The sequence below is a fragment of the Talpa europaea genome (assembly GCF_964194135.1).
Source record: "Talpa europaea genome assembly, chromosome: 13".
Classification (NCBI taxonomy): Eukaryota; Metazoa; Chordata; class Mammalia; order Eulipotyphla; family Talpidae; genus Talpa; species Talpa europaea.
Genome location: NC_140080.1, coordinates 91549140 through 91612363, shown reverse-complemented (window position 1 = coordinate 91612363; position 63224 = coordinate 91549140). Strand labels below are relative to the sequence as shown.

The 63224-nt window shown below is 42.4% G+C and overlaps 2 protein-coding genes across 3 annotated transcripts; one reads left to right on the top strand and one right to left on the bottom strand.

Annotated features, from left to right (window-relative positions):
* Positions 1-16122: 16122 nt before the first annotated feature.
* Positions 16123-22975, top strand: LOC311183376 (serpin B3-like; the record flags this gene model as incomplete). The annotated part of the gene is made up of 7 exons (XM_084252714.1): positions 16123-16170; positions 16753-16785; positions 18259-18387; positions 18721-18838; positions 19688-19830; positions 20126-20281; positions 22574-22975. 7 exons carry the CDS (start codon positions 16123-16125, stop codon positions 22973-22975), a joined length of 1029 nt encoding a protein of 342 aa, XP_084108840.1.
* A 16351-nt stretch (positions 22976-39326) lies between these two features.
* LOC311182896 (serpin B13-like) lies at positions 39327-52823 on the bottom strand (the record flags this gene model as incomplete). 2 transcript variants are annotated; one of them, XM_084252023.1, is made up of 7 exons in its annotated part: positions 39327-39731; positions 40619-40774; positions 40983-41125; positions 42420-42537; positions 42930-43058; positions 52073-52129; positions 52650-52823. In XM_084252023.1, the coding sequence occupies 7 exons, from the start codon at positions 52812-52814 to the stop codon at positions 39327-39329; spliced, it is 1173 nt and encodes a 390-aa protein (XP_084108149.1). The 2 variants fall into 2 exon arrangements, with proteins under 2 accessions (XP_084108149.1, XP_084108148.1); XM_084252022.1 differs by having other exon boundaries at positions 52070-52129; positions 52650-52814.
* Between the last annotated feature and the right edge of the window lie 10401 nt (positions 52824-63224).

Genomic DNA, 63224 nt, shown 5'->3' with positions numbered 1-63224 from the left:
ACTGTGTTTCTGCTAAATGCTGATGGTTAGGAAACACTTAACAACCATTTGTTAAACTGTTTATCTTTTCATTGAGGAGAGGAAAAGGCATGTGCTTGGGATGGGGTGAGACATGAGCTGAAGGTTTGGAAAACTGGAGAAGGACTTGGTCAAGAACACACAAAAGGCTTCCTCACCGGCCACCACGGAGGCTGGAGCCACACGTGATTAGTAATAGAAAGTGAGAGTGACTTTCTTACAAGTGCATTTTACTGGGATCTGCTGTTTCCCAAGTCCCAGTCTTTCCAAGCCCTTGGAATAGAACCCCTCCAGCAAACTCCTTGCATTGGAAAAGCTTCAGTTTTCTTTCAAAGAGATAGGATTTTTTTTTTTCAATGAAACCTTGTGACTCTGAATTTCCCACACAGAAAGCAACTCTTTCCAAAGAAGACTTGTCATGTGAACGTTGAGGGTTCTAAAATCAACACCTGAGGCTCTTTCTACTTAGTCATATCAGCTCTTGACAAAGACCCACTTGCAACAAATTGGAAAGAGTGTGAACACAGACCCAAGAAAAATAATCAGCGATACTAGTGTTTTATTGTCCAGGAGGCATAGAAAGAGCCTTCTACTCCATTAGCCACTCTAAGAACCAGAGAGACAACTACCTCAAGCCTTGGAGGGGACTTGTTACTTCAGCCTGTACAGCTGGAACATTCCCTCAGGTACGTGAACACATAGGCTAAGAAAGGACTGTTGTTGTTTTTTAAGAATCCTATCGGCCTCATGACAAGACACTATTAAGAAACGAGACAAGTCACAGGTTGGGAGAAAATATTCACACACATAAAGAAGTGTGTGTATAAAGAACACACAAAGAACTGTAAGCCAAAAGTCACAGACAAATAAATAGGCAAAATATTTGTCCAGGCACTTCACCAAAGCGTATGTGTGAATGGCTGACAGACACATTACCAAGTGCTCCACATCACTAGTCATCAGAGAAATGCAAACTGAAACCACAAAGACATACAAAAGGGCTGACTACACCAAAAAAAGAGGAAGATGTGGAATAACCGGAATTCCTGATGGACCTATAAAATGGGACGGACATTTTGGGAAAAGTGTCAAATTCTTTTAAAGTTAGACATGCATCTACCGTGTGATGTAACCATTCCTCTCCAAAGTGTGTGTCCCAGAGAAATGGAGGCCTGTGTCCACCATGAGTTCTTGGTTGGCTGGCTCAGCTTTTCCTGCTTCTCAAAGGGGCTTTCACAGAGCTTAAGTTTTTCATTTTGATATGATCCAATGTATTATTGTTTTGTTTTATGGGTTGTGCCTTGTTGTCAAGTCTAGGAATTTTTTATCCACCCTAGATCCCAAATATTTTCTCCTATCTTTTTTCTTTTTTTTTTTTTTTAATAGAGGCATGTTCCATTTGTTTATTTGTCTGCTTGTTTGTTTGTTTTGTTTATACATGCACTGGGTACAGTCAGAAGCGCGGGAGGGTGAGAGAATTCACCAGAGCCAGAGCGGGGAGCAGAGCAGGCAGAAGGACCGAAGTACACTGCTGAGGGGAGCAGCGGGCGGCAGGAGAGGTCTGCGCGCCATGCGGGACCCTCCTCCGGTGACCAGGGAGCAGCCGGGGATCGAACCAGCGCCGCAAAGGTTGCAGGCAGCTTCGCAACCCAGCGCTCAACCGCTGCGCCACCGGGGAGGCCCCTCCTATCTTTTTTCTAGAAGTTTTGTTTTTTTTTCATTTGACATTTACATTAAAACTGTGATCCATTTTGGGTAATTTTTGCATAAGATTTAAGTCAAGATTCTTCCTTTCTTTGCCTGTCTTTCGGGTCTATGGATATCCAATTTATCCATCAACATGTGTTGAGAGGCTATCTCATTCACATCTAATAATATGTCTTGTTTTTACTTTGAACTTCATTCTTTAAATTGTAGAGAACGGAGGAAGACAATGGGTGATTTATCGACAGCATATCTGCATGTGGACTCCAGTACAAATTTGGTGATGGAAGAGACTTAAGAACCTGCGTGCATCTCAGAAGCAAAAGAACCTAGTTTTAAAAATAAATGAATAAACAAAATAGAAACACTCTTAGATTATGAGACTAGAATGGTGGTTACCAGAGGGGAAGAGGGATGGGGGTGCACAAGTCAGATAAAGGGGGTCAATTGCATGGTGGTGGATGGAAACTAGACTTTTGGTGAGGACCATAATGTAGTCTATATAGATGTCAAATTATAATGTACACCCAGAACCTATATAATGTTATAGACCAATGTTACTACAATAAAAATAATTTTAATAAAAGAAAGTCATGCTATAACCTCCAGCTCAGAGAGGAGGAGCTTCATTTTATTTTCTTGGATTTTAAGAATCCTGAAGATGCTTCTTCCTCCTTCTCTGAAGCCCCTTAAGCTCTTCTCTGAAAGCCACAGGCCCTGAATTTGCAACATGCTTGCTAGTTTGACTAACCAGGGCTCAGGGCTTCCCAGGTTTCACAATCTCAAAAAATCACCACCCATCTTCTCTAGCCTGTTCCTCCCTCTCTGTCTCCAAGTTCCTTAGAGACTGAGTTCTGCAGTGTTTGCATTAATAGGGTGGAGAGCAAAGTTCAGCTCCCCAAAGAAAGGTTTTCCCAGAGAAAACTCAGCTTGACAGTTGGGAGTTGCTTGCAGTTGTGCTACTATTTTTAGATTTTCGGCCTGTGTGTTGAGTAAAGCTAAGAGCAGGAAACACTAGTGTGGTCTGCTCCTATTTGAGGCTCCTGCATACAATCAACTCTTCTTTGGAGAATTAAAAAGAAAAGAAAAGACTCTTTTCCAGGGCTACCATCTCAGATCAAAAGAATCTCTGCAGAGTCACTAAGCGATTTACTGAATGTATGGTTTTTAGAGAGAAAAATACAAAATATCGAACATAGCCTTTTGTTAAATTGTAAAAAAAAGAAGCAAAACCCATCTGATTTAAGAATAAGGACCCTACGGTACAGCGTATTAGGCAGGGAGAATCATGGAAGGAGCTAGATGTCAATGTGGAGGGATGAAATTAGGGTGGGGGAGAAAGCAGAGGCTGTGACCCAGAGGGAATCAGTGGTGGCATTAGGCTCCGGAGGTCCCGGGAAGTAGAAACCAGGTCCCTCACGTCTTTCTGGTGGAGGTCAATGACTAGTCCATCTTCCTCTTGAAAAAATCCTCTGGACCTCATCTTCTTCACTTGCAAATTGGGCATCACATCAAGTGATTCGGGGAGTACCTCTTCTGTCTCCGTACCTCACCCCATCTCAGAGGCCCCAGGCAGTAGCCACATTCAACAGACCTACTGAAGAAGCTACACTGCTATTTATTTTGCTCTATGTTTAATTTGCTTGTATGTTTTTCATCCTTTGAGAATATTTTGTCATTTAATTCATGCTTGAGGCTGATTTTGCTTCTGTGGTCCTTTTTAGCTCCAAAGGGCTATGATTCTGGAGACAAAGGTTATCTGATGACCGGTTTCTCCAAGGTTCCAGGGCCAACCTGTCATCTCAAACGAGAGACTGTGTTGTTAACCAAGTACAAGGGTCTGCAAAACACCACATCCTGAGATTCTGTAGCTATCCCAGGGATGAATGTCGATAGCCTGTTCTCTTGTCAAGCCCTTGCTTCACAAGGAAAAGACAAACTAGAATTGCTTCTTCCAATTACACAGCACAATGAAATGAGACAAGGTGACAGCACTTGTAGTTCATGTTTGCTCAACTTATTAAAGAACAAAAGCTCACAGAATCACTGGAGCTTGCTCAGGAAGGCCAAATAGCTCTGAGTGCTAAAGCTTTGAGATGCATTGTGTTTAAACAATGACCCCAGACTTCCTAGCAGCTTCACAGAGAAGAGTGTTGATATCTTGTGCTTTGAATCTAATTGCATTCCGTGTCTTGGCCTCTCAAGTTACTTATTCACATTATTTAATGTGTGTTTTTGCAGACATTGCCAAATGAGTGGTTCAGCAGAATGAGGGTGGAATTGGTCTCACTTTACTTGTTATCTTTTATAGAACCTGGGACAAACCAAGCCCCAAGTCAGTACCCAAAGCATCGTGGATTACTAGTGACAGAGAGCTCCGTGAACGAATTGTCAAAGTGTGGTTGTAGAGAAAGCAGATGGGCCAGAAGGGCTCTCTGTGGCCTGTCTTCCCACACCTGATAGCCTCAACTGCAGGAAGAAATCTGTGGCCCTGGACCTTCATGTAACTAAATGTAAAAGAGATGGATTTCAGCATATATACGGGGGGCTGGAGGAAACCCCACAGTTCATTTAGAGCAAACCACTCATCTTCCAAGAAAGCAAAGTTTGGGCCTCCCTGGTGGCGCAAGGGTTAAAGACAGAGCTATCAAGCTATCAAGAGCCGCTGCAGCACAAGTTCCATCCCCAGCCAGCCAGGGAGCAACCCACATGGCAAGTTAGACCTCTCCTGTCTTGCCTGCTGCTCCCCTCAGCAGTATATTTCAGTCAGTCTGTCTGTTCTGCTCCTCACTCTTCTCTGGTGAATCCTCTCACCTCCCATATCTCTGGCTTACACCCCATTTCTTGTATGCATAAATAACTAAATCTTTTAAAAAAGAAAGAAATCCAAGTTAGAATCGACGTGTTTGGGTAGGTTCTGACTAGGCCTGGGACCAGTTAGTAGTCAGCCCCTGCCCTCCGGATAGAGCTCTTTATCTGTGGCCACCTGGCTCTGCCTTTCTTATGACTACTGCCTAAGTCCAACAAAGAAGGTCTATGTGAAATTTGGGGGGACAGCCTAATGACCTTCTTGTTGAACTCCACCAGCACACCAGAAGCAACGACCTCTCCCTCTGAAGAGGGGAAGACTTTGCTCTGAAAGTTGCTAAGAAAAAACAAGTTTGTGACACTAGGACTGGAGAACAGCATGGCAGCTTATAAGATGCTTAATTGGCTCCTACCCAACAGGAGAAGGGACCCAAACCAGCAACGCCTGACCCCAAGCAAATGGTAGACTCTTTCCTCATCCTGACTGAACAAGAGTTCCCCTGACAGCATCAGCTGGTCGCAGGTATCAGGACGAACAGGTGACTCTGCAAATGAGAATCATATAAGGAAGGACCTTTCTTTCCCCCTGGGCTTGAGACTCACCTCTGCTTTCTAGAAACACCAGCTGGCTGGCAGCAGCTCCAGGAGGATCCCACCACAGCAGATGATCAGGCCTGGGAAATGCTCTTCTTTAGGGGACAGAGACTTTGAAAATTCCTTTCTCCCATGTAGAGGCAGCAGATGGCGCTGGCCAGGGACCCTCATCTCCCCCTGTCAGCTGGTACAGGCCCTGAGCAGTGGGGCAACAAGCATCAAACAGACCAAAACAGCCCAGAAAAAGCTCTAAAAATAAAATTTGGAACCAGAGCCCACAAAAGTAGGCGAGGGCCTACCTGTTAAATGTAAACAGCGTTGACTCCATACTGAAAGGAATATGTTAACTAGGATCTAGACTCTCCAACAATAATATGAAATATGAATTTTTTTAAATACCTGTTCTACCAAGAACAAGGAAAGTAAAACATGAATGAGAAAAGATAATCAGATAATCAACTGCAGCAACCTCAGGTGAGTCAGATGTTGGGATTATCTGATCATGCTTTTAAATTAGTCCGAGCATCATAAATGTTCCACCAAGCAATCACACGTTCTCTTCAAACAAAATGGAAAAAAAAATTTGGAGGATTTGATGTGGAAGAGACCGAGGAAAGGATCAGTGAATTTAAAGATAAGTTAGAAGAATGTTTCCCATTGGGACAGATATATAGAATGCATGTAATTTAACAAGAGAAAATAGATTGAAAAAATAGACTTCTGGAACCCTCCAGACAATAGCATAACTTCCAATATTTGTATCATCAGTGTCTTAGGAAGAGAACAGAGACAGCAGGGCTAAAAGAGTGTTTTAAGACATAATGTCGGAAATATTCCCACACTCAGCAGCAGACATAAACCCACAGAGTCAAAAAATTGAATGAACCCCAAGTAAGATAAACCCAAAGAAATACATGTGAAGACACATAAAAAATAAAATTTTGAAAGGAAAAAAATTCTTGACATCAGCCAGAGAAATATGACATGAGACTGTGGAAAAACACTCAAATTCAGATTTCTCTTTTTTTCCCCTTGTGTATTTTATTATTATTATTATTATTTATTTTTTATCATTATTATTATTATTTATCATTATTACTATTTATCATTTTTTTACATTTTTTAGACAATATTTGCTTCCCCCCACCCCCTCAGATTGAGGCCCCATAGAATCTCCTTCCCCAAGGCACCCGTGCACCATCACCTCAGTCCCCTGTGCTCCTCCCTCCCTCCCTCTGCTCCCTCTCCCGCCTCCTCCCTGCAGGATGGCTCTGGTTTATAATTGTCTGGTTTTGCTTTGTTGTGTTTTGTGCTGTTATTATTTTTTACACTGATGTCTTATTGGGTTCCCCTATATCCCCGCTATAAGTGAAACCATCCGATATTTTTCTTTTTCCTTCTGGCTTTTTTCACTGAGCATCATTCCTTCTAGCTCCATCCACGCTGCTGCGAATGGCATGAGTTTATCTTTTTTGATTGCTGAATAATATTCCATGGTGTATATATGCCACATCTTCTTGATCTAGTCATCTATTTTTGGGCATTTGGGTTGTTTCCAGGTTTTACCTATTATAAATAGTGCTGCAATAAACATAGGGGTGCAGGTGATCTTTTGAATCAATGTTTTTGTGCCCTTTGGGTAGATCCCTAGGAGTGGAATTGCTGGGTCATATGGTAGCTCCATTTTTAGTAGACTGAGGAACCTCCAGACAGCTTTCCACAGTGGTTGGACAAGTTTGCACTCCCACCAGCAGTGCAGGAGAGTTCCTTTCTCACCACATCCTCGCCAACATTTTTTTGCTTGTTTTTTTGATATGTGCCATTCACACTGGTGTAAGGTGGTATCTCAGTGTGGTTTTGATTTGCATTTCCATGATTATAAGGGATGTTGAACATTTTTTCATATGCCTGTTGGCCATTTGCATTTTCTCTTTCTCTGTGGAACCACAGAGACCAGAGGGAAGGGGCATGCCTTTTTCAAGAGCTGAAAGAAAAGAAGTTCTATCAATTCCATACCCCAGAAAACTACAGGTCAAAACTCCAATCTCAGAGAATTAGTACGAAGGTCACCTGCGAAGCTACCAAATGTTAGGTGTGGATCTAACAGACTTACAGGGGGTTACTTGCATTGACAGGGAATTTAACAAGCTCGCTTTTGATGTTTGAAAGCTGAAAGGTTGTAAAATGTGCTTCATCAATTTCAAAATCTTCTCACTGAACTAAATCAACACACTGATGCCTATGAACTAATCATCACCAACAGGTTCTATGGAGAAGTTTCAATTTCATCAGGGAAGTTTCATTGTCCTGCCACACCTTTAATTTACCTCCTGGTACTGGTCCCCCAGTCACCAAATGGGTGTCAGTGAGGCAGCCTGGCTGACCCATGTGGAGTCCCTTAACCGCACTCCATCCACTTGGAGAGTCCCAGACCTGGCAATCCCCAGTCAAGCATGGGGTTAGGGATTGTTTCATGAGAGAAGAGGAAGGTGAGTAGCAGCTAAGTCATGAGGTACCAGGAATGAACATAGTGTAAATTTGCATGAAAATTTACCGCAGAAAAAGTACAGCTGATGGGACATTGTTGGAATGGGCAGGCATAGTGAGTCCTGGAGAAAGTTGGGGAAATACCAGGGAATACTGAATGCCCAGGATGAAAGCTATAATCAAAGATGAGAAAGAAAGGGTTGAAACTACTGGTGGCATCTCAGAAGAAAACCATCTCCCCTGGGACAACATGACTTGTTATTTGCAAACCACAGTGTCTTCTGCCCCTGCCTTTCTCTGGATGATTCCCCTCAGAGACCTCATTGTCCAACCTGCAAATTCCCTGTACAAAAATTAGCATGTGCAAAACAAAGTAGAGATCTTCTCAATCTCGAATTCTGTGAAATATTTAGTCATGATGGAAACTATTGATGACTTAATTTAGAAATAGCTATGATAAATTACTCTGAATGCCTTAATTTCCTAATCCATTGCTTTTTTGGTCTGTTGACCAAGCATTGCATTCCAGAAACAAATACTATTTGGCAATGATGTGTAATCCTTTAAGTATGCTGCTAAATTGTTTGCTATAATTTTAGGAGAATTTTTTATGTCGATATTTTCAAGGCATATTGATCTGTAGTTTTCTTTGAAGAGTGTCTGGGTAAAGCCATCCTTATAAAATGCATTAGGAAGGGCTCCCTTCGCTTCAGTTCTTGGAACCTTTTGAAAAAGATTGATGTTAAATTTTTAAATATCTGATAGGATTCACCCATGGACACTTTTGGTCCAGGATTTTTCCATGTTTGGAGTAAATGTAAAATAAGACTACATTTCTTTTCATAATCTGATGAATCAGATTCACCCAACATCCTGTCTTCTACTGAAGACAGGCGTGCTTTGCTCTCCCTGAGTCCCCCATCTCTTACTGCCTTTGAGAACCCAGAGTGTTTGCCTGAGCAGGTGTAGAGGAGATAATCAGCCTTGCATTCATTTTTTTTAACTTTTTATTAATTTTTATTACTTATTTAATTGCAGCATTACTATATACTATATTTGACATAATTCCTCCATTTTGTACAATGTTTGCTTTCTCCTTTCGGTTGTAGTTCTTGTAAAATTCCCACAATCAGTTCACTAGTGCATTATCACCATGGTCCCCTATGCTCTTGCCTCTCCTGTTTTGATTCCTCTCCCTCCCCATGCCCTGATCCCTTCTTTGGTTCCCCTACATTTCTCCTATAAGTGAAACCATCCAATATTTTTCTTCTCCTTTATGGCTTATTTTACTGAGCATAATACCTTTCAGCTTCATCCTTGTTGCTGCAAATGGCATGAGTTTATCTTTTTTGATTGCTGAGTAATATTCCATTGTATATATGTACCACATCTTCTTTATCCAATCATCTATTTTTGGGCATTTGGGTTGTTTCCATATCTTATCTATTGTAAATAGTGCTGCAATAAACATATGGCTGCAGGTATCCTTTAGAGTCCTTTGGGTAGATTCCGAGTAGTGAAATTGCTGGGTCTTGTGGAAGCTCCATTTTTAGTAGTTTGAGGACCCTCCACACAGTTTTCCTTAGTGGTTGGACAGTTTTCATTCCCACTAGCAATGAAGGAGAGTTCCTTTTTCTCCACATCCTCACCAATGTTTGCATTCGTGTTTGGTTTTTGTTTTATTTTTAATTCATTTTGAAGAGGCAGGCCAGGAACTTGTCCCCAGGAAGTCTTTTATGATTGAGTTGCTGTTGCAGCCTTTGCCACATGGTGTCACTAGAGAGGTAGGCTGGAATGTTCTGTGCCTGGGAACCCAGCACCAGCAGGGCCTGCATCTGAACTCTGAGACTGATCGCCAAACCTTTTGCTCAGCAGACCTCTCCTGACTCCCCCGCTGCTCCCCTCAGCAGTGTACTTCCATCAGTCTGCCTGTTCTGTTCCCCACTCTGTCTCTGGTGAATTCTCTCACCCTCCCCACCTCTGGCCTGTACCCCAGCTCTTGTATGCATAAATAAAATAATAAATCTTAAAAAAAAAACTACTCAGATTTTTATTTAACACTTGCACATTTTTTAGTTGACATCTAAAATTTTGTTCACAATATAAATAATTCAAAAAGAGATTATTTATGTCATATTGTGAGCATTGCTACTTTAAACTTGTTATTTTACTCTTTTAAAAGCATCCAGTGGAGGGCTTCCCCGGTGGCGCAGCGGTTGAGCGCTGGGTTGCGAAGCTGCCCACAACCTCTGCAGCGCTGGTTCGATCCCCGGCTGCTCCCCGGCCACCGTAGGAGGGTCCCACATGGCACGCAGACCTCTCCTGCCGCCCGCTGCTCCCCTCAGCAGTGTACTTCGGTCCTTCTGCCTGCTCTGCTCCCCGCTCTGGCTCTGGTGAATTCTCTCGCCCTCCCGCGCTTCTGACTGTACCCAGTGCTTGTATGTATAAACAAACAAAACAAACAAATAAATAAATCTTTAAAAAAAAAAAAAAGCATCCAGTGGATCCAGATCACGTGACACCCACTCTCTTCCATTCTTAAAACACATAAACGAGTTCTTTAACTTTCCAATTATATTCCCATTCTACTTCCTCCAAAGAATTTAGTTTAATGGTTTTATATTTGAATGTCTTTTCTCTCCATGAAAATATGTACATAAATTTAAAGTACGGGATGTCCTTATTTCCCATGATCACATTGTTCTAAACAATGAAAAGTTCTTTTTGGCTTGAGCAAAAATGAGATAACTCATTAAAAATATCTGTGCCTCTATAATATAAAAATGTGTATTGCTAAAAATTAATGGGTTTTGCATCAACATAGAATTGAACTTTTTTTTTTTTAAGATTTATTTATTTATGCATACAAGAGCTGCGGTACAAGCCAGAGGTGTGGGAGGCGGAGGGGTGAGAGGATTCACCAGACAGAGTGGGGAACAGAACAGGCAGATTGACCGAAGCACATTGCTGAGGGGAGCAGGGAGTGAGTCAGGAGAGGTCTGCTGCGCCATGTGGGTTGCTCCCTGGCCGGCTGGGGATCGAACTTATGCTGTAGTGGGTGCAGATTGCTTCAGAGGTTGCATCTTAACCCTTTGCACAACCAGGGAGGCCTAGAATAGAACATTTTTAAAGATGAATGAAGAGGAATAACTTTCACAAGCAGCAAATAGTCATATTGACACTTGATGAAACAGAAAACGTGTAATTGCTTGGTGGAACATTTATGATGCTAGGGCTGATTTAAAAGCATGATCAGATAATCCCAACATCTGACTCACCTGAGGTTGCTGCAGTTGATTATCTGATTATCTTTTCTCATTCATGTTTTACTTTCCTTGTTCTTGGTAGAACAGGTATTTAAAAAATTTCATATTTCATATTATTGTTGGAGAGTCTAGATCCTAGTTAACATATTCCTTTCAGTATGGAGTCAATGCTATTTACATTTAACAGGTAGGCCCTCGCCTACTTTTGTGGGCTCTGGTTCCAAATTTTATTTTTAGAGCTTTTTCTGGGCTGTTTTGGTCTGTTTGATGCTTGTTGCCCCACTGCTCAGGGCCTGTACCAGCTGACAGGGGGAGATGAGGGTCCCTGGCCAGCGCCATCTGCTGCCTCTACATGGGAGAAAGGAATTTTCAAAGTCTCTGTCCCCTAAAGAAGAGCATTTCCCAGGCCTGATCATCTGCTGTGGTGGGATCCTCCTGGAGCTGCCGCCAGCCAGCTGGTGTTTCTAGAAAGCAGAGGTGAGTCTCAAGCCCAGGGGGAAAGAAAGCTCCTTCCTTATATGGTTCTTGCTTGCAGAGTCTCCTGTTTGTCCTGATACCTGTGACCATCTGATGCTGGCAGGGGGACTCTTGTTCAGTGAGGGAATCAGGCTGAGACACTGAGGGGGGAAGCGTGAGGGAGAGATTGGGTGGGGGGCAAAGAGTCTTATGCTGAAGCTGTTCTCCCACCTGGAAGGAGAAATCAAAGAGAGAACAAGAACTTCCCCTTGGAGAGGGAAACTAACAGGGCACAACCTAGACCAGGGCCGAAAAAGACCTTCTTGGATCAACCATGCAGATAGCGAGAAAACTAAGAATATTTTCGTTTCTGTTTCAAAATTGGATCTCTAGCGGGATGGAAACAGGAGGGAGAGGCAGCCCCAACCGTGAGTAGGAGGCTTCCAGGTGATGGCAACCCCAGCGGGAATCAGCTCACCTCAGGAAACTCCCAGAGCAGATAAAGACTGGGCCGAAGCAGGACTCTTCTTAGGTCCAAGTGGCTGATTGTGCACCCACTTTTATGAGCACCTTGGGGGGCCCAGTGGTTAGTGGGGCTCTCATGTTAGACCTGACTTTGCCAGCTCTGGGGCCTTGAGGAGCGGTGTCACCGGCCACTGAGGCCTCCCCCCTCAGCCCTCACCAGCCTAGGACCCGGGGTCAGGACGAGGCTGGTGGGAGCAGCGCGAGGCAGGGCTGTGTGCCGCGGGCCCAGAGCAGCCTTGGGGAGCCGGGCTCCTCTGCTGGGGCCCATGCCAGCCCCTGGGGGCTCCCGCACACCCCAAACATTGTCTCTGACTTTCCTTGCCGCCCGTGATCCATAATCCTACCTGGCCCTGAATCACCCTGAACTTCCTCTAGGTCGGGTGGTTGTTGCTCTCACCAAGCTTTTAAACTGAAACCACAGAGTGCCTCACGGGGAAGCTCATCCTTGCGCTCCTTTGATGGGGCAGGAATTACCTGCCACAGATTCCCGAGACTCCACATAAACCCCGCTCTGGGCAGCAGAGCTGGCATTCCCTCCCTGCCGGGACCTGCTCCCTGCCCCACGGGCTGGCTCGGTGCCATGCACGTGGACACGGGCAGTGCCTGGAGTTTCAAGCAGGACACTTGTTGCTTCTAGAAAGAGCCTCTTCTCTGGCCGAGAGGGTGGGTTTGTAAATGTTTTCCCAGGAAGCAAGCAGAGAAACGGGAAAGCTCTCCAAAGACACTGGCCATCCTGGGGGCCCTGCGGAGGCCGAGCAGAGCGGCCTCTGGAGGGACTTCCTTGCCGGGCCGGGCCGGCCGCCCCGCGGGTCAGGGCTGAATCACCGGGACACACATGCACAGGGAGGGGCAAAAAGTGAAGGCTTTATATTTCCTCTCAGGGACACAGCTCCCAGCTCACCTGCCCAACTGTCCGCTGCCCCGCCGGAAAGCAACACAGGTAAAGAGGATTTCTGCGCTTTATTATTCAGCGGTGCTTGTTGTCAGAGGAGAAGAGAGAGCAGGGAAGAGCGGGGCCTGGACAGGTGAGGAGGGAGTCCGGTGAGGAGGCACCTTCTTCTCTAACTGAGAGTGACTTTTCTTGACTCCTGATGAGCAGGTGAGCAGGTTTGCTGCTGCATGAACCGCCATAGGGAGCGTTGAGAATCCTGGAGGCAGGTCACTGGACTTCGCATCTCTGATGTTGATCTTTAGAGATTTTCTACTGTTGAGATTTTCTACTTACTTGGTCATAACCGTTACTCCAAACAGAGCTCCCCGTGCAGAGCTGCGGGCTCTGTGAGGGGCAGCTCTGCTTAGTTTCCTCCTTCTCGCCTCCTCTGCGAGCGCAGCCTGGCTACCTGACCCAATCATGCCGTACCAGCCCACCTTCTCTTCTGTGGTCTCACTAACACAAGGAAACGCCGCATTTCGCACTCCGTTTTTCAGATTGATGTGCGCGCAGGTTCCTAAACTGGTGACCTGCCTGGATATCTCGCCTGTGCGGCTCACTGCACCTAGAAGCCAGGGCTTCGGATGAACCGCTCTGTGCCTCATTTCCATCATCTGTAAAATGAAGAATGGGCCTGCCCGAGGTGTTCAGAACAGGATCCCCCAAGATGTACCACTTGGGCACATGGATTATTTTGAAGCCTCCAGACTCGCAAGAAATTTTATTAGTCCCTTAACTCCCTATGAGAACACAAACCGAGACGTCTTACCCAGATTTAGGCTATTAGCAGAGTCACAGAGCAAGCATCTACTGACAGAGCAGTGGGTCTTTGCCACGTGACTCGCTCTCCCTTCATCAGTTGAGCCCCTTCCTCTCTTCTTGCAACCCCTGGTCCCTGTCCCATGCCTCAGCTCAGGATATGTACCCCAGCTTGCCTCCCTGTCTTTGGAAACCTCACAACTGTGTGCACTCCTGTGAGGTTAGAGGAACATCTAGTAACTTCGACTAAAGGAACATGGAGTGACCCGGGCTCTTTTTTACTTTCTGGAGGCCTGCCAGAGGCTTAGCAGACTCAGCCAACACGGCAGGTAGCCCCAACCTTGCTAGTACTCCCCATGGGCAATAATGTGCCCGTTGTGGAGCTCTGAGCAGAGCCTCCCTGTAGCTTGCTGCCCTGCGGCCCCCCATGTTCTAGCCTTCTGTTGCAGCAATAATAAAGACCTGTTCCTGCTCCCTACGTATGGGGTTCATGACCTGCTTTCACATCTGCCGCCATTGAGAACCAGGCAAGCTTGAAGCTGCAGCCCCACAAGTCCCCAAATGTATGAAATTAAATTATTTTTCCCCTATCAATCTCTCTGGTGTTCATTTGATCATTCAATCAGCGCAAGGAGAGCCCAGAGGGGTAGGGGAAAATTCCCCTCCTGCCCCTCATAGGGTATTTAATATTATCCTGCCTATAAGAATGCCGTGTGTGGGGAGAACGAGGCCTCAGTCATAATAAAAGTAACTATTGTACTCAACGTACACTTTTTTCTCATTGTTTTCTTATAGGCGCCTGACCATCGTCCAGCCCAGGAGCCCGGAACTGGGGCTAAAGACAGGGGCAATTCTGGTGGCACAAACCACAGTTGACCCTTGAACAACATGGGTTTGACTTGTGCGGATCCACTTATTTTCTACCCATGGGTTCCACATCCAGGAATTCCGCATCCACACATTCAGTCAGCCGCAGGTGTCGGTGGCTGAGCCCCAGATGTGAACTGCGTGAATGCAGAGGTGACTGAAAATTCCAGGGAGGTTTGTGAATGTGTAGGTTGGACCCCCAGCCCCACCCCACCTCCCACATCATTCAAGGGTCATTTGTTTTTATTTTTGTTTCATGTTTATGTTTTTATGTTTTAGAATGTTGTTATGCAAAATGGCCCCTATTAGCATGGATGGTTCTTATTGCACACATGTTAACACTGCAAAGCACTTGAGCTTCCCTGAGACCTTCAAACCTGGAATTAGCTGCAAGGAGGCAGGCAGTTAACAGGACAACCTCTCTCATGAGACAGTCTTTCAGGAAATCAAATGACTCCTGTTCTCCACATATTGCTGAACACCTTATTGGTTCTCAAGTTATTTTCCTGGTTATACAGAATAATCACAAGGAAAGTGATCATTTCAGAACCTAAAATTTGGTTGTGTGGTGCTTCAGGTGGGATAACTCGTCACCCAGAGATAAAAGATTTTTTGTAAGGGTTCGTTCTGTGTGGGTGTAGCTGGGGAAGGATGAGGAAGTTGGAATTTTATCTTTATTATCATTGGCGCTAAGCACCTACGTGAATGTCTTGTGAGTCAATTAGCACCATCTCTGCAGGTCCAGTATTTTTTCCTGCACTTATTATAACATTGATCAAGTCTTAACTCATGAATTCATGCTTATGTAGGAGTTTGATTGGGAAATCACAAGTTGATTGACTTGTAACAGCACCCTCTTTGAGAGAGAAAACACAGCGAGCAGAGGGTATATATTCAGAATCACACCATTCACTGCACACGGCTTGCAGCTCCCTGCTCACCTCTGCTTCCTCCAGGCACTCAGGTAAGAGCTTCTACCTGCTCCCACCTAAGAACATGGGCCATTTTTGAAATTAAGAATGATGTGTTTATATTGTGCATGTGTTTTATTCTACATGATTTCATTGTAGTTCATCGTCACTTCTGATTTTGTTACTTCTAATTTCTGGGGAAAATTTATGTATCTTGTTCATCTCATTTGTCCTTTAGCAGATTTTTTTTATTTCCCAGTCAGCAAATGTGTTCTTAGGAACTCTGTGGATGGTGCCTGACACTGCCCGTGGTTTAGGAGAAAAGACAGGGGTGCTCAGGAGAAACAGTGGGGTGCCTGCCCCTTGGGTCCTGGGCTGTGTCTCTGTCCTAAAGCCTTTTCTACACAGAACTAGTGCAACCAGTTACCCAGGCAACATTAAGATGTCTATTCCTTTTTCACAGAAATCTTTTAAAAGGAATAATTTTGCGAATCTAGTTGTTAGAGTAATACCTGCACATGATGGAAGACTTGAAAAGTTAAAAAAAAAAAATTTAGCTGCTAGATAGAGTAAATCAAATATAAGCAGTTTATTCCAAGAAAATTTCATGGCCTGGTAGCCGCTCGATGACATATTTTATCATGAATCTCCTGCTTCCCCAGGTGTTCCAGGTCACCCCAAAGTCACCATGAGCTCACTCAGGTGTGAGTTTGCTGTCAATCTATATCAACAGATGAGAAAGTCAGAGGAGGGAAATATCTCCCTTTCTCCCCTCAGTATTGCGTCAGGCTTAACCATGATCTGCTTAGGGTGCCAAGAAAAAACTTCATCAGAAATTCAGGAGGTAAGTGACAGCTTCCTTGACATTGACCAGTTCGGACTGGCAGCTCTGTGGCTGGGATGTTATCATCTGATAACAGACCTGGCATTCCCCTGGGTGCCCTGGAGGCCGAGCAAGCTTTCCCATGACTCGGTGAGCACCGAGCTGTGTGAGGGGGCACCCTTCCCCCAACACCCCAGCCCCAGGTGCCTCCCTGAGCTGAGATAGCCCATTGGGTGCTGGGATTGCAATTGCCCAACCATCAGAGTGAGACCCCATGGAAGAAGGGAGAATCTGACTAAAGTCCAAGGGACAGAATCATCCCATTTCCTCAGCAATGAATAAATGCTTCTTGGAAGCGGTTGACCATAACTCAGCTTTGTTGTAGTTGTCCAGGGAGCAAACGCTTACCCTGAAGATTTTGTTATTCTTTGTTTTCTTTTACTTTCATGTCTTTGTTTCTTTCTTTCTTTCTTTTTTTCCGGTGTGTTTGGGGGCTTTAGGGAGCTTTGTGTTTGTTTGGGGCTAGAGTATTTTTTTTTTAATTTCCTCTGATGGACACAGCTCTTTTGAGTCATTTTCTTGTTCCCTTCCTGTTTCTCCCAGGTCCTTTACCTTAAGGAAAATGAAAGATCCAAGGTGAGATTTTGTTGTTTCTTTTTAACATGAGAGTTTACCACAGTTTCCATGAGACAGAGCACCTGGGACAGGAATGTCACACAACCAAGAGGATCATAATTTAAAGTGGGAATTCCCCCAAACTCCGGAAAGTCCATGTTGATAAGGACTCTTGAGCAAAGTAGATTGTATAAACAGAGTCATTTCTCGTTTCCTTTTACATACTCATTCTTTCACATTTTTTCCCCCAAGAGGAAGGCAGCATTTTGTTGAAGAGCGTGGGTTTAGGAACCAGAAGTTCAGTTTCAGGCTCCTGCCCTGCTGTCCAGGAACGGTGACCATGGGAAACACCACTGCCCTGAGCCAGAACCACTCACCCCAAGAATCCAGGGCTAATAAAAGATCTACCTTGATAGATGCACATTTCGGCAGGGGCCCAAGGACTGGAAAGACTCATGCATGTTATGTATCATTATCATAGATCAACAAGGATTATAGCGATCATAATCATGTTGCTAAAAGTAAATAATTTTAATTAATTCAAATAATATTAATAGGAATAAACATACATTGAAGTACTTTGGGAAAATGATTATAGAAGATGGATGATAGCAAGTGGAAGTTTCTAGATTCAGATAGACCTGGGTTCAGAAATTGGCTCTGATATATTACATCTGCTTGGAGAAGTTATTTAATTCTCTGAGCTTTCTGGCTTTTATCTGAATTGGAGGAAAGTCTTAAAGACTCTGATGTAAAGACCTTTGCAGTGTCCCTGCCTTGGCGTCCCACCAGCACCAGTGAAGAGCCATGCATCAGCTGGTCACAGGAGATAGTGCCAGGAGGGAGTATAATGGGGTTTTGTTTTTAAAACAATGCAAAGTTTACTACTCACACCAATGATGGCTATCAGAAAATGGTTCTAGCCCTTAAAGAACTTAACTTTAGCTAAACCTAACCATTAAAACCAATTCAAGGATATCCCAAAATGGCCTCCCTCTTGGCACAAGGGGTTAAGACATAGCACTGTGATGCTATCTGCAGCCACAGCAGCAGGAGTTCGATCCTCAGCCAGGGAGGTGACCCACATGGCACAGCAGACCTCTCCTGTCTCGCCTGCTGCTCCCCTCAGCAGTGTATTTCAGTGGATCTGCCTGTTCTAGTCCCCACTTTTTATCTGGTGAATCCTTTCACCACCACCACCACTACCCTGCACCTCTGGCCTGTACCCCAGTTCTTGTATGCATAAATAAATAAATCCTTAAAAAAAAAAAGAAAAGAAGAAAAACCCAATAGTAGAATGGAGCTGTAGCTACAGTTAAAGAGAAAAGATGAAAGATTTAAAGGACATTTGAGCTAAAATACACCAAATTTTGGGGAATAACAACTAACATTATCTGTTCCTTACCAAAATGTAGATATGGATCTAACAGACTTACATGAATTTAGATTTATATTGACAGATAATTCAATGGCCTCACTCTTTGATATTTGAAGGTTGGAAAGTTGGAAAATGTACATCTTCACTTTCAAAAATTTCTGGCTAAAGAAAATCAGCCCAATGGTGCCTATAAGCTAAAGATCGCCAACAAGCTCTATGGAGATCAGAAGATTCCGTTTCATCAGGTAAGTCCCACTGGTTGGCCATACCTTTAATTTACTCTCTGGGTTTTCCTCCTCCACTCACTAGATGGGGGGAATTGGGAGGTGGTAGGGACAGTGAGAAAGTAGCCTGGCTAACTCACATGGGGCGCTTCCCCCAGGGAGCACCAGGCTCCTAAGCCCACTCCACCCACTGGAGTGTCCCAGACAGAACCGGGTCATCCGCAGGAAGTGTGAGGTTAGGGGTTGTCATATGTACAATATTTGATCATGATTGAATATAACTTAATTTGTAATCACATAGTTACTGATAAACTACTCTTAATTCCTCCTTCTTTCTCCTTTACTGTGTCAAAGGAATTCTTGGAAAACATTAAGAAATTTTACCTAGCCAGCTTGGAAGCTGCCAATTTTACAAATGCTGCAGAAGAAAGTCAAAAGACAATTAATTCCTGGATGGAAAGTCAAACAAACGGTACAGTAGGAGAGGCTTAATAGCACCAAGTCTCTGCTGTATGGGAAGCCTTGGCACCCCACATGGTGTGCCAAGCGGGGCAGGGATGACATGAGTGTGCAAAGAGGACAGGGGAAGGCCCTGGAATGGGTCTAGGAGCCAAGCAAAACAAGGAGAGCCCAGAAAGGATATCAAGATACATGGCAACAGCTGTCCATGTGGCCTCGCACATGGTCATGAGTAAATGTGTTTTTATGTATCCCAGTTCTCTGCTCAGACCCCATCTGACTGGATGTCCATCTCTTACTTTAAATATGAAGCTTAACTCTAGAATTATATCCCTAAGAGAAAATATTACAATATTAGAAAAGCGTCCACTTTTCTTCTGTTAACTGAGAAAAAACAGCTCTCCTACAATGAGCTCCCCTCCGTGGGACCTGCAGCTGGAGCTGCCCACAGCCCTTCTCCCTCCCCATACTCCATGGGGATGATCTCAGCTGTCTTCCCCAATCCCGCAGAGAGCTTGGCAAAAAAAAAATTCTACCCTAAAATTTATATCCTACCTCTCACTCTGATTACAGCCAACCTACAGCAATTCCAAGTGGAGAATGAAGAGGATGACCCCCAGAAATGGTGGGGGGACAGTGCCGAGCATGTGTATCAGATTACAGAGTTTACATATATGTGAATTCTGTGTTCAAAAATATGTATCTTCAAGAATATGCAGGCCCTATTTCCACTGAGTAGTGAGCCAAAATGTGAAAAAAAAAAAAAACACCAGAATAATCAATGACCATTGTACCTTTCAAAGCATCTTGCAGACAAACCACTGTGCTCTTCATGACAGTCCTTTCTTTTTTTCTTTTGCAGAAAAAGGCAAGATTGTTTTTCCTAAAGTTTCTCTGAGCAACACCACTCTCCTGGTTCTGGCGGATATAGCCTATTTCACAGGAGAATGGGACAAGAAATTTGATGGGAAAATGACTGAACAGGGTGAATTTTGGCTAGCCAAGGTACTGTCAGGAATTAATTTATCCAATTAATGCAGCTAAATCTGGAGTGTTGAATCTAAACACACCTTTGACCAAAGTACAACTGCAAGGGGGAGAATAGGATTCCCCGTGGCTGCATTTCTTGGGGTTTTTTTTAAACTTCATTTAGTTGGATTACTTGAAGGAATGTCCCAATTCACAAATTTCCCAGGTTATCACTTAGAAGAAAGATGTATGGGGTATGTCTATAACATTACCTTCTTTTTTTAAAACTTGGCTTCTTTGGACATCTGTTTGTGACGTTCATTTTCTGCAGGATAAGAGCAAACGTGTGCAGATGATTAAACAAACCAACTCCTTTAATTTCTCCTCACTGGAAGACTTGAAAGTGAAGATCCTGGAAATCCCATACAAAGACAAAGAACTAAGCCTGGTGTTGCTTCTGCCCAATGAAGTAGATGGTCTGAAAAAGGTACAATCTTGTACAGTTGACTCTTGAGTGATGCAGAGATTAGGGCATCAACCCCCACACTCTCAAAAATCCGAGCATAACTTCTGACTCCTCAAACGATTACGAGGAGCTTGCTACCTGATCAGAAACCTCACCAAAATATAAAAAGCCAATGAACACACATGTTATATGTTATATGTATTATACACTATATCCTTATAATAAAGTAAGTTAGACATAAGAAAAGATTAAGAAAGTCATTAGGAAAAAACTGCATTTACAGGGCTGTGCTGTATTTACAATGTCATTAAATTTACATCATCTCTTTATGAGACAATTCATGTATAAGTGTACCCTTGCAGTTCAAAGGTCAGCTGTAATTCCTATTCTTCTTTCTACCCCTCAGTTCCTAAGACTATGAAGTTTGTGTGGACTGTTCCTGGCAGCAGTGCTCACAGATGCTGGCGGGGTCTGGCAGCGCTCAGGAATAGAATATATCTACTTACATGCATAAAGAATATATCACTTCTTCTCTGCACACAGTTTAGGTGGTGAGCTGTAATGGAGAATCTGACATCCTGTTGGGTTAAATATCTTAAGTATCACACTTAAGTATCTTAAATGTTCTATGGAAGAAGATACAGAAAATCTTAACATCAGATCCCACTAATATTCTGATGAAACAATGGGATGTCAGCTCAGAAAAAAATATACCTTGGCTCACACACTTAATATTTTGCAAGCGCAAGATCATTTGATATGTTCTAATCTATTCACTTAAAGATAAGGAATCTAAGACTCAGATGTAGGCGACACATGGAAAACATGAGTGAATTGCAAATTCACTCATTACTGAACCAAGCAAAGTAAATAGCAATGGGTACTATTTGCATATTAAATCACAGTGATATTGTGGACAGTGAACAAATAGCTCTATCTTGAGCTCACTTTCCAGGTCAGAAGTATCTGTTCCTAGGAACTCAAAAGGCATTTGGAGCCTCACTCTTGAGTAAGGGAGGGCGAGGAAGGGGAAGTGAGGTGGGGGAATTTTCCTTTTAACATTGTTATAATGAATAAAAAAATAATACCAAAACCCATATCTGGATCGTAAAGACATTCCAAAATGGCCATCTGCAATTATTATAATAGCCTAACAGACTATCATATTGCTGAGTTTGCAGTGAACTTGCCACACTCAAAATATATTTTGCGGGGGCCTCCCTGGTGGCGCAGCGGTTGAGCGCTGGGTTGCAAAGCTGCCCACAGCCTCTGCGGCACTGATTTGATCCCCGGCTGCTCCCCGGCCACAAGAGGAGGGTCCCACATGGCGCGCAGACCTCTCCTGCCACCCGCTGCTCCCCTCAGCAGTGTACTTCCATCCTTCTGCCTGCTCTGCTCTCCCCTCTGGCTCTGGTGAATTCTCTCACCCTCCCGCGATTCTGACTGTACCCAGTGCTTGTATAAGTAAATAAATAAATAAATCTTTAAATATATATATATATATATATATATATATATTTTGCGGTAACAGTAGAAATGGGAATTCCTCAGAGAAAGTGATATGGCATTACAATATTTGCACCCCAACTCAGCAGTCCATACTATCAATGGCATCAGGAACCTCAGTACTGGGATTTTATCCAAAGGTAACAAGTCAAAACAAGGCAAATCTTTTGAAGAAGTGGCTCAAAACAATGAAAAATTCAAAACCAGGGACAATAGTGCAAGTAGTTTAACTTAGGGACTCGCACACGGTGAATGCTAACAGGACATGAATTTAGATATATGCATTCAGTATCAATTTAATGGTTGTATGTTCAAATTTAAGCTTAATTAGAGACATATACTTATATGAAAAAAAGTTTACAATAGATCAAGTGAGAGAAATGAAAAGTTTCTAAGTTATCATTGTATTATATAAAATATTAGCACAGAAGGACATTAACAAGAAAAAACTATTTAAAAATAAAATATACAGTGGGCTGGCAGTTTAAGAAATGGAGATATGCAGCTCTTCTTTCCAAACTAACTTTATTTGGTGGCTCTGTTGTTTTACATAAATAGATATACTATACACATATCTCTACTAGCCATATCCATATTACATGGAATACAGAAGTTTCAGTTCACGATATATAATACAGAAGATTCCTTTTAAAATATATTTTTATACATTATGTATAATATGTCTAGTAAATGAAATTTGTATTTACTTTTACTGTCAAAATGAAGGTTTTCCACATGATTCCACCTAACACTGTGTGCGCCGTCCACTGAGATCGCATCAGTTGTTTCTTTTTCCCTTTGTTACAGCTGGAAGACAACCTCACCCCTGAGAAACTAACGGAGTGGACGAGCCCCCAGAAAATGAGCCAGAGGCAGGTGAGCGTGTGCCTACCTCGGTTCAAAACGGAGGGATACTATGACCTCAAGGCCATGCTGATGGCCATGGGGATGGTGAGTGCCTTCAGCGCCCACGATGCCAACTTGGCCGGCATGACAGGAAGCAAAGGTCTCACCCTGTCTGCTGTCCTCCACACGTGCTTTGTGGAGGTGACAGAGGGCAAGGAGGCTGCAGCCACGACCAGGGCTAAGGCGAGCGCAGAGTCCGCACAGGCCTCTGAAAGCTTCTGCTGTGATCACCCCTTCCTGTTCTTCATCAAGCACCGTGGGCTCAAGAGTGTCTTCTTCTTTGGCAGAGTCTCTTCCCCTTAGGCTCAACGGGTGGCCACTATTTTAGAGAGAGAGTCACAGACCTGTTCCATGCCACTTCCTTTTCCTTTCTGCTCTCATCATCATTAGTAAGAGTGGGGTGGTCTCAAGATAAGATGAAAAGATATTTCAACTCTGTGTTCTCCAAAATTTGAAATATTGTATCTGCTCTTTCAAAAAGCATGTCTATTCTTCAAATGTCTAAATCTAGACATATGTACCTATATGGAGCTGGTTGATGCTGGGAATTTTACATGGCTGTTCTTAATAAAATACAACTTATTCATGAAATTTTTCCCTTTTCCTAGTTTTTTTTTTCTTTTCACCAAAGCGAAAAGAAATATATATATTTCTCTATATATATTTGCTATGAGGGGTGGGCAACTTGCACTTTGGTGCATATATATATATATATATCTTAGAAACTTTGGTGCAAATATATATATGTATATAATTTAGAAATATAATTTAGAAATATATTATCATGTTAAAGGAGAAATTCAAAACAGGAGTTGGGTGTGAGGAGGCTGGAGGACAGGCTAGTCCCAGAACATGAAAGGTTTTGTCGCCTGTGTTAAAACATCCTTATTCTACATAGAAAACCATCACCAGTTTTGCTTGTTTATTTTCCAAAGAAAAGAATGAAATGCTCATGTCTACATCTTTAAAACAAATCGCTAGCTATTGTAATATAAGTGAATGAGAGAACCAGAGTTTGGACTCGAGTAAGTTAATTAATAAACCATGAGAATGTCAGGAGTGAAGACAGAGAAACAGCTAGTGTGCGAAACGTGTAGGCAACAGAAACCACAGAATTGTGGCAACATCTTACACATGGCAGAAAAGAGAGCTAGAAGCAAGAATGGTGCCAATCATTCCCCCATACCCAACTGCTTAGATGGGAGATTTTGTTTTGGAGAGAAGAGAACATCTCCGTATGGAATTGTCTAGTAAACATCTGGCTATGCATCTAGAGCTCAGATGCAGGATCAGAGTCGAAGCCCTAAATTTGTCAAGCTTGATATTACACTTTGAGAGTTACTCTCTTGAAGTTACTGAATAAATATGGCAACTCCAAAACTTGATTTTTTTTAAGTAATGAAAGATCCTAGTGCAAGAGTAAAGATGAGAGGAAAGATCTAAATTGACCTTGCAGTACATCACTTTTATTTTCTAGAATATAGCTTTTCTAGAACAGATTAGCATTCGTTCCAAATCCTTCCCAGTGAGTACTGAAAACCAGATGATTGTATTCGCCATGAGTTGGAGGCCTGGAGCAAGGTCTAAATTCTCTGCAGCGGAATTCCGTAACCCAATAACTGAGCAGAGGGAGTACAGGTTTCACCATGCAGATGTGTGACTTGGCCAAAGGGAAGCGACAGACTGCCAAGAAATTGGGTGACAGGAGCACATCTTGCAGTGAATATCCTGGGAAGGGAAGGGAAGAGGAGGGATGAAAAGAGAGGCCCTGGGGCACTGAAGGCTGGAGTAAAGAAATGGTGGGCATGAGTTGTGGAGAAGTATGAAGGGATCTGAAATTCGACCCAAGGCCTTAAGTCACTCAGTGACCTATCATTTGTTCTATGAGGACTCATTTGCAATTTTTATTACAAAAGAGATAAGCATCCTAAAGGCCAGCATTAGAGGACTGATTCCAGCGCAATCAGACCATAACACGGAACAATACCCTAATGTATGGGTCAAGGCAGAGTTTGGTCTGCAACTCAGTGGCAGGATGGATACAAAACATACATGGAAGTACCTGAGGTCAGTCAGAAAATAGCCCTGGATAGTCAGAAAACTAGAAATCTACAAAACTTAAGGCTCTCATAAAAGGGGCCAACTCAGAAATTCAGGAAGACATTTTGCAATAGACACAGGAGACCAGGGAGGATTCTGTCCTCCCAAGAGTGTGTCGTTCCCCAAGAACAGGCCCATTCAGGATTCCTGTCTTCTAGGATCTTGAGGTCTAAATCTGTATTGTCCCTGTTTGATTATTATCTGCCCCAATGGGTGAAACCAGAAACTCTTTTCCTCCACAGCATTGCATAAGACAGGCCATGTTTCATTTGCTAATGATGCAGTTTCTTCCTCCCTAAGATTATGTAAATTATGTAAATTTCCCTCTAACAATAATTCAAAGAAAAGCAAAAGCTTCCTTTTTTTTTTTTTTTTACTACATTCTAAATTAGAGATTGATCAGACAAAAGTGAGGTTCACCTTTAGATAAACAGCCCATCACAAATGCAGCACTGACTGTATGTCCATCTCCCTGCAGAGATATTTAGGCCAGTTTCAGAGGCTGCAAATCAATGACCTCAGTGGCAATGCTGAGCCAATCACTGAGAGAATCATGGTGTCTCTCTACTTCCACAATCGGGGAGCTCACCATCCTGGGACCAATGAAACCCATCACAGCATCCCTGATCCCTGACTGTTCTATACATCTGCATTTCACAAATGATGGTGCTGGGAAGTTCAACCTCTCCTCCCAGTCCCAACCTTCCGAACACACTAGACAGATATGGTCGTTAGTTACATGCTCAGGGGTTCTGATCCCTTCTATGAATACCCAAAGAGGGGCATGGAAAGAAAGCTTGGCCATTTTAGATTGGCAATTGTAAAATGTCAATTTGAGAACTGGTTTTCCTGCCAGCACCTTCTGCAGTGACAGATTGGGTTTGGCAATGAGAAGAAATTGACTTGGAGATGCAGAATGCCTCGCAAATATAAGATCAAAAGTAAATATTTTTCAAAACCCAGGTCTGAGTCTGTGCCATCTTAGTAAAACAGAACTTTTGAGGGGCTTGTCCCAGCACCGGGGGAATTTCCCCCATCTCTCTGGGTTCTTCTCAGGCTGGAGAAGCAAATAAATTAGACAAACGAGGAGGAGAATGACCCACATGTGGAGAATCACAAAGGAGACTGCCTGAGAGTTTACATCCTGAGCTGAGGAATGAGATGGGGGCCTGGTGCATAGGGGAGAAAAGGGGGGTCTCAAATGATAAGGAGATGACTTTGATGTCATTTTTGGAGTCTGTGGGTTTGGAGGACGGGGTCCTTGGGTCCACCCTGGGAAAGGTGTCACCAGAGCTCCCGTTTCAGCAACAGGCAGCGAGTTTCCCAGGCGAGTTTCTCCACGAGACGAGATGGTAGCTGTATTTTAAAAGAGCAGATTTTATTAGAGAAAAGAACAGAAGAATAATGGACACTTGCATAGACACAAGCAAGCAGAAAGGGTTAACCTGAAAGGGGCAGGTTTTTATGTCACAGGCGGGCGCCTTTGAGGAGAGCGGCCTCCCCTGAGGGAGGTCAGTGAGGAGAAGTCCCGGCAGGTCACCGGCCGCCAGGAAGGCTGCTGCCCTGCAGAGGGAGAGAATTGGTGAAAAGAAGCAACTGCATAGTCACAGGTGAGCAGGACTGCTGCCCGAGGTCAGTGCAGGGACTGCACTGATACAGCCTCCTTCTTGTGAGTGGTTGGATTGTTACTGATGTGGGACAGCTGTGCAGAATCAGAAAGAGACCAGAGATGCCACAATGGGCCCAATCTCCTTATCTTTCCCCTCAGGTCTGTGCTCTGACACTCCCTCCAGCAGTCTGGTACCTGCTTGGGCCTTGTGCCTTGTGATAATCACTGATGCCTAAGGATCTTGATTTCCATAGCTGGGTTAATGGCCATGTTCATTCCCTCTACCCCCACCTCCTTGTGTGAGTCAGGTTTTAGTCTTGAGATGTCTCCTTTAGGTTTTCTATTCTTTCCTCCATCAGCTGCATGTGGTAAAATGAGGCTGCTCCAATAAGAAGGTTATTTCTGGAGATGACCCTGTGTCTAAATAATCTCTGTCCTTTAAGTCACTGGTCATAATCTCCCTGAGGACTTCAATGTCATTAGCTCCACGTGTCAAAATGATGCACTTGGGGGATAGGTGCTTTTGGGAGAAGCACTTTCTTCAGGCTCAATACACATCAGTATGGGGTTTCTTGGAACACTCACCTCCTTTATATGTGGAGATATAAACTGTGGGAGGAGGGAAAGACTCCGTCTTCTCTCCATTCTTCTAAGTTGGTAAGTATTCAAGTCAACATCAGACCGATTGACAAGAGAAAAAGCAAAATAAGCTCAATAACGACACATATAACGGCAGGCACACGGGAGAGACCCAGTGAAGATGAGTGACTTCACCAAGATGGCTTAAGTCACCTCCTTAAATATTTTCCAGCTAAAGACAAAGGATGTTGGGGGTTGGGATCTGTGACTTGAAAGGAAGGAAGACAATTAGAGGAAAGCAAATTTGCAAACAAATGTGTATAGGGCCAGGTAGAAGCCAAAAAACACAGCAAGATGCTTTAACAAACTTTCTGAGTTTCCCCCAGTTTACCACATTCAGTGCAAATTCTTTAGTGCTATCAATGAAAACATCTTTCCCTTCCTGCAATACGGAAGGAGACACCCGTACAACAGAGATTTGCCCTGTCATGTCAATATCTCTTACAGAGGGGCAACCCCCATCCAGCTTTCAGAGCCCCTCCATGCAATAATCATTATGCCTAAGAGACATATGTGAGGTGGTAAAGCCAAACATGAAGAAAAATGTCCCTCTGACCTGGAATCCATTTGCATTTTACAACTGATGAAATAGCTCAAATTCTAATAATGTTGCTAAGGACAGGATGGCCATGATTTGGTTTCCAAGCAAAGATAGAAGATGCTACAGTTAATGATGATGGTGATGATGATGGTGGTGGACATGGTGGTGGTGGTGATGACAATGATGGTGATGAATGTTGGTGATATCATGTTGATGACCAAGAAAATAGCAACTAACATTAATCTATTTTAAAACAGGCCCAAGCACGCCACAGTAGAAAAACCACTTATTGTACTGGGCCAAAGGGCAATTGTTTCAAGCCTTGTTTGAGAACTCAACTGAATAGACATTCTCATCACAAGGACTGACTGATGATTGAATACTTTTGCCAGACAATAGAATCAGTGACACATTTTGTATCGCCAAGAATAATTCAAGCTGGATTTGTGAAAGAGCACACAGCGACCCATCATAAAACCCATCACTGTGCAATGCCCAGTGCCCAAGGTGCCGGAGATAAACTAGAGATAAGCTGACAGTAGTAAATACTCCAGCAGACCCTCCGGGCAGGAGAGATCCCTCCATCCTCCACCCTCAAGTGCCAAAAAAAATCCCTCAATAGCCTAACCCTATAAAGACTAGAGCTCCCATTTTTGGGGTGAACTCTTGGCCTGCAGAGAGTCCTCACCTCATGGACTTTCAATAAAGCTCGTTTTTGTCTGATACTCTTGGCCTCCTTTCTTTTCTAATAATTAGTTAACACTAATTAACTTTCTTCCTAACCACTTACCTCTTCTACCACTTTTCTTTCATAAAAACTCCCTACTTTTACCCCTTCTTGAGGCAAAATCTCTAAGTTTCTACCTGGAGGTATGCAATACAAATTGCAATTCTTTGACGCTCAAATAAATGCTTGATTGCCTCTTTTTTGACTCTTTATTTTTGAGTTACCATTTTCCAAATCTTTTAACAAGCATGTATTTTATTTACCCACACAACAGCTCAACAAGGCAGAAAATCCTATAAAACCCATTTTTCATATTAATAAACTGAATCTCAGAAAGATGAACTAAACTACCCAAGGTCATTGTTATATGTATTGATGCTGTAATGATCCTGATTGATGGACATGGCATTGACCTTGGAATGACCCTCACTGATCCAGGTGAGGGCAACTGAGAGACAGCATGTTAGTCAACAATTAAAAAAGCAACCCCTTTTTTAGAATGACAGGCATGTAAAGTGCAAGGACAAATTAAAAACCTAGAGGTACCGAAGGCTCACCTAAATTAAAATGAACAAGTGGTGCTAATAATATGCCTCTGAAAAGTCTGGCACCAGATTAAGCCAATTTGAGATGTTGATGAACTCCATGTCCATGGTTCTGAAGCCTTCTCCAGGTTTTGCCAAAAGCCTCAGAGGCCTATACCCCAGTTCGTGCATGCATAAATAAATAAACCTTAAAAAAAAATAAAAAGGCTCCAGGGACTTCTCCATCTGAGAAGTGACTCTCCCTGTGACCATTTGGCTGCCAGGAATTTTTCAGACCTGTCCCACCACTCTGGGCTCCAGAGCTTTGCCAAGTGGATCAACTTCCTGCCCCGCCTTTCACTGCCAGTTGAATGCTATGTTTGTATTGTTGTAATGTAGTTACCTCCAAACTCCTAGTCCCAGTAAACTCACATTGAAGTCATAAGCATTTGCCTTGAGTTGTAAGTGAATCCTCTCTGCTCTAGCAGAAGGGTACATTTTTGAGAGGCCAACTTTATATTACAGCCATATATCTATTTCTGATATGTGGAATATTTATATTCAGTTTGTCTGAGCCTAAAGTCGACACATAAGAGGAGGATTTAGAAATGGACATGAAAAAAATTTGTTTTTATTGCTAGTGTGGTTGACCTGAATTCCCTCTTTATGTCTGAATTATTTTCCAGTACTTGATGATGGATCATTTCATAGGGAGCAGTCCCCCATATAATGATAAAATGATATTAGAGATCATTTATACAATTCTCTTTACTTAAACAATAAAATAATATTACAAAGAAATTGACTGTCATCCTTGAGATCACAGGTTGAGGTTGTGCTGGAACAGAAAGTCCAGCTTCCTGGCCCTAGGTCCAGAGAGCCTCACTCTGCTTCCATCTCCCCCGCCCCCAACCAGGTTGACTAATTTAGTGTTATGTGCCAGGTCACCCGCTTGGGTACTCATCTGTTATCTCACAAAAGCCCTGGCTACACAGGCTTATGGTCTTCATTCCCAGATCCTTTTGCTGATATCAACAAGCCCAAAGCCTTTGCTCTACAGTTCACATGTAGGAACACAAAAGTGACTTCATCCTGTATCAACAGCATGTTGGTAATTGCCCTAGCCTGGGAAGAGAGTGAATTTCTCTGTTGCTTCTTTTATGTGTATTAACCTGTACCTTGGATTACACACAACTCCTTTGATCTTAGTAGAAAAGGGTTCTTTGCGACATGTCCCCCCAGATCGCAGGCGACACAAGAATGATCACACATACTGAGTGAGAAAGTTAGGAGATGGGAGTAGGTAGTCCGTGAAGACCAGGGTGCCCCAAGTCCTTTTATCAAACTGAATTAGAAACAGCGGATGAATTTCCCTTCCTTCTCTGGAAATGATTGGCATAGGGCCTGGGCACCAGGTCCGTGACAAGAAGACTCTGGGGCTGACCTGGGGCAGGAGCACAGAGGATGCACATTACCCCAGGAATCTCATAACCTTCCAACTTCTGTTCTGCTGGAGGAAGCTAAAAAGATCATGCCGCTCTTACAGAAAACCTGAATAACACAAATGCTCAAAGCAAATGGAAACCATGACTTCGAGACAAACACCAACTTGAAGCCTAAGGAAAGACCAGTCCTTCCAAGAAGAGACAAATGCAAGCACTGATTTGCTGAAACGAACATGGAAGAGGGACAGGACACCAGGCATGGAAAGGAGAGCATCCTCTTCCCCTGGGGACTGCCATGAAACTGTCCCAGACCTGACCCCGAGAGGCCTTCTACCTTTGGGGAAAGCCAGGAAACCAGCTCCCCTCTGGCGCAGACAAGCAAGCACCACACAGCCAAAAAGGCCCCTTCAAGGTCAAGGTGCACAGATGGACTGAAAGTTGAAGGTCATACAAGAACTCGGGAAAACCTTTCAGCCACCAACACTCCACCCTAAATGCAAGGTAACTCCCCAGCAGTGCGAAAGCCGGGCAGCTCTGAAGGCCTCTGTCCAAGCAGCAAAATCCAAACTCAGCTCAGATCCCACCTGACACACTCACTGTTGCTCACGAGCTGCACACCAGAAGAGACATGTCCACGTCCAGGATGAAACATTTTTTCCCTCAGTCTCTACTCGGAGTTTTGTATTCAATACAAATTTGTGAGACACACACATACCCACTAACGCATACAATTTAAAAATCACCAACTTTCCAGGAGACAGACAACAGGATCAGACTCAGATGATACAGATGCAAGAACTCTCAGAGAGGAAACGTAAAATGATGATGCTTCAGATAGGCAGGCATCTAGTGTGAGCTTTGAGTAGCTTTTAGAAAAATATTTGCATTAATGTTCTTATCACTGGCCAGAATATAAAATACAACATAAATCATGTCCACTGGACTGAGGTAATTACATTACTATCTACAGTGTTTCACAATTCTCTCGGGACTGTGATTCTAACAGTTGGTTTGGTGACTATTTCCAAATATATGGGAATACTAGTTCAAGATAGTTTTAAAAAAAATATGAGTTCAAAGAGAAAGAGAATTGAACATTTACTAATGACCAGATAGTATTTTATGTAAATTTATTTTATGTAAATTCCTCATTTACATAAAATACATCATTTACAAAAAATAGTATCAATAGGACTGTTGGTGATAACCAAACTGTGGCTAATTACCCTTCACGCTGGCAATAAGCAATTCCCTGCCTTCCTTTTTCTCATATAAATCACTTTAGAAATTATGTGATTTCTCCTCTTTGAAGTATGTATTAATTTTTTTGATGACTAAATAAAACTTGACTCAGCTTTTATGGCTGAGGGATGCTTTTTCTCAAGAACCTGGAAGTTATCTCTTTAAAATGCAAGCCTCAAGGGAGTAGGGCCCTTACCTCCCAGTTTCAATAGGAGGGTAGGAAGGCTTTGAAAGCAGAGGGGCGACCTATCTGCTGTGCTCAAGATGTGCTTGGTTTTCCTCCGGGTGAAACTGACTACTAGCTAACACAGATGGCCATGCCAGTTACCAGGTAAGTCTGGAACGATCTCTGTGTGACGAAGGATGCTGTAAGTACTCTTACTTAAGATTCATTAATGTTTCTTGTTTGAGAACGTGGGAGTAATGAGTTATATCTGTTTGGCTGTATGAGACGATAAGTGAATTCCCTTCTTTATCTGCAATTTCTTGGCAAATTGCCTGTGCTGTGTGTCACAGTCTGGCTTAATGCTTGTTCCATAATGAAAGTGTGTTCCTTTTCCATGGCCTTTCTGGAGAGGATTCCTGGGTTGGAATGTTTCCTTTTTATTTCTATTTCCCTAGCACATTCCGTGATTATGTAAAGTATATTTTGACCCACCAGAGTCCTTCCATGGACACTAAAAGGAAATGTGTGTGGTGATTTAATTTTGACGAAAAGAGGCGTTTGTTCGGCTTTCTTAAAGCATTCTGAGCTATGCCGGGGCCGGGAGAGAGGGTCATGCTGAAAATAGCAGTGATAAAGTTAATGGCACGTAAAATGGATGAAACACCTGGTAAAAATGAAAGGAAAGGATGGTCAGGTCCACTGAAGCGCCTGTGTGAGCTAAATTGCCATCTGAAGGCAGATACATCCAAGCTGGTCCAGCATCTGTCTTCATGCTTCAACTATTGATGTTAAGTTGGAGTAAAAATGATGGTGGAGGGCCTCCCCGGTGGTGCAGCGGTTGAGCGCTGGGTTGCGAGGCTGCCCGCGGCCTCTGCGGCGCCGGTTCGGTCCCCGGCTGCTCCCCGGCCATTGGAGGAGGGTCCCACGTGGCGCGCAGACCTCTCCTGCCGCCCGCTGCTCCCCTCAGCAGTGTGCTTCGGTCCTTCTGCCTGCTCTGCTCTCCGCTCTGGCTCTGGTGAATTCTCTCACCCTCCCGTGCTTCTGACTGTACCCAGTGCATGTGTAGACAAACAAACAAACAAACAAATAAATAAATAATGCCTCTATTTAAAAAAAAAAAAATGATGTGGAAAAAGTCAGAAGCTTGTATCATCTCCTGAAGGGAACGCTGTATCAGTTACTCTGATTATTAGTGGAATTAATCCATTTCCAAACCCTCCAAAAATGATGGGTATAATTATTAGACACGCCTGGGTGTTTATGTTGTAGATTCGATCATCTGCTAGCAGAGCCTCAAGTTGACCTAGTTCTGCGCTGATTAAAAAGTTTAAGGCAGTGCCTGCTATTCCAGCTCGAGTGCCAAATACCACGTAGAGTTCTGACATCTGTATGGTCTATTGAAAATAATCAACGGTTTAGGAACTTAGTTAGAAAGGAGAAGTAATAGACTGTAAATCTGAGAACAGCGGTTGAGCCTCTTGTGACCAGATCCTGTGGTGAAATGCAGATTAAGGAAGCACCTTCAATCTTGCAGGAGCCTCTCCTGCCCTCTTCTCCCTATCAGTGGGGGTAGATTGAAGCCAGGTGACTGGGTTATTCAGCCACTAACCAGAATTTGCTGGGATGGAATTCACCCCTCCAGTAAGGATTTAGTTTAATGAGTGTTTGATGTGCGTTCTGGCTGATGTGAGATAAAGTCTTGCAATCCTTAATTTCAGGAATTGAATAATGCTATTGCCTAGCCTTTGAGGATTCTTGATCTCTGTTAACCTAAATGCCTATTCCAATACTAGTAATACTAGTGTTAGTGGGAGATGCATGTTTGATATTACAATTGTGGGGCCTCCTCCTGGTCCACATGCCATCCTACCCTTGTCGCCATGTGTGGGGCCTCAGCTACAAGCTTGCCCGGTCTTGACAGCAGCAGAGGAGGAAGCAGGTCACGAAGCCCATGGGTGAGGAGCAGGGACAAGCCTTTATTATGAGGCAGCAAGAGATACACAGCTGGCAACAGGAGCAGGCCCAGGAGCGACAGCCCCCGTGGGCTCCTGCTGTTGCAACAGAGGCCCCATGCCCGGAGAAGGCCCAGTGAATGGCCAAGGAGAGTCCCCCCAACAGCAGCCCTATTAGCTTTTATATAATTTATAGACACAGCAGCACAGGGGCCAAGTTTAGGCCTAGTTTAAACAAGTATGTTTCGCACATGTGAGCCCTACGTCAAGGTTACATGTTATTTACTGCTTTCGATAAATGTGGGCTGCATCTCAAGGCTACTCAAGCTACTAGGCCACCCGTGCTGGAAGGTCATGGCAAAAATCAGTCTGAGAAAACTCCATGTTTTCCTGGGGGGTCTGACATGCCACCCATTCTCAGACTTCTCGCTGCACAAACTTTATGACATGCTTTTGTGAGGGTCCTTGGTGATGCATATGGAGCATTGCACCGGTAACCAACAACAATAATATAAACTACAAAATGCCACTAAGATGCAGGCAGTGCCCCTCCAAGACAGCCAGGGCGGCCTGCCAGCTGGGCGTCAGGGATGCCCAGTGGTTTCCGCAAAGGATCGCCTATAAGTGTTTTAACGCTTTGTTTTCTTGTCTAGGGTTGCCAAGCCTTGATTAACTCTTTTGTGCTTACTGGGGACATACACAGCATTTAGAACCCACCGTCAAGGGCTCAGTTTACTAGGGTATTGGTGCAAACCAACCTGGGAGCGAAAGATGAAGGGGTTACCTGTGCCTGCTGTGGTGAGTGTCTCCCTTCTGGCAGTACACAAGCTACGTTCTTGTCAGAAAACAGAATTGTGGTGGCAACAGCAGTCTCCCAGCCTGGGAGTATCGCATTCACTTTGCAAGGAGGCATCAGAGGGTTTTACATGCCACAAGAATGATTAACTCATGGGCCAAAATCAGGGCAAATGTCCCTTGTAAAACAGCCCTTTGAACAACAGTCTCTGCACAGGCTGTGTGCACTAGCAGGTGCCACTGCCCTTTTACCCAAGGCCTTATCTGTAGCTTAGCCTCCTGCCCCTAGAGGGCTACTAGGGCTACCCAGCACATCTGGGCAGTCCATATTGTTCCAGGCCATACCCAGTCCACCGTTTGTCGCTGGTCCACTGTTCAGGGTTGGAGGCAAAACATTGTCCTGACGCCCAGGCTTAAGCAAAATGTCCATAGTCTGTGCAGCAGGATGGGCCAGCAGCCCCGTTCGCTCCTTTTATTCAGAGTCCGTGACACCTCCCAGAAAGGTCGGCTCCACCCGCCTGTGTCCATGCGTGAGCACCGCTCACGTCCTTGTTTCAACAAGCCGTGGTGGTGTGCTATGATGTCGGGGGAGTGCGCCGCTCCAGGAACCTCCTCTCAACGCCCATGTCCTTAGCCCACAGTTGGTGGACTGTCCATCCATTCAGGCAATAGGTGGAAATCCACAAAGTCAGGCCTCTGTATACTGCCCAATGGTCGGTGCAAACCACCAAGGGGAGGGGTTTATCGAAAACATTTACATACAATGTTTAGAATTTACAGGGGTGCAAACCTTGTCTTATATCACAGAGTGTTGTCCCCGGGCGCACAGCCACAGCTGTCCACACAGCCGGCTGGCCCCACTGGAGTTAGTGTCCACCCCTCCTTCTACGGACTAGGGGCAGCCTGCACCATGCCCACTCCTAACTCTACTACAGTGCCTGAGGCCTTTTATGGCCTCCAGCAGTGGGTACTCTCTGGTGTCGGTCACTTGCCTAGGAATGGGCAGCTGGAGGGGTGGACACTCAGCACACCTGCACAACGCTGCCTCTACCACACATTTCCCAAGGTGAAACTCTCCAGCCATGGTCTGTAAACAGAGCACAGATGCACCTGATAGATTTAAATCAAAATATGAGAATAATGAACACAAACAATAATGTCTGAAGATTCTTATTTCAAGACTCTTATTTCAAGAAGAGAATTTTTTAGGCTGCACTGAAAAGCAAGACCCAATGTAATAATGAGCCCAGCTCCGACTTTGAGTGCTGACAGCCCTCTAGTTCCACCCTTCTCTTCCTCTGCCCACACCTGGGTTAGCTGGTAAGAATGTCCTTGCACGCCCTCTCTTGGCACCCACAGGAAGCGCCAACCAAGCAAGCCAGGACCCAGCACGTAGGCTCACTCCCCCTACAGCCAAGGCCATCCTGCCACTGGAGCCAGGTTCCCTGCCATGCTCACCCCAGAAAGCCTCAGACTACTACAAATGGAGCAACCATATGAGCCAGCCATCCCACTCCTAGGAATCTACCCAAAGGACACAAAAACTTTAATTCACAATGATACCTGCACCCCTATGTTTATTGCAGCATGATTCACAATAGGTAAGATATTTTGGCTGTTTCCAAAATGCCCAAAAATAGAGGGCTGAGTCAAGGAGATGTGGTCTAGCTACACAATGGAATACTATTCAGCAATCAAAAAAGATAAACGTATCCCATTCACAGCAACGTGGATGGAGCTGGAAGGGATTATGTTCAATGAAATAAGCCAGAAGGAAAAAGAAAAATATCGGATATTCTCACTTATAGCAGGAATGTAGGGGAACCAAATAAGGGACCAAGAAAAAAATAAGTATAATAAGTTAAAAAAACAAAATAAACAGGCAACTATTAACCAGAGACACTCTGTAGGGGAGGGAGAGGGAGAGGATCAAAACAGAGGCGAGAAGAGCAACAAGGGACTTTGGTGATGGTGCACAGGTTGGGTATTGGGGATTTGTGGGGATTACACCTCAGAGGAGAAAACAAACATTGTGCGAAAAGGGAGAACATTGTAAAATATATCTAAAATAAAAAATAAATATATACGGGCACCTTCCTGGTGGTGCAAGGGGTTAAAACACAACCTATGAAGCAATCTGCAGCCACTGCAGCACGAGTTTGATGCCCGGCCAGGGAGAAACCCACCTGGCACGGCAGACCTCTCCTGTCTCGCCCGCTGCTCCTCTCAGCAGTGTACTTCGGTCCTTCTGCCTGTTCTGTTTCCCCACTCCGACTCTGGTGAATCCTCTCACCCCCATGCCTCTGACTGTACCCCAGTGCTGGTATAAATAAATAAATCTTTAAATAAATAAATACATATATATGAGTAATAAAGATATTCATACTTTCTTGCTGCCTCAGCAGCCTCAAAGTTCAAATCAATTCTCCCCCTGTGGAGTGAGGAAAGCCCATTTTACCTCCATGGAATCAACACAAACACACTTTTTTTTTCCCCCAACATTCTTAAAGGTAACATTGGCTAACAACAGTGTATGTGATTCAGGGGTACAGGTTCACACCTCTAGGTGTATGTCATCACACCACAGTCAGAACCAAAGCACCAACAACTCTCTGCCATTTTCCCCCACCTTCGCCCTCCATAGCCTCAATTCTGAGATCACATTTCTAGGGGTTTTTTTGGTTTGGTTTGGTGTGTTCCTTTCTTTTGTTTCTTTATAATCTACATATGAGTAAAATCATCTAGTATTTGTCTTTCTCCTTCTGACTGATTTTGCTTAGTATCATCCCTTCCTGTTCCACCCATGTTGTCATAAATGGCAAGATTTCCTCTTTTTTTTATAACTAATAGAAGGACACATTTAGTTAAATGACAGGATGAACAAAGAGAAAGCATGCCAGCCCTTGCCATATGAAAAGCTGAATGGTTACGTTACTATACCTATAAGCCTCAAGATAGGACTGTTCTGAGGGACGGAGAAGTATTGGCAGGTGATAGACACACAGTGGAAGAACAGAAGAACAGAAACAGCCCCTCACATATATGTGTGTGTGTTTGTGTGTGTGTATACATATATGTAGATATAGATATAGATATAGATATATAAATGAAGTTTCCAAGGTAATTGATTCATGGGGTAAGGAGGGTCTCTTTGCCAAATGATGCAGAGATCATTGGATGTCCACATAAAAAACAATGAACCCCAACCCTTCACAGTTTAATTCAAAATAAATCATGTATCTAAAATGTAAATGCTAATGCCATGAAAGGTCTAGAAAAAAAATAGCAAAAGTCTTTGCAAACTTAAAAAAGGCAGAGAATGCTTAAATAAGACAGAAAAAAAAACTACGAAAGAAAAAAATTAATATAAAATATTAATATAATATATAAAACTGCTCTTAAAATATAAAACTGCTTTTCAATGATGCCATCCAGACAGGCAATCTTGATAGATGACAGAATTTTTATTCAGAATTATTAAAAATAATTACAGGTCCATAATAAGAAAATAAACAATCTAATTACTATGGGCAAAATGCTTCACACAAGGTGATTTGGTTAATATCCGCTGGAAAAAAATAACTCATTATTCATAAGGGAAATGCAGGAATTCAAACCACAGTGGGGACCACCCACAAACCCATGACAACAGCCATAACAAAGATCAGCCATGTCAACCATTGGTGTAGACACAGAGCATCTGGGAAGCTCATACATTGCTCATAGGAGTGGAACACAGTAAACCACTTAGAACATATTGGCAGGTTTTTACCATTTTAAGCATATACAATATGACCTAGCAGTTTTAGTCCTAGACGCCTACCCAGAAAAAATGAAAACACGTCCATGCAAAGACTTAGGCACAAAAAAGTGCTTATTATCATGAAGAAGAGTAGCCAAACGCTGGCAGAGACACAAATGCCCATCAACGGGTGAAGAGATGAACAAAACGTGGCTTCTCCATACAATAGAACACTATTTGTCAATAGAAAGTAATGGACCAGGACTCATGGATGACTGTCAAAAACAGCTAAGTCAATAAAAGTACTGAGCCAAAGAAGCCAGACACAGAATACAACATGTTAGGTAAATCCATTCAGATGAAACTCTGGAAATGCTAAGTCTGCTCTGTAGTGACTGGAGGTGGGTCAGCATTTGCTTGGACCAGAGTTGAATTGGGGTGGTTGACGAACCGCCAGCCAGGGCACCTTAGAGGGATGAAAATGTCCTGTATCTTGGATGTGCTGGCATTTTCCCAGAGGCATTCATTTATCAAAACTCATCAAGTTCTAGGCTTCAACTGAGTGTATTTCACCTTACGATCACATCTATTTCACAATATCAAAATGCTTATTCCACTGACAATGGATCATATATTTCAAAAAAGATGAGACTCTAAGACTCTCTCTGCCTGGCATATTGCTCCACTTTGTTCTTGTCTTAGAGTTTCAATTTATGTTAAGCTAATGTGCTTCTAAATTCTCTTTCCTATGGACACTTTGCCAAACTGTTGCATAAGAAAGAAAAAAGTAACACGTGAGTTAATTGTTTTATTTTACCAGTGTATTTATAATATGCCAAACTATTAGAACTGGAGAGACTTCCCAAAATCACTAGTCTGTGGTCTCATTTGTGCACAAAACTGCAACAAGACTCATATATTTTCAGAAGAAATCAACAGGAGATTATTTTTAAAAAAAACAAACTTTGATTTAATTTACTTTATGCATTACAAAAGGACATTTTGCATTCAAGGAAAATTGTAAACACACGATGACAGTCGTGAGGGCATCGATCTGGGTGGTAAAACTGGAATGCAAAGACAACAAAGGTTAAGGAGCGGGCTGTCCCCACCACTGCGTGAACAGCCAGCCCTGGCACAGGTGCTGGTTCTCTGCCAAGGCAACTGCTGGGCTAAGGAGATGAAAATCGGCCAAAGAAGAGGATGCTGTCGGAGTCGTTCTGTCTGATGAAGAACAGGAAGGGGTGACTGCAGTGGAAACTTTCATCACCGAGGGCTGATGTGACCGCAAAGTCCACGCCTGTGCCTGCTGTGGCCTCCGTGCCTTCCTCGTTCACCACCACGAAGGACTTGTGCAGGAACTTCTGAGCGTGCAGCCCCGAGTAGGAGCGTGTGCCCGAACTGTCCACGCCCGACTCCGGGAAGACGCCCTCCATCCCCAGCACCGCCAGGACGGCCTCTAGGTCGTAACTGTCCTCCACTTCAAACCGGGGCAGGTGCAAACTCACGCTTCTCTCCTCCATGTGCCCTGGGCTAGTCCACTCTACTAACTTCTCAGGAGAGAGTTTATCTATGATCTATTAAGAAGGAGAAAGGAAGACTGGCATGGTTATCGATAAAAATGTCATTTCTTATTCTATCAATCTAACACAGTTCATATTTTACTATTCCCTCTAGTCTTTTTTTTGGTAAGATTTATTTACTTATGCATACAAGAGCTGGGCTGCAGGCCAGAGGTGTGGGGGGTGAGAGGATTCAGCAGAGACAGAGTGCGAAACAGAACAGGCAAATGTACTGAAATACTCTGCTGAGGGGAGCAGCGGGCCAGACAGAAGAGGTCTGCTGTGCCATGTGAGCAGCTCCCTGGCCAGAAATGGAACTTGTGCTGCAGAGGCTGTGGATAGCTTCACAGTGCTGTGCTTAACCCCTTGTGCCACCAGGGAGGCCCCCCTGGTATAAGATATAATTTTATATGTAATAAATTATACAGAATAAATATATCATAACCAATATAATTCATATTATACTATATAATATTAAAATATAGAATATATATTTCTATAGCTGCCATCATAGTGTATGTCCATTTTACGTGTTTTAATGTAAGCTTTTTTATACTACTGCATCTCTCTCCTAAATATCTTCAAACTGATATTTCCATCAAGTTGGTAAATTTTATCTGCCATTCACGCATTGATTTAAATTGATTTAAATTCCAGAAGGGTCCTAAGGACTCCGGGTGATAATGATGTATGCTCACAGTACATCAGTTACAACATATGTACCCTCAAGTGAAAAATGTTGTTTATGGGGGAGGCTGTGTACGTGGGGGCAGGAGGTATGTGGGAAGTCTCTATACCTTCCTGTCAATCTTGCTATAAATCTTGCTATAAATAGGTAGGGCCCTTAAAATTGATTTAAATTCCAGAAGTGAAAGCAAAATAGAGGGAAAACAGGGCCTTACCTTCTCCAGCCCATCTATGTCATTGGGCAGCAACACAAACATGCTCAGGTTGTTATTTTTATATGGAATCCCTAGAATCTTGGCTTGAAGATCCTCCAGGAAAGTAAAGCGAAAGGAATCACGCTGTGTCATCATCGGCACAGATTTACTCGTAGTCTGCAACAGATTCAGAGGGCCCACGAAGTCAAAAGAGGGGTAAGACAACCCAGGCAGCTCACTAAAATACGAGCTCAACCTGCAATAATGCTAAAGGTCAGACCTCAGAATCCGCATCGGCTCCCTCGCATGTACATTTGCTCAAATAAGAGTCTAGACTTTACATTCCGCGTGTAAGCACACCACATAAATAAACGAAGGGCCATACCTTATTCAGCCAAAATTCCTCCTCCTTGGTATTTTCTTTCTTAAACTCCCTGTCCCATTGCCCTTTAAAATAAACTATGTTCACCACCACCAGCTTGGTGGAGTTGCTTATAGAGCCATCTGAAAACAGGTCCTTGATTTTTTCTGCAAACGAACAACAACAACAAAATTGGCCCTTCTTCAAAATTACAAGTGCTATGCATGGCAGATACAACACGTGGCCTTGACTGATCACTTAAATCTCAGCCAGGTCTGCACCGGAAGAACTAAGCAATCAGAGGAGGGTCTCCCTTTGTCCATCACATATTTATCCCACTGGGGAACTTGTGGTGTGATGGCCGGGAAGCAGGCACTGGGTTCAGATTGCCTGTTAGCAGCCAGGTTTGCCTTTAATCAGCTGACAGTTTTGGGCAAGTTATTTAAGCAATCTGTGCCTCTGCGTCCACATCTGCCTCACAGGATGTTAAAAGAAGAGCTGATTTGATGTGTGTAAAGCACTTAGATCCGTCTCTGGTTCCTAATAAGCTCTGGACAGGTGGTAGCGATTATTCTTTTTGCACATCAATACAGAAGCCACCCAGATTTAGAGATTTCTTATTTTATTGAAAAAGGAATGATGTTTTTTTATTTCTGCTTTAGCATAGCCCGGATTCAACCCACCCTTTGATAGACTCTCTTTTAGCCTGCTTTTTGATTTTTATTTCCTTTGGACTAAATATAAATGGAAATGTGCTTTATGATATAATAGATGTATCCCCCAAAACTGGTATAAAAATATATTGTGAAACTCTAAAAAGAATGTATCAGTCATCACGTCCAAAGTGTGTTTCCACATTAACATTCCTCTCGGTAGTTCTCGGGCATTTGGGTCATAGCAGGGATGTGGGGAAGTCAAGGCAAGGGTCAAGTTCTCCACTGCGGAGGGACTGAGGGTTGTCATCAGCCCCACCCGGCTCTCCAGGGGAGACAAGTCTCTGACAGCCTGTGCTGTAGGAACAAGGCAGGTCTTGATCCGAGAACTGCATGCTTCTCACTTAGACAAAGAGAGGAGAAACCCCCTATAACACTTTCACTATGGACCCAGCCTCCATCAAAAAGCCTCTGATATAAAGAAGATGTGAACCCAAGACAGACATGAGCCCAGTTTCAGGAGCCCCAAAGATGATCGTGACACACAGCCACGTGAAATAATCCTGCACTGACTATTTCCGTGGAATTTGCTCCCTCCCTGACCCCACTGGCTCTTCTCAGAGACCCACTGCTGAGACCCTCCCGCCCTCTGCAGTACCTTCTCCCACCTCTCGAGCCCAGCCCTGCTCTTCCATCTCAAGCCCCCCAGATGTGTGCACCCCAGCATGCACGCAGTGTCAAGCACAGGCTTCACTCACAGCGGGGACTCAGAAGCGTGTTTACTGTGAACGACCCAGTGATACTCTACCGTTGGTTTGGCTTTCCACCCAGGAGTTAATCTTCTTTCGACTTTCATCCGCTGCATTGACAAAGTCAACTGTCTCCATAGAAGCATGGTAATATTTCTCAACATAATCTAAGTATTTCTTTAAGAGAAGCAGGGAAGGAAGAGCAAGAGCTTAAAATTTTGATTTATTCACTGCCAACAACTCTAAGTAAATTTATCTGCACATTAAAATGACTAATGTTGTAAGCAGGGATTTTTAGATCCAAGGCAAATCACTTTGAGAACTTTTATGAACACTTTTATGCAGGTACAATAAGGTTAAGGCAAAAGTGAGATTCAGACCGCCAGGGTTAAAAAGTAGTTCCCTAAGGCCTGGCTGTCTGGAGAGCAGGAGGGAAGCACCCCTAGTGATGGGGGCTGAGCCAGCTGTCCTCTGAGGCTGCTGGCCCCCAGCACCCACCCAGGTGGCCTCCCGGGCCATCTGACGTGTGTGAATAGTACTCACAATGTGGCGAGCACACCAAAACTTACTTGAAGGAAGAGGTAAGTCTTTTCTCCAAAGAGCCTATTGGCTATTTTCAGTTCATAATCATTTGTGGGTTGGCTTATCTCACTCAAAACTTTTTGGAATTGGTGATGCAGCTCTTCCGTCTTCTCAATCTACAAAATTGAGACCAACCTCAATGAGTTATCGTGGCAAAAGCAACCCTAGATTCTTCTCCATGAGGACTGCTGGGTTTTCCCTCAGTTTGGCGGCCTTTATAGGGTGGCCCACCAGTCTGGTGTGGCCCCTGATGGCAGGTGGCCTTTATGCAAATCCTATGATAATGTCACAATAATCTCAGCTCCCCAAAGAAACTCGCTCCTCCAGCCTAGTACTACAGATTTTGCTTTTCTGGGTTGAGTTGAATTTTTATCTCAAATGCAATTGCCCACTAAGTGTTTCAAATGCTTGCTTTGACTTCCCACAAGACTTAGTACTAAAGAAAGTAGAGGAGCTCCTGAATGATTCTCATTGTCTAAAGTGGGCAATTTTAATTCCAGACACGGATAAGAAAAGTGACTCCATTTGTAAACCCATCAGTATTCTGAGTGAGGACTGAGGAGGGAGCACTCCTTGAGAGAGAGCTGCCCCAACACATGTCCCTAAAATAAGGAGCAACTCTGGCCACCGCCTGTCCAGTGATATCTGGCTGCTTCCATTCACACCCGGTACAAGGGAGAAGCCTTGCAATTGGGAACTAAAGAGCATATTCCTGATGGTGAGGCAACTAGAAAGGCTTCTTTCTCTTGGATATGAAGCCTATGTGTTTTTATTTTGTTTTGTTTCTTTATTTCATTACTGGTTACTCAATGCCTAGAGTAGTATCTGGCACACAGAAAATAGTTGATTCTTGTGGGTAATTAATGAAACTTGGGGCCTCCCTGGTGGCACAAGAGGTTAAGCACAGTACTACAGAGGTATCCACAGCCTCTGCAGCACAAGTTCGATCCCTGGCTGGCCAGGGAGCTACCCACATGGCGCAGCAGACCTCTCCTGTCTCACCCACTGTTCCCCTTAGCAGTGTATTTCAGTGGATCTGCCTGTTCTGTTCCCCACTCTGTCTCTGGTGAATCCTCTCACATCCCACACCTCTGGCCTGTACCCCAGTTATTGTATGCATGAATAAATAAATCTTTAAAAAAGTTAATGAAACTTGAATGACATCCAAGTTGAAAATGTAAATGTATGTAAAATGTAAAATATCTGAGGCTGAATTTGACTTTGTCTCCCTCCTTGCTACGATGAGCCTTTAAAAGACTAGTGATGGTTCTGTGGCTACTCAGGTTTCCAGCGATGTGGCATGAATGGCCATATTAAAGCCTTTTTCTAGAATTGATGGAAAGTATGAATTTTTATATTTAGGAAATACAGTAAATCAGCATTGGTAAATAAAAGAAATCCATACCTAGATGCATTGTAGTAAAATTCAGGAACAACAAAAACAAACAACAAACTTAAATGCAGCCAGACAAAGATCACCCACCAAGAAATAATCAAATAAACCAACTCCTTAACACCAACATGAGGCATAGAGCGGGGGCTGGTATCTTCAAAGAGTTGAGAGAAAATATCAACATTGAATTCAATGAGCAGACACTCATTTAAGAACAAAGGCAAATACAAACTGACCTCATCTACCAGGTATACATCTTTAATAGAGAAGTTTCCCAGGAATGACGCCAGCAAGATGGCCTAATAAGAAGCCCCAGACCATTCCTTCTCTGGAAACACTGACTTAGCAACACTACAAGGATAAAATGGCTTTGTAATAAATTTGGAAACCAGTTGGTATTTTCTGTACCCCAAATGAGCGTGAAACCCAGTAAGAAAATCCATGACACTCACTCACCAATTACTCCCCACACACAACATGGTGCCACTAGGAGAAAACTCCCAACACCTAACTTCTTCCTGAGCAGAGAAGCAGAAGTGCAAAATACATGCCCCACGCTCTGCCTTTTCCACAGGCTGAGGGATTGGCTTCGTAGTGCCTGACTCTAAGAGCTCACAAGAACCGGCATCAGGTGGGCCAAAGAGAACAAAGGTTAACTCATAGCAGGAATTTAGAAAACCTAAATAAGGGACCAGGAAAAAGACTATTTATAATAAAGTAAAAATCAAAATCAACAAGCAACTATAAACCAGAGACACACTGGGGTGGGGGGGTGGAGAGTAGGATCAAAACAAGGGGGTGGGAATTGTTTGGGGACTATAATCAAGATGAAAATGCATACATTGTGCTAAAATGAAAAATGATATAAAAAATATATAAAATAAAATAAAAATGCTCAAAAAAATACATGCACCATGGTGCAGTACCACAAATAGACGCCAGGGAGAGCACGAGGCTAGAAACCAGTAAACCTTTTCAGTTGTATTCCCTGCGCAAGATGATCCATTCCCAGAAAAGATTTAGGATTAGATCTGCAGAATCTCTAGTCAGGCTGATGGGAAAAAATTCTTTCCATATTAAACCAAACCTAAAAGACTGGGAGAAGCAGCTGATTTTCCAAATGCCAAAGCCCCAACAAATGATAACAAGGTATACAAGAAACAGGAAAACGTGGTCTAATCAAGGGAACAAATAAAATCAGCAACAACCTAACTTTCCATCTCAGAGGAGTAGAAAAAGAACAAACTAAGCCAAAAGTGAGCAGAACAAGAGGAATAAAAAAGATTTGAGCAGAAATAAATAAAATATAGCATAAAAAAATAGAAAATAATCAACAAGGAATTGAAGTTTTTTTTAAGAAAATCAACAAAAATGATCAATCCTTAATTAGATTAAAGGGAAAAAAACATATGACTTAAATAAAATTATAAATAAAGGAGACACTATAACTGATGTCATGGAAATAAAAAAGGCATATGAGACTGCTATGAACAATTGTATACCAAAAAAAAATAGATAACCTGAAAAAAAGGATAAATTTCAAGTAATATACAACCTACCAAAACTAAATGATGAACAAATTTAAACTCTAAACAGATGTAACCAAAATAATATTTAATCAATAAAAGAAACCTCTAACAAGGTCCAGAACTAGATAGTGTCACTAGAAAATTCTACAGAACTTTAAGGAAGAATTAATACCAATCCACTTCAAAGACTTCCAAAAATTGAAGAGAACATTCTCAAACACATTCAATATGGCCAGAAGTATTCTGATACCAAAACCAGACAAAAACATAAGAAAATTGTAGCTCAATATCCTGATGAATATTGATTCAAAAAAATCCCAACAAAATTCAATAACACATTAAAAACCAAACATAAAGTGACCCTGGGATGATAACATCCCAGGATCTTTATTTTTTAATTTTTATTTGAAAGGTAACTGCAGCCCATGTTTCATTGAAATTTTCATAATTTCAAACCAAATTCAATCACACATTAAAAAGATCATATACCACCACAAAGTAGGATTTATACCTGCAACAGAAGTTCAATATATAAAACTTAGTCAATATAATATGTTGCATCAACAAAATGAAAGACAAATTGATAAGACCATCACAAGGATATACAAAAACATTTGACAAAATGTTTGAACTAGAAACAGAAGAAACCTGCCTCAATATCATAAAAGTCATGCACGAAAAGCCCACAGCTAACATCACACTGACTGCTGAAAAGCTGAAAACTCCTCCTCTAAGTTCAAGCTGACTTTTGCCATGACTACTCAGCCAATTCAGCACAAACTGGAAATCTTAGCCAGAGTAACTAGAAAGAAAACAAAATCTAATGAAAGCTGTGCACAAAGGACATTCTAAAACATTACTGAGAGATGTTATAGATAACTTAATTAAATGGATCAATGTATCATTTTTGAAGATTGGGAAATTTTAACATTATAAATATGTCAGTTCTCCCAAAGTTGATTTACAGATTCAATGTAATCAAAATAAAAAATCTTAATGGGATTTCTTTGAAATTGACAAACCGACTCTAAAATGAATGTACACATACATGTACTCAAATGCAAGGAATAGATAATGGTGATTTGAAAAGAACAAAACTGAAGTCTTATATTACCAGATTCTTACACCTATAATATAACCCATAGGATTAAGACAGTAGTATTAGCACAAGCAGTGCAAAGCAGACCACTGGAATGGACCAGATTTCAGAAATAGATATATATTTATAGATCACTTGATTTAGAACACAGGTGCCGCTTCCGGCAATGAATTTCAGTAGATGGTACAAAAATTTCAGTAAATGGAATGAAGATAACATAGGACACCATCTTCATGACTTTATGGTAGGAAAAGATTTCGTAAACAGGACACAAGACACTAATCTTAACAGAAAATTTTGATAAGTTGGACTTGATTAAAATTATGAACTTTTGTTCATCAAGGAACATCACAACAGGGTGAAAAAAATCAAACAACAGAGTGAAAGAAGATATTTCTATTACCTATAACTGACAAACATTTCATATCTATATTATATAAAGAACTATTACTCATCAATAAGAAAAAGATAGATAACCCAAGGGAAAGAGTATGCATTAAAGAATTTATGGCATGGTATAAAAGAGATCTCCAAAGAATAATAGGCATATGAAAGGTACTCACCAAAGAAATGCAAATTAAAATCACAATATACTGCTCTACATACATTGAAAATTATCATTTTTTAAGGACAATACCAAAAGTTGTTAACAGTACAGTCACTGGAACTGTCATCCACTGTTGGTGGGTTGCAAAAGAGTACAACCATTTTGGAAAAAACTATATGGCAGTTATCTACCAGAGCTGAGTATGCTGCCTATGGTCCAGCAACTCCACTCCTGGAAAATACCCAAGAGAAATAAATTCATGTTTGCAAGAAAAGATATGTGCAATAATGTTCACACTGACTTGATTCCAAATAGTCCAAATTAAAACAAACTAAATATTTATCCATAGGAAAATGAACAAATGTATTATGACATGATTATATATGGGAGTATTCATAGCAACAAAAATTAACTATTAATACACCCAAAACATGGATCAATATCACAGACATGTTGCAGACATTTTAGCCTTTCTCCCTCATGAATACTCCCCCAGATAAGTACCTGCTTCTCCCCAGTTCAGGGAGGTGGCCTTCGAGATGGCCTTGAGCTATGGACTTCCACCAACTCTTGTCTCTCAAGTTTTGGTTTTCAAGGGTGAACAGCCAGACCCAGGCTCCAGTCACAGATACAGAGAACAGAGCGGTGGCTGCCAGAACAGGTTTAGTAGGTGGTTAAAAGGCCCAAACACCCAGTTTTTAAGTAAATAAGCAATGGGCCTGTTCTGTACAGCATGGTGACACCCCACCCCCCCACAGTTCATACTGTATGCAACATTTGAAAGTTACTAAGACAATGAACCTTAAAAGTTCTCATTATAACAAAAAAACTGTTACCAAGTCCTATTCAATATATAATTTTTAAAAATTCCGAGAAAGTCGATTATCCCACAAATGCAAATACAGCTTGTTAATGTAATTCACTGCTTTAACAGATAAAAATAATCATATTGTCACCAATAAGTACAGAAAAAATATGTGTATGTGGGTTTGTATCTTACATGAATGAATATGGATGACTGGAAATTGTGAGACCTAAAGGATTTTAAGTCACCCTTTCTTGTTTCAACTGTGTGAAATGGACTTGTTTGCACTGCTGAGAGGGAAAATATTGGTATCATTCCTTTGGCAAAAAATTTAGTAACATTTAATGAAGTTGAACATGCATACACCCTACCTCCCAGCTACATGCTATTGGCCAGAGCTGTCACATGGAATGTAATATGGAATCATGCAACCCAAAGATGGGAGGCACATATATAATCTTAAATTGTCTAATAACTACATTCTTAGAAATATAAAGAAACAGGGCCTCCCTGGTGGTGCAGGCATTAAGCTCAGCACTGTGAAGCTGTCCACTGCCCCTGCAGTGAGGGTTCGATCCCAGCCGGCCAGCGAGATACCCACATGGTGTGGCAGACCTCTCCTGTCTCGCCCACTGCTCCCCTCAGCAGTGTATTTCAGTCAACCTGCCTGTTCTGCTCCCTATTCTGTCTCTGGTGAATCCTTTCACCCTCTCACACATCTGGTCTATATCCCAATTCTTGTGTAAATAAAGAGTTTTAAAAAAAAGAAATACAAAGAAACATATGAAGTCAAGTTGAGCATATGTTTCATCAAACAGAATATATCTAGAACATCATCATTTCAACATAAAACTCTAATAAATAATAGTATGTAATAGTCATATGTATTATATAATAAGTATTATATATTCTTTCAAGAAAAACAACAAAAATTCATGAGATCTTTTACATAAAATATAATTTAAAAAATACATATTTTTTTCTCTGCCCCCAGTTCCTGATATAGAACTCCCCAAACCCTTGTAATTTCCTGAGTGATAGGGATGCTAGAAGTATCTTCTGAATTTGTTTGGTTGTTTATTTTAGCATCTTTTGTTTTAATCATTGCTCTTGGACTCCAGTTCTTGACACAATATCCTAAATCCCTTAGATTTTCCAGAGTGATAGGAGCATCTTTTGTTCTAATGAATCAACTCTTGCTGGACTCCTGAGTAACTGCAAGACAAGGGTTAGTCACCAGAAAAACCAAACCACAAGCAGAATTTGGGATTTCCAGTCCACCCCCCACCCTCCAGGGACAGGAAAGAGACTGAAGATTGAGACTGAAGATTGATCTTGCCTGTGTGATGGAGCGCTATAAAGAGTCTGGATGCTGGCTTTGGAGAGCTTCTAGGTTGCTGAGCACATCTGCGTCAGTGGAGGACGGTACACCCCAAATTCCAGGGGACAGAGCTTCTCCTTTGCGATCCCACCCTCTGTACCCTGTCCATTTGTACCTTTCACAGTAAACCTCTAACCATAAGTAAAGTGTGTCCTGGGCTCTGTCAGCCAGGATGGCAAAATACCACACATCAGAAGGGGGTCATGAGATCCTCTGGTGTGCAGCCAAGTGGGACAGAAGTGTGGGAACCCACTTCTTGCAACTGGCATCTGAAGTGGGGAAAGTCCTGCGGGACGGAGCCCTCATCCTGTGGGTCTGCCTGACTCTGGGCAGTCAGTGTCGGAATTGCTTAAGGAGAGGAGACAGCCATAGCTGGTGTCAGAAGAGCTGTGAGTAGAAAAACGATTTTCTTTTAACAATATTTTCATACTAAGTTTTTCAAATCCAGTGTGTATTTGACACTCGCAGCACATTTCAGTTTGAACTGGATATATTTTAAGACTCTATAGCCACTGGGATGGCTGCCACGTTAGGTAGTTCAGGGTTAGAGAGATTCTCATCCATGTAAACTACTAAGGCTTAAATAAGGAGGGTCACTTTTTTTGTAATGGGGAGGAAAAAGAAAAGGAGGGACAGAGGGAAGGAGAAAAGAACACTCCATCCGAAGGCTAAATGGATTAATAGTTGAAAAAATGAATTAACTAGAGCTGCAAGTATCCACCTAAAATAGATTAATCTTGTAAGTACGATTTTGGACCAAAAATTAATCAGGTTGTAAATAATAATATCAAGGCAGATACTACATGATATGAAATAATCTATATATGGGAATACAAACACCAAATGTAGGATCATGAACTTTTTCCAAGAGAGGAAATGTACTCAAGGAAAATATTGGGGTGTTAGTTGACTTGGTAACAATGTATTTCTTACAGTGGAAAAGAGGGTTAAAGGGTATTCAGAATTACAGAATTGCATTATTCCTTATACCTTTTGTACATAATGTTTTAAGAGTTTTATCTTCAGTATTTTATATTTTTGTTGAGGCAGCACTGATCTATAACATAATACAGGCTCCAGATGTAAAGCATTATAATTCCACACATGTATATGCTACATCATGATCCCAACAAGAGTCTGTACATCCTACATTATAAATACCACCAACAGTCTAATTTCCATCCAGCCACAACATCAAGGCTCAAAATATTCTGAATTTACATGATAAACACACCGCTGGCCTGTCTCTGAACAAATCATATGCCATCCACAGAGAAGACTCTGGAGCAGATGGCCTGTGGCTATGTCCTGGTCCTGAGGGCCTTAGAATCTGTCGTTCTGTTCTTCACACCACTGTGACTCCCCAAAAACTGTTGAGGAGCGGACAGAGCTGCTATGCAATGCAGAAATGTATGCATCATGACCTGCACCAAGCTGAATTCAAACCTCACCCCAGTCCCCAAGCCAGGAGTGGGGTGTCCCTCCAAGGGGGCATGCTATATCCAGCCACACACAGATGCCCTCCCACCACGCTTGAGGGAACGTGCTGTGAAGGACAACCATGTTCCTTGATGGAGTGGACAGTGGAGCAGCTACAGGACCCAGCCTTGCTGTTCAAACTATAAGGAAATTTGACTCTTCTTGGGCAGTTCAACCACCCAGACAACCTGGCCACATGGGGTTGTGAGAGGAACAACTCGTGACATCAGCTATGACTTCATGAGAGTCTAGGAATGGGCTCTGATGACGTCATTGTCGGCGCACCCTTCCTGAGATACAGTCAGAATCTGTGAGCTTCGCCCCTCTCTGGTGTTTGCGCCCTCTCCTGGGATGGAGGAATGAACACCACAGTGCTGGAGCTCAAGAGACCCCAGGAAGGCCCTGGTCCTGTGCCGATGTTTCTTTCAATAAAACATCAGCAGGGGGATTTCAAATTCAAATAGAATATAATAATAATACCACCTCCTGCTACCCAACACCCCCAGGTGAGTACAGCATGTCCAGACACCCTACTGGACACTTCACATAGGGGCAAAGAAGACGAATCCCTTGCCCACAGGAGCACGGCTGCTCAGTGACCGAGCCAGGCCTGGAACCCAACTCTATTAAACTCCAAAACCCATTCACCTTGCTCTCGGGCTTTCTCCATCAAGGAGCCTTTCCCAGGATACGTCTTAGTCTGTTGTGCATTGACATTAAGGTCTCTTCTGAGCATGAAAGGTTTGTTATTGCTGCATGTTCCTAGCAACATTATTTGACAGCAGGGATTACTGTGGCTTGTAAGGGAGTGTCAGGCGTTACCTGTTCTATGCACTTCCCCAGGGAGTCCACATCTAGAAAGCAGCCATACTGCAGGTGCAGGACGTGTCTCGCCTCCTCTTTCTCTTCAGTTTTGATTCTTGTGTTCTTTGTGTCTTTTTCAGAGCAAAGCATCTGCGAGGGACAGAAAGCACTATAGAGAAAACCTCAGCCCCATCAGCAGGGGACCGTGAGTGCTTGTTGAGGACAGGTGCGTGGTGCGCAGGTAACAGCCCTTTCTGGGCAAAGTCATGAAGGAGCCTATTTGCCCCCTGATGAACTCGGAGGCGCCAGCCTTGGCTCATCCATTCCTGTGTTCATCTCTGATGTGTCATTTCCACCCTCCTGGGGATTAAGCAACTTCTCCCAATCAATTTTGTCCTTCATGCCCCCTCTTTAACTACGAGGTCAAAGGCTTATGACAAGGCCACTCACCCAGCCCCCAAGCCAAAGAATTTCGAGCGCCAGGGAACAGACGGCATATGGTGGCATTGCAGAGGAAGGAGGGCTTCTTGACAGACCTGAAATCTCTCCGTCTTCACATGCTGTCTCTATTTCCTGGCCCACAGGCCGAAAGGAGCATGTTTCTGAGGGGACGCCGGTGTGCTACCCCAGAGACCCGTCTGTGGCTGCAAAGCCACGGAATCCCACCTACCTTCTGTAACGGGGTGGTGGTGGCTCCTTGGGCCCCAAGGAGGAGCATGCCGGCCGCAGTGGACATGCCAACAGGAGAAAAGAAGATGTTACCATCCTTTATTTTATTCAGCTCTTTGAAAAGTTCAAGGCCAAACCGAGTATATGCTGAGCCGGGCGAATCCATGGTAAGTCCAGCGAGCTGTAAAACAGCAGCAACAACCAAAACCAGTGAGCACTTTTCACTCAGTGGAATTATTTGATGTCACGAGGACTCTTTCCCCTTTTCTTCCACATTGTCCAGAAAATGGGCCTTTTCACCCCCTGCATGAAGAGTCACTCTTGCCTGTTCTCACCCCTGCCCTTGACAGCCACCTGGCAGCTCGCAGTGACTCTCAGCTCTCGCGGCCCCAGGGAGCAGGGTTTTATTCTCAGATGGTTTTATTCTCTCGTTCTCTGTCAGAACCTGCCTGCATCCGCCTCCACTGCCTCCTCCCTGTGCCGTGCTCCTCCGGGCAGGCCCAGCCCCTGTCCTCCTAGGTCTGGCCTGTCCAGCTTCTGGGCCCAACCAGGCAAGGGGTGGACTAGGAATCCCCAGCACCCTCGGGTCTGCACAAGGTCCTGCCATCCAGACTTGACAACGGTAAGTGCGTTCTCTAAATAGTTTCTATTTCTTCATTCAAATCCAGGGCAGAGAGAGTGGCGGGAGAGATTAATTCTCTGCTTTTAAGACAATTCATCTTTAATTGCATGAAAATTTGATGCTGGGCTAAATTTTCCCTAAAGGGCAATAATATGTTTCTAACCCTTGATTATCAAGCAGAGAAGAGAGGGTTTTCTTATACCTACTTTTCTAGAGTGTTTTAGGGTACAGTGGGTTCCTATTACTCTTGTTACATCACAGAAAAGTTAATGTTTCAAGAGCAACTCAAATTCACCAAAATGAAACCAACAAAACATTTTAGAGTTTCTTCATCACCAGCTATGTTACAACTAATCAATAAAGCCTTCAAGGAAAAATCCTAAAAGAATTCAATCACCGCAGATTAGACACATTTTGAAAGTATATACAGGTAGAGGATTTTTACTATCAAAGTCCCAACCATTTTGTTTGAACAGTTTGCTGGTCAAGCTTCCTTTTCAACCTCATGTTTTCTTACAGAAGTTCCTTGCAGGTTAATTTAGAAATAAAATGAATTTATTCACTGTCAAACAAGATGAAGGAAATACTGGCATGGCTATACAATCACTAAATTAAAGAAAACCACCCTCAGGAAAGTTATGCACTATGCAAGGATAGTGCAAGTATTTCTTTCAATCAATAAACATCAGTGTTCTCAACACACAGAAATCTTACGCTGAAACTGAAGGAAGAACTTACCTAACTTTTGGAGAGACAGAGGTGGCTGGGCAGGGAACCAGGGAGCAGGTGTAAAATGAGGAGCTGAGATCTTTAATTTATAGCTCCTGTCTGCCTCTCCCTAGTCATTATAGTTTGCATTTCCGGTGAAACAACTTTTGGTTTCTCAATGATGATTTCTCTAATAAAATTAGCACATGAGGTGGAAGGAAAACCGAGGATTGAATTTTCTATTTCTTTCATCAATGTCCATGAAGTAATGCTATTGAAGTTGTCAGCAATCGTGTTGTGAACAAAATCTCAAGTAGCATAGAGGAAGAGAGTTAAATTCCATCTTCTACCCAATCCCCGAGACATTCCTTTGCATGCAGGCATAAGATCTAACTTAACCAGACTACAAAATAAGACCCAGGACTAAAGGACGGCCTGAGAATGGCCAAGTTAAATAAATTATGACCCAACAGGGCAGACAATGGGAAGCACTTCATTCCCAATGATAGGGGAGCCTCTGCAAAGAATAGTCTAGAACACCAGTGCCCCATCTTGGATGCACATGAAAATCTGGGGAATTTCAAAAATATATATCTATGCCTCAGCCCCACCCCCAGACATGAGTCAGCCTGCCTGGAGTGGAAACCAGACATCAAAATTTTTATCACCCCAGGTGATTATGATGTACAACCAAGGTTGGGAACCCGGGTTTATGGTCTGATGAAGAAGACCTGAGTGAGTGCCTACTTCAGTCACTGCAGACGTAAGAGCTGTGTCCTGACAAGACCAGCCTCTGGGTAAACTTAACTTTGCAGTGATGTTATTTGGGGATGTCAAATGCAAAGAAGAAAATGCAAGAAAACTATCTCAGTGAGAAAAGTTTGGGCAGACAGCTAACACAGCCCCCATACTTGCTCTCAAGTATTTTATATACTAATTATGAAATCACTCATTTTAATTCATTTAATAAACATTAGCTGAGTGTCTACTATGTTCCAGACACTGGGCTAAGTGCCAACAATTCATCAACATCTAACAAGTGCATAGATTTCAGGGAAACAACACTATTAAAAAAATTCAATAGAAATGACAAATCCAATTCCAGTTTTTCCTGCCAACCCTGGGGCATACCTACTGGCTCTACTAGTTCATCAAAAGAAACAGCTTTTGGATTAATCTTGGCTTTAGTCTTATGTAAAGGGTGTGAAGATTCTCCATTGTTGCCAAGCAGCAAATCCTAGAAGGGCATCTTAGCTCTTCCCTCTCATATGCAATGTCTGCCCAAAGAAACAGTTGAGCAACCCAGCATCCCGAGCAGGGACGGAGTGCATCAACCTCCCCACGCACAGTTGGCTTCTTTTTAAAATTTTGATGAGGGTCCTTTAAGCAAACTCAGCCATATTTAACTTTGCTTTCTAATAGTCTGTCACAGAGAAATATGAAAAAATGAGTGAGGGTTGGAAAGAATTGGCACTTGCTGGTCAAGTTCACCCTGGATGCCAATGAAATGAAAACATTCATTTTAAAAAATGGTTTGAAAGCTTGGAGATGGCAATCGTGTTCTATCGCTTAAAGTCCCTAAAAGTTTATGTCTTCTAGTTCCTTTCTCTGTGACCCGTAGACTCCCAGTTCTATTGTCCAGCTACTTCTATATGCCTTCTGCCTTTCCTCTATCACAGGGAAACTTGGGTTTCCTCCGAGAAACCCACCACATGCCACAAAGACTTCCCTGGGGACGCTCATTGAAATCTTGAGCTCAGAAAGGAAGGTCCCCATTCCTGGTCTCTCTCTCACTTTAGCTACCTTCAAGGCTTTCTTCCTTCAACTGCCTTCCACATTCCCCTTAGGGGATTTCCACTGCCTCACAGTGACCCCCTCCAGCCCTAGGCCCAAGTGTGTATACAGCACAGGGTCTTCCTGCCCACTCTGACAGTTGTCACCCTTCTGCACATCTTCACAGCCCGTGTGGGTGGCATCACTCATCTCCCTCATGCTCATCTTCTCTCTTCCCAGAGCCCACACACGGGGTCACGCCCTGGGCACCGTCACCACAAGAAACTGTTCCTGTTGTCCATTACTGGACACCTTCAGGTTATAGATTCTCACCCTCATTTTCTGTAAGCTTAAGGCTCAGTGTGATCACAACCTCATTATTATTCCATTTTATGTATCAAAACTGTCCCAAAGGTAGAATATATGTTGGTGATTAGGAACTGTAAAAATGACTCCTATGCTTATGGGTAAAGAGAGAAAATAATTAAGCCCCGAACTAGAATACTAATGGGTTCCCACCCCATCCCACGTTTTGGCACGTCTGCATGCCTGTTACTGCTACTGGCTTGTAACATTTTTATTCTCCAAGCCTATAAAGTTGTAATTGGTATTATTGGGATCCCAACCAGATTCCCTTACTAATCACTTCTCCTACCATCCAATGGCTGTTTGGGCAGATAAGTCACAGCTGCTCTGTTTCAGTTGACCAACTGTCAGCTAAATGGGTGCTACCTGCCCCAAGAGGCAGGCAGCACCCCACCCCCGTCTGGGCACACCTCATGATGGTGACTCACTAGCATAAAGGGTATAAAAGGTCAGGATGGTCCCCTTGCATCAAAATAAGATTATCTTTGTCATAAAATGTGTCCTCCAGAGAGTTCCCCCATAGCATAAAATGCTAAACTCTAGCTGGGGTCACATAATTCATTAACATTTTTCCTTTACCCTATCCTGTTTCTCTCAAAGAAACACTCCTCTGATCCCCACACCTACACTATAAAATGTTACCTGAAGATGCATACCTGTCCTCTGTTCTTTTTCTAGGGTATGGGGCCTAAGACAAACATGTTTTAATATCTATTTCAAGCTCTCTCATGATTTTGCTTTCCAAAAATTCCTTTGCAATTCTTGCATATATTCCTGTTTAGATAAATTCTTGAATCCATTTATTAAAGCTTATGCAAAGTCCTCTAGGGATTTACATTTAAACGCTTTAGATTCAAAACATACTTAAAAACATTGAACTCATAAGTAGTTACTACTAGTGCGTAAGAAAGTTTTCTTTTACGGGTGTCTAGCTAATCATCTAAAGAACTTTCTTATTTGGAAAACTGTCAACTTACATTTGGGTTTATTTGGATTTTTTGAAAGATAATTATAGGGCCTCCCCTGGTGATGCAGTGGTTGAGCACTGGGTTGCGAGGCTGCCTGTAGCTTCTGCAGTGCCAGTTAGATCCCCAGCCACCAGCGAGGGTCCCACAAAAAAAAAGAAAGATAATTATAAAATTCCTGAATAATAACATGACCTCTTTGTGCCAACACTTGTCCTTCTGGTGAAAATGTCATCAGTACAATGAAAATCTCCTAATTTCAAATATCTGTGAACATAATTCAGATAAACAAGCATAACACCAAAGTCCTATTTACTATTCTAAAATTCTTTTTTTTCTTAAAGATTTAATTATTTTTTTTATATAAGCACTGGGTACAGTCAGAAGCACGGGAGGGTGAGAGAATTCACCAGAGCCAGAGCAGGGAGCATAACAGACATACTGACGAAATACACTGCTGAGGGGAGTAGCGGGCGCGGCAGGAGAGGTCTGCGCGCCATGTGGGACCTTCGCATGTGGCCAGGGATTGAACCGGCACTGCAGAGGCTGTGGGCAGCTTCACAGCCCCGCACTCAACCGCTGCACCACTGGGGAGGCCCTATTCTAAAATTCTAAAGTTGGACTTAACTTTACCAGCAGAAGAGGGTACTCTTGTACCAAAACACTTCGCCTTCCTATAGTTACCCGTTATTTTTAATCCAAAAAAACCCTTTGGATTTCAGTATAAGCAAAATATACAGCAAATATACAAAGTATGTATAGTGTAAGTATTTATAGTATATAGTATATATATGATAAGAAGAAAATAGTAAAATTCAAAATGTTCCAACAATATTGAAAATATTCCCCTAAGAAATCAACCATGAGGCCAAAAAAAAAGCTGCAACATAAACTATCTTATAAATTATATTTGAAAAGCAATTATAGACATGAAAAATGCTACCAATCATTTCAAAACTCAGAAAATAAATCAATAATGATAAAATAAACATGCAGCAAATACAAAGCTGCATAATGATCTGTCTAAACTCAAGAAAAATTACAGAAATAACAAAATCATCTCAGTAATAAAACTAAATAGCAATTGCCTACAAAAGAATACACACCATAAGAAAACAGAAAAAATAAAAATAGAGAAAGAAAAGAAGAAATAAAGGACCAAAAAGAAAGATTGAAGACAAGCAAAGTCTAAAATATGACAACTATAGCCTCTAAAGTACTGGCATAGAAATAATATTTAAAAGGATATCCAAGAAAACATTCTAAAAATAAAATAAATCCCCCCAAGTCTATATTGAAAGGGCCTACAACATACATGGGAGATTAATCCCAAATGATCAATTCTAAGATATATTCTAGAAAAAAAGACATATTCTTTAACATCTCCAGAGAGAAGAGTTGAGGTGCATTGGTTGGGGAGTAATGAATCAAGATATCATAAAGTATAGATAATCAGTGACATCAGACAGCTTGACAGCAACATAAAAATCAGTAGAACATTATATCAGAAACACAAGGAAAAATAAAATTAAGGATTTCGTACCCCAATAAGTTTTCTTTCATAAATCAAGACCATAGAGAAACAGCTTTAAACAGTCGAGAATTTCAAGAAAGTTGTACTTCCTAATCCTTCCTGAGATATCTACAGAGGATGAGCTTAATGCAACAACAAAAATGATTGGGAAAATTCCAGCAAAAGTCTGATAGTGAGCAGTAATATATTTTATTGTAGCTTGAAGAATAAATGAATATGGGGATAAAGGTAGATAAGTAATATGTAAGTTGTATATGTTTGATATGTTTTGGCAAGGTAGAAATAACACATCTTAGATAGTGGGAAGCGATACTAGAGAGAAATGATCATATAGAATAAGTCCATTGATTGACTATTGATTAGGTAATATAGGAGTCAACACATCACTTAAAAATGATAAAAAGTTTAGGTAAGGAAAGAAGTAGGGTAACATTACATAACAATATAATATAAAAGCAATGTCCAGAACCAAAAAAAAAAAAAAAAAGTACTTTCTGAAATATCACAAGGAAAAGTTAAAAAGAGAAAAAATTGTGAAACAGAACAAAATGAAAATTGTTTTGTTTGAATTCTAAAATTTGTGTAGAAAAATAAGCAAGTGGAATAAATATAGGAAAACATTGAAAAGGCAAAGAAGTAAAGCTTCTATAATTAAAACCCCTTGCTATCACCACATGAATAGACAGACCACTGGACAGGGTAAAAGGATCATAAACCAAAGCATCTATGGCAAGCTAGTATATGATAAATGTGCTGTCTCAAATTCCAAGGTATAGACAGACATTTTAATAAGTGGTATTGAAACAACTGGTTGACTATGTGGGGAAAAAAATCAAAATCAGATTCATATTTCACCAATGTTGAGAATGATCCCAGTTGAATCAGAGATCTAAATTTTTAAAACTGAAATCATATAGGTAATGGAAGAAAAATGAGGATGTTCTTTTAGAAACTGAATCTGGAGAAAGCCTAATTTAAAACCTAGGGGCATTCTCAAAATATTTAAAATATGATTTAGAAATCCCAAAGAATGGAATTCAAACAAATGTATGCACTCCTACGTTCATTGCAGCACTGTTTACAGCAAACTGTAGAAATGACCTAAGTGCCCAAAGAAAGATGAGTAGATCAGGAAGATGTGGTATATATACGCAATGGAATACATTCAGCTGTAGGGGAAAAAACAATAACTCTTGCCTTTCCCAACAACATGGATTAACCTGGAGGGGATTATGTTAAGTGAAATAAATCAGACCAAGAAAGACTAATATCCAACTGGGTCATTTATCTGTAGAATATAGGGAAACAAAATAAAGGGCTAAATAAAAGCAAACCAGTAACAGCCCCTAGAAATCTGACTGCAGAGTTGAGGCTACCAGAGAGAGGGGGAGAGGGAGGAAACCAAAGTAGGGAGGGGGGACTGTGGTGGAGGACTCTTTTGCACAGTTGTTTCGCATAACCAAATAGTTTTACCCACTTACTAATCCTGACATGGGTTGGCCTGTAAGTGTCAACCAAGAGTGTCCAGATATCCATCATCCCCATTGTTCTGTATTCGACATGTCTTAAATCCTTTCACCCCTCTGTATCTAAAACATTGATGTACGTTATGGATAACATTATTTAGAAAGTAAATGGTGTCTTTAAATATGAGAATTTTTAAATTAAATGTTAAGTATATGAGTAAGTTGGTAAAAGGTACGCAAAGGTGAGAGTGAGTTTTGTGTTCTTTTATTGAGTAAAAAGGAAAAAAAAGACAGTGGGATTGGGAAAACAAGACTGCAACATGAGTGCTATGAATGAAGATCATGTTTAAAGTTGGCATTTACTGAGGAACAAAGAAATTCACCAAGACAACTGCACAGCTTCCTCGCCCTGTCGCCCCAGATACAGGACTCCACCTCAGGTTAATGATATTCTAATTTTTTAAGTGAGGTACATGCAAAAGAAGTAAACACCAATCAGCGATGAAGCAACACATGTTCTGGCTTGCTGGGAAGGTAAAACTGGGACTCAAGGTAAAACTGGGAAGGAGCTAGAGGGAGAAATATCTAATAAAAATGAGATAATGTGCAATAAAATCATGAGGCAAACTGGGTTGAAGGAAACAGAGCACACAACACCTGTGAACTAGAAAAAACCTGAGGAATCCATGGGGCTACACCTTCATGGTTTCTCTTTCAGAAATGTTTATAGAAAGATTAATAGTTATATATTTCTTTATAAACAAATCAGTTTTAAATCTACATTGCTTTGCTTGTTCTACCCATCAGCATTGCTGGGTGGAGGGAAATTTAAAGTAGAAATGGAGGAGCTCACTCCCCTAAATTGCAAGCTCTGGTTGGTTTTCTAGCAAGTTTAACAGCCTGCCTTCTTGCAAGTTATCTCCGCCTCCAGCTGCCATTTTGAATGTCTGTTTCATAGGTGCGAGAATGAAAAATGAAGAGCTCCCAACTGTGAGCATAATTATCAGTGTCTCAGCGGCGTCCATCTAGTGTAGTTCTGCTGATCTCAGATCCCACCCCTCTCTGAAAAGCCTGACTCTAATACCCTAAACAGAGAGGGTCGATGAATACACACTGCTAAGGACACTGCCCCCAGAGCTCTTTCTGTCCTTGTCCCACCAAAAGTGCTTTATTTATGATATGATGACTCAACTGCCTCGCATAGAAAGAGCCAACGCCTGTCCTCACCGTCTCCAAATTGTATTGAGGAGTTTCATTCCCCAATAAGTAATGAGTAATGGCTCATTACTCATCGGCTATAGAACGAAATCAATGGCTTTGGAAAGAAATGGCTCTAGAAAGAAAACAAAGAATTGAGAAAGACAGAGACTAGGAGACAGCAATGAGTACTAAGTAGAGAGACTGATGTCCAGAATGTAGACAGGCAGAGAGCTGTATTTTTGAACTCAGGGGTAGGCAGTGTGGGGAGAGATCAGGCAGAATGACACAGTGGATACAAGGAACCCCTCAGCAGTGTCTTTCCACCCTGTCCCATGTACCTGTAGCTAGCAGATATTTCTTCCATACTCTGATGAGCCATTGTCTGACACTGTTGGGTTTTAGAATTGTGATATTTTTCTCTTTTTCATATGTAACTATGGTGGAAGTTTGGGTGAAACCAATACTGACGCAAGATACATTTTTCTGATATAACCAAAATGAATTGCTAGTATTATATCTTTCTGTATTTGGGGGTGAAAAAAAATTTAATTATTTTTATTGAAGTCACATTAATTTACAACACTGTGTGTATTGGGTGTCTTGATTCACACCTCCACAAATATATACTCTCAAACCATGCCCACCACCAAAGCATCAATAATCCTCCACAATAGTCCAGTGAGTTCCCTTGCCACTTTTCCTCCCACCAATACCCCCTCTGATAGCCTCAGTTCTTCAGTCAGATTTCAGTGGTTTGTTTTGGTTTGTTTTTGTCTGTTCATTTTCTTTGCTTTATTCCACATGTAAGTGGAATCATCCAATATTTTCTTTCTCCTTCCGACTTATTTTACTTAAAATAATCCCCTCCAGTTCAATCCATGTTGAGGCAAATTGGAAGAGTTCATCCTTTTTATAGCTGAGTAGTATTCCGTCGTGTATATATGCCACATCTTTATCTACTCATCTACTGTTGGTCTTTAAGATTGTTTCCATTACTGATCTGCTGTAAATAGTGCAGCAATAAACATGGGACTGGTTATATTCCTTTGAATTGGTGTCTTTGTAATCTTTGGATACTTTGGATAGATACCATATGATCTTTGGATCATATAGTAGATCTAATTTTAATGAAATGGAAACCTCCACCCTGTTCTCTATAGAAGGTAGTCTACATCCCCAGGGAGTGAAAAATTTAAATTTATGTCACTATAAAAGTTGGCAACACATCATACAAATTTTAAATAATGAGAAAAGTGCTTTATTCTCTAAGAGGAAAGATTTTAATCAATCAAATATTAATAAAGAATGTGTTTATTGATTTACAGAAAGATTTGAGAATATCATTTTCTCATGATTATGAACAGAAATAATCTCCCCTCATGATTAAAATTCTGAAACATTTTAACACCAATGCATTTATCAAGGAAAAGAATATGACACAAGCAACGCCAGATGATGCAGCCCTGTGTCAGGGTTATGGTCATCCAGCTCAGAGCCCAGCACTGACGCTGGGTCAGCAGGCAATCAGTCCTCTAAACACTGACCCCAAAAGGAATGAAAACAGAGACAACAAATTTGATTACCTGGGATAAGCGTGACCTGTGGGAGGTGCGTTCTGAGTAAAGGACTTGGAAGAGCTGCTTCAGACTGCCTCACATTGCCAACAAGAAATTTTTTATTCCATAAACAAATTTTGACAATGAGAAGCCTGGAAGAAGAAGGGGACTTGTCTCTTGGGGCAGGAAGTAGAGGAGAGGTGAGGGACCAGCAGGGTGCAGGTGAAGTTAACCTACTTCTGCCTACAAGAAAAAGTGTTGGCAGAGCTATACCTGGCCATAGAGTGGAGCTGGGAGGACAGTCACAGAGCAGGGCCATCACCAAGACCAGAAATTCACCTCCACAGAACACAGATGACCAGTGCCTTGAGTGAGGCTTGTCAGTG